The sequence below is a fragment of the Athene noctua genome, chromosome 1 (genome assembly GCF_965140245.1).
Source record: "Athene noctua chromosome 1, bAthNoc1.hap1.1, whole genome shotgun sequence".
In the NCBI taxonomy this organism is placed as follows: Eukaryota; Metazoa; Chordata; class Aves; order Strigiformes; family Strigidae; genus Athene; species Athene noctua.
In genome coordinates, this window is record NC_134037.1 from 1,759,009 (window position 1) to 1,813,570 (window position 54,562).

At 57.9% G+C, this 54,562-nt stretch overlaps 2 protein-coding genes across 2 annotated transcripts; both read left to right on the top strand.

The window, feature by feature from the left end:
* The first annotated feature begins 9,948 nt into the window (after positions 1 to 9,948).
* LOC141967239 (uncharacterized) lies at positions 9,949 to 10,784 on the top strand. The gene is made up of 2 exons (XM_074920810.1): positions 9,949 to 9,998; positions 10,132 to 10,784. Exons 1-2 carry the CDS (start codon positions 9,964 to 9,966, stop codon positions 10,709 to 10,711), a joined length of 615 nt encoding a protein of 204 aa, XP_074776911.1. The 5' UTR covers positions 9,949 to 9,963; the 3' UTR covers positions 10,712 to 10,784.
* Positions 10,785 to 23,014: 12,230 nt separating this feature from the next.
* On the top strand, positions 23,015 to 23,807 carry LOC141973598 (uncharacterized). Its single transcript, XM_074932347.1, has 2 exons — positions 23,015 to 23,094; positions 23,228 to 23,807. The coding sequence occupies exons 1-2, from the start codon at positions 23,060 to 23,062 to the stop codon at positions 23,805 to 23,807; spliced, it is 615 nt and encodes a 204-aa protein (XP_074788448.1). The 5' UTR covers positions 23,015 to 23,059.
* Positions 23,808 to 54,562: the final 30,755 nt, after the last annotated feature.

Below are 54,562 nucleotides of genomic sequence, written 5' to 3' on the forward strand. Positions count from 1 at the left end.
TGGGCCTGACCCCCAGCCGCCCCCGCCGCCCAGATCGGAGCCGGGTCCAGGCCCCTCCCTGCCCCGGACCGGCACCAAGTCCCTCACCTTCTCCCCACAGCCCGGTTCAGGTCACAGATGATCTCCCCTCCCCAGAACGGTGCCGGGCTTGATGCCCCCACCCCCAGGCCGGGGCCGGTTCCACATCCTGCGCCCCGAGCTGGCAGCCAGTCCTGACCCCAGCCCGGGCCAGCACAGGCTCAGAGACCGACTCCAGGTGTCAGAATATCCCCTGTCCCACAACGGCACTGGGGCCAGGACCCCTACCAAAAACTGGCGGGGGGCAGCCACCCGATGTGGCCTTGCCAGCCTTCACGGGACCCGGGATCTCTCCCCAAACTGGCCTTGGCGCTCCCCTGAATCCCAAGCCAGAGACGCTCCCCGTTCTCTGCCAGATATTAGGAGCACGGGGACCTCCCGATGTCTGCTCATCCCAAAGGCAAGGACATCCCCGCCCTGTCCGAGGCACAGCACTGAGGCAGCAATACCCCCTTCCCCAAGAGATTCCCCTGCCATGGACCCGCTGCCCCCCTGGACAAAATCTGCATCAGACTAGTGGCATCCTGGAGCAGGCTGCTGTTCCCAGACCTGGGGCTCACCAGCCATGGCACACACCTTTCCCCGAAGCAGGACTGAAGTGGGGGCCTCTCCCAAGCCTTAGAGGCCCCTCCAGCCTGGGGGATATTGGGCCATGGGATCAGTGCCAATGCTGGAATGGCTCCGGACAGAAGCTGGCTGTCTTCATGGCCAAGCCGGGGTCCCCCCCAGCCACCTAAGGGCTGCCCCCTGACAGCCTCTGCCCCATGCCTGCCCCATCCCCACCTGGAAAGCAAACAGAGGCTGAGCCTCCCCAGCCTTGTGCTGAAGCAGTAACTAGCCTTGGGCTGCAGTCCCAGATGTAGAAAAAGAAGCCTGGACGCTGTTTTCCCTCTGGGCGGCTGTCCCCACCTTTCCTGCCTCCTTTCTGCATCTGCAGGGACCTGCTGGCCTGGGACTAAGCCTGCTGAGGGGAAGAGAGAGCAGAGTGTGCTGCGCTGAACCATGCAGTCTGGGTTGGGATGCCGGATTCAAGGGCGTCCCCGAGCATGATGTGGTGTAAAATGTTCAGTCTTACTCCCTCTTCTGCCCCAGGGAGGCCCTTGGAGAAGATGTGGAGCCAAAAGTGCCTGAGGAGGAGGAGGAGGAGGAAGAGCAGAGGAAGAGCCACAAGCACATTGAGGAGTGCAGGCAGGTGTGGCGGTAGGAGGGGAAGATCCTCTTGGGTCCCTGATATTTGGCTTTACCCTTCTTTTAGCTTTGTACAGTGCTTAGTGTCACACAGCAGCATTTATGTGAGAAGCAGCAGGGACAGGAACTCCTCAGGACTGGGTGGTGGGGGATTTGGGGGCTGGATCCTAGGGGTAGGATTTCCCGTGGATTGTAAGGGCGTAGGAGTGACGCCAAGCATCCAAACCAAAACCCCGCCGTGCCTAACCGCATCTGCACGCACGGGGGAAGTGAGAGAGGGGGGTGCTCTGAGCGTGTTCCTCTTGGCGCTGATGGCCTGCGGGGCTTTCCAGGAGAGGGAGGCCCGCGGGTGCTCATCGATCCTGCCGTAGCAGGAGGACAGAGCTTAGGGCTCCACACAGGCACCTCAGCATGGGGACAGGAGCCAGACCCTGGGCAGGCAGGGTTCCTGCAGCATCCCTCCCTCCAGAACGCAGGTCTTTGGGTGTGAAATGTGTGCCGCTTCCTTCACAGAGGCTGGCCAAGCTGCTCTTTGATGGCACGCAGATGGTGACAAATACCCGGGTGGCCGCTGACTTGAGGGAAACACAGAGGAGGGCAGAGGAGGCAGAGCTGAAGCTGCAGAGGTAAGAGACTGCACCGCGGGTCGGCGCTGCTGGGAAGGATGTTGGTGCAGCTTTCTGAGGACATCCTAATGCTGGTCATCCAGAAACACTTGGCAGTTAGGGCTGTGCTGTTCAGAAGGAAAATCTAGGCACCTCCAGGTCCCACCTGCTGTCACGTCCTGCTCCGAAGAGGGAGACAAGTGACGTAGATTCATAAATCCCCAACGGAGCAGAGATTGGTGAGACAAGTCTCAAAGTGCAGACATAAACATTTCTTCATTTCCCACAGTGTGTTGACTGGATACACAATAACTGACTAAGTGAAGAACAAATTATGGCAAGGGATATGATACGCCTTGCGTCCCTTAATGATAACAAGGGGGAAAAGAGAAGAAGAGAGAGAGAGATGGGAAGAGAGGGAGAGAGATCACCAGTCCAGGTTCCTGCGCTGGTTCTGCCAAGGAGGGTTCAGGGATGCATCCACCTGCTTCACTTCACTTCTTCACTTGCTCATCACCGTTATCCTTGCCCCCCCCCCCCCCCCCCCATTTATACACGCTTTCCTCGGGTCCTTCCCCCAGATTGATCTACATATCACGTGTCATAGGTGTGGGGAGGGGCAAGGCGCTTCGTGGGGTGCTGTAATTAGCATGATCTCGTTAGTCTTTATTAGCATATTCAGGGATGTCAACTTTAATACACGTTTTGTGGATAATGAAGCAAAGATCGCTCACGGGACAGATGCCCCTTGAAACTGTCACCGAAATCCGGGATAAAAATAACTTCTCGACTCCAGTGTGATGCAGATAAGCAGACACTTCTTTACTGACGGCCGGACGTGTAGGGGAGCGCTCTCACCAACAACACGTGCCAGGCACCAGAATCACACACCTTATCTAGAACTTACTCATCCATATTCATTAAGTCTTCATACATAAGCATACAACTTCCAGGAAATCATTCACATATTCTCCTCCTATTTCCGATTCTGCGCAGTAGAGTTTAGAAATGTCTAGAAATGGCTCTGGGTGTAATGGGAGCAGGTGGTCCGTGAGCCGGGGGTCGCCATCTCCCCCTGCCGGAATTACCTTTTGCTTAAGGACACGGTTTTCTTGGCAGGTACCTGCCAGCTGTTACGGTCACTGCCCTCAGTTCCCGTTCATCCTGGACCTTGACAGCTACTTGCATTCTTCTAGTCCTGTACATGTATTATAAATCAGGTTACAAATCACCTCGTGTTTCGTTACCTGGGTTCTAACCGTTCCTACTAAACAGTTGTGACCAGTCCCTTCAGCCTTGGTACGGGGCTGTACAGGGGATTTTAGAGGAGCAGTCAGTTGCTAGATTCAAACTACAATAAATGTAAAATGATTTTTACTAAAATATCCCTTAATTCTATGCTTATATTAAAATCAAACACAATTTAATTTCAGTTGATAATAAAATCAGTAACATTTCCCCCCTTTGAAGGTGTTGAAAATCATTTCAATACTTTCACACTTTTATTCATTTTCATCTTTGAGGCCAAAGTTTGTCTTGCCAGATGATGGTGGTGGCGCGCTGTAGCCTGGTGGCATAGTGGGTACTTCTCTCATCATTCTACGATATATTGCAGCCTATTAGTAAACTGTATGTTACCAACATAATCATCAACAGGACAATTCATAGCAAAAACAGAATTTTGATTAAGGATTTCAGCCAAGAGCTCAAATTCTATCCTAATCCACTAAAAATGTTTCCTAGCCGATCTTCTGACATATCTTCTCGAATGGTTTCTGTTTCTTTTCCGATTTTGCCTCACAGATCTAAATCCTGTTCTACATCCTGTGTAACATTCGGGATATGAATGCAGCAATGGTCCAATCTGTCTTTGCGATATCCACACACTCCATGCTCTTTCAACAGAAGCATGTCTAGTGCCATCCTGTTTTGAAGTGTCATTCTAGAAGTTACCTGTAATTGGATGTTTAATTCTTGAAATCCTTTTCTTGTAACATCGGCCAATTTTTCTCCTTGTCCTGTTAAGTGATAAAGCCATTCTCTATTCCTGTAGGACGCTATTGGGTTCAAACAGACTCTAAAGCCCAGCCAATTTTTTACTCCTGTTGTTGGTTCATTCCAAGCGTCATCATCCGTTTCAGACCTTTTGATTCGTTGTAATTTTAAATTTTCCAGGGATCCCTTGAGTGGTGATTTCTTCCCAATCGGACACAGTGTTGGCAGGCCTAAAGTAATTTGTTTCACCTTACCATCTACCGGTAAGTGGGTTGTCCGGGTGCCATCACTTAATGCCCAAACTAAATGCCCTGGGCTCTGAATGGCAGATTTCTTACAACTAGAGGAGTATCCTCTTCTGGGTGTAAAGAGACTAGTCATGGTGAGGTTATTATGAACACCTCGACAATAACAGCCAAACTTTAAAGCAGCTGCCAAATGAGGAATTCTTTGAATTATTAAGTCTGCATTGCTGCAATCATACACCCTTTCACATTTCTACCATGGTACTACATGTCCCTTTCCTTGTCGGGTAGTGCCTTTGTCTACTGTCGGGGGAAGGATTGCAAACACGCCTTTAATCCAGGTACTGTCCCAAGTTTTTAATTTTAATCTACCCGTTTGAACTCTTTTCCTGGTTACTGGATTGTTTTTCAAACATACGTCACATTTTGCAGTTATTAATTTAGCCATGTCTGTCATCTTGACAGATAAAACTTGTTTTTGTAAAGAAGTTACTAAAGCTTCTGCTCCCTAATGACATTCTTGAGGTTTGGTTTGCATTCTTTCTTTTATTAACAAAGGTGGAACTACTGCTCGTCTGTGAGGGGTTACTGTTTTGGAGGGAATTAATGCCATTTGAAATATTCGTTCTCTTGCTGTCCGGTCGGCCAAATTACTTCTAGCAATTTCTTTTGTGTTCCTAATTAGGTGTGCTTTACAGTGCATGATTGCTACCTGATTTGGTTTTTGAACTGCTTGTAATAATTGTCAAATGTAATTTTGATGCATAATATTTGATCCCTGAGAGGACAGTAATTTTTTTTTTTTTTTCCACAAAGCTCCATGGACATGTACCACCCCAAGAGCATACTTTGAGTCTGTCCAGGTATTTACTTTCTTCGTTTCCCTTAGTTCTAAGGTTCGAATCAAAGCAATGAGTTCTGATCTCTAAGCTGATGTGGCACTCGTCAGTGCCTTTGCCTCTCTAACTGTGGTGTCTGTTGTTACCGCATGCCCAGCGTATCGAACTCCTTGCTCCATAAAGCTGCTGCCATCTGTGTACAATTCCCAGTCTGGTTGCTCCAAGGGTACATCCTTCAGATCTTCTCGACTGGAATAAACGTACTCGATAGCAGCCAAGCAGTCCTGCTCCAGTGGCTCTTCTTCCTGTGTGGAACTTAAAAACACTGCAGGATTTACCAGGTTAGTTGTTTTTAGACTCACACCATCTTGTTCAGCCAGTACTACCTGGTACTTCATCATTCAGCTCAGAGACAGCCAATGTCCCCCCTTCTGTTCTAAACCAGTTATCACCGTCTGTGGGACACAGACTGTTATTGTGCTTCCCAAAGTTAATTTCTGAGCTGCCTGTGTGAGCATCACTGTTGCAGCCACAGCTCGAAGGCAGTTTGGGCACCCTTTGCTCCCCGTGTCCAGTTGTTTAGAGAAGTATCCGACAGGTCGTTTCCAGCTTCCCGTCTTCTGAGTCAGCACACCCAGTGCCAGGCGTTGTCTTTCGTGAGCCAACAGCTCACAGCCTTTGGTGATGTCCAGAAGTCCTAAGGCAGGCGCAGGCATTAAAGCGGTTCAGTTCTGTGACAGCCCGTTGTTGCTGTGGGCCCCATGTCGAAGGAGAGTTCTTCGGGCCTCATGTAGCAGTTTAGCTGTCAGACCATAACTCATGATCCAGAGGCGGCACCACCCTGTCATTCCTAAGAATGCTCTGAGTTCATGAATATTTTCGGGCTCACATGGCTTCTCAGTGTTCTGTTCCTAATTGCCGCTGCCCTTCTGAAATCTCAAAGTCCAAATATATCACAGTCTGACAAGCTATTTGGGCGCTTTTTTTTTTTTTTTTCCCCCTGGCTACCTTGTACCCATTCGGTGCCAGAAAATTAAAAAGATCTATTGTTACCTGTATGTAGGTAAATCTTTTTTTTTTCTGTAGCAATCAGTGTGTCATCCACATATTGTAAAAGCAAATGTCCAGGTGTTGGTTTGTCCTGTTTCCGTGTTTCAAGCTCTTTTGCCAGCTGATTTCCAAAAATTATCGGGCTATTTCTAAATCCTTGGGGTAGTCTTGTCCATGTCAGCTGCATCTTTGTCCTGTTTGTGGATTTTCCCACTCGAAAGCAAACAATTTTCTGTTTTCCTTCTCCAAGGCATACAAAAGAAAGCATCTTTTAAATCCAGCACTGTAAACCACTGATAAGTCTCCTTTAAAGCTGTTAACAGCGTGCAAGGATTTGCTGCTACAGGATATATACCCTTAACTATGTGATTCACTGCTCTGAAGTCTTGCACTAACCTATATTCACCCGACGGTTTTCTGACTGGTAGAATGAGAGTTTTATCCTCAGATTCACACTCCTCCAAGAGTTTATATTTCAAAAATTATCAATCAGTTTCTTTCTTATATCTGGTACCGATTGTTCTATAAAAATCCAAGCCAATTATATCTGAGCTGCCTCAGTTTCTACTTTCAAATCAGTATTTATTCTTTCTGGCAGCTTCTTTTAGTCTTCCCAGAAACGCTGAGGGAGATTCATTCTTATCTTGTCTCACCTCATACAATTTAGACCAGTTCAGAAACCTAGGCATGGCGTGTTTAACTCCATGTAAAACCCATTTCTGATACCGACTCAGTCTTTCTCTGTGCTCCACATTATTTGGATCCCCACTGCGGATCCCCAGACAGAAAGTTCTGCTCTAATATTCCACCTGCTGTCCCACTCAATACAGTCACTTCTGCCTGTGCTTTGCCAGCCTCCAATACCATCTGTTTTTTTCTGTATCATCTAACACATTAGCTAAAATCACCTGTAAATCACTCCAGTCCGGGTTCTGTGTTCTGATGATAGTATCTGCCACTCTGCCTGTTCTCTCCGGATCCTCTCTGTACACTCCTGCTGCCTGCTTCCAAGCCATCGAATCCGTCACTGAAAAGGCACTTTCACATACACCGGCCCATCGTTGCCAGCTCCCTGCCGCAGGGGAGCTATTGTTTGTACCTGCTGCCGAGTTCTTTCGAGATGCAGGGGTATGAATTACAACCTCAGACGGCCCTTCATCCACATCCTCTAGTCCGCTACTCTCAGGTTCCTCTACCTGTTCTCTATATTCTCGCCCCCGATGCCGTTCTCCCTGTGGAGGGGATATATCTAATTCTGGCCCTCCATCCTTTTCAGTAGAAGCAATTCTTTCCTTCAAACAATCTTTTCAAGTTCACATGTTGAACAACACTTTTTCACCTTTTTATCGTCAAAAGTTATAGCCATTACTAAATTATCCCTACTAATCAGCTTACATTCTTTCTGCCAATCCTTCCTTTGTCTTAAATAGGAAAAAAAAAAAATCAACATACGGCACTTCATTTCCCTTCTCTTCTACAAAACAGCATTAACTGCAGAATGGTATTATAATGCAGTGTCCCATTCACGAGCCATTTTCCCTGATCACCCAGAGTATACAGAGGCCACCAGCGATTACAATATTCAGTCATCTGACTTTTCCTCAAATCATCATGTACCTCTCCCCAGTGTGCTAACAAACATCCTAACGGAGAAGTTTTCAGAACTTTGTCATTTGCAGCCAGATTACACATCCTTTTGCTTTTAAACAAACGAGTCAGCGTAGATGCCATGGTTCAGTTACTTTGTTAACACAATATACAATCGATCACTCGCTCAAGCCTATCGCTTCGTCCTTCTCCGGCTGCACCCCGCGCGGGATAACAGAACCGCGGATCCGAACCCCACACCCGCTTCGTGCTCAGTTGCACGTCTCACGCTCACAAACACGCTCACACCTTTCTACAGTTACTACGACAAACAAAGGTATATAACACAATACAACACAATTCTTAATTACCGTACAATATTCAATTGACGAAACAACCAGTACCACAACTGAGTGCATAAAAACTTTTAACTTCCAATTAAATGCACTCCTTCTGAGAACTCTACAGCGTATAGGGTCTCTTGTTTCCAAATCCAGCTGTCCAACCCTGCAATAGCTTTCGCTTGTGTCTTACGGGCAGAGGCCTCGGCTTCCAATACACGAGGATCCTCTAGCCCAACCCTGCGCAGCTTTCGCCGCGTCTGACAGGCAGGCTTGTACAGTGGGACTCTAACCCGCTCCTACTGGTGGGACTCTAACCCACTTATCCCAGTACAAAAGAGAAGTGTCTTACCAAAATCCAGGGGACGTCGCGAAGAGCCGCATGGATCGGGGATCGATGGGTGTCCCCGAGAAATCCTCGGTGCCGGCTGGAACCGATCAGGTCCCCGACTCCTCCGGTCTCTCAGCGAGGTCCCATCTGGGGTGCCAGAAACTGTCCCCGAAATCCGGGATGAAGATAACTTACCGACTCCAATGTGATGCAGATAAGCAGACACTTGTTTATTGACGGCCGGGTGCGCGGGTGCGTGCTCTCACCAACAACGCACACCAGTCACAAGAATTATACAGTTTCTATATTATTCATTCATACATATTCATTAAGTATTCATACCTAAACACAAGAATTCCTGGAAATCATTATCATACTTCCCTCCTACTTCCGATTCTGCGCACTGAAGCTTAGAAATGTCTAGAAATGAGTCTGGGGTGTGATTTGGGTCGGTGGCCCATGAGTCGGTGGTCGCGATCTCCCCCTGCCGGAATTACCCATTACCCAGTTTCACTGTTCCTTGGCAGAGATCTGTAAACTGTGACAGTTCATTCTCCCCAGTTCTCATTACTCTCAGGTTGTGGTACTTCTGAGGCATTATCCAATGTATTCTAGGTAATAAATTACTTCTGTGTCTAGACATCTCCAACAACTTCAAACAGAATTATTTTCAATTCTAAATCTAATTCCCTAAGCAGTATCTAGGTGTACCTAGTAAATGATTACTGACCAATTCTTCGGCCTTGGTACAGGGCTATACAGAGGAATTCACAGTAGCATTGGTTTCTGGTTAGATGTGCAAAATGCAAGATGTAAACATGTAACCCTACTAAAATATTTCTGTATTCATACTGGAATCAAACATTATTAATTGTAATAATTCTGATTGGTGTCAAATCAGTGACAGGGGGCCAAGGAGGGCAACGGCATCCTGGCTTGTGTCAGCACTGGCGTGGCCAGCAGGGCCAGGGAAGGGATCTGAGCCCTGGGCTCGGCACTGGGGAGGCCGCCCCTCGATTCCTGGGTTCAGTTTTGGGCCCCTCACCCCAAAAAGGCCATTGAATGACTCGAGCGTGGCCAGAGAAGGGCAACGGAGCTGGGGCAGGGTCTGGAGCACAGGTCTGCTGGGGAGCGGCTGGGGGAACTGGGGGGGTTCAGTCTGGAGCAGAGGAGGCTGAGGGGAGACCTCCTGGCCCTCTGCAACTCCCTGCCAGGAGGGGGCAGAGAGGGGGGATGAGTCTCTGGAGCCAAGGCCCCAGCGCCAGGCCCCGAGGGAATGGCCTCAAGCTGCCCAGGGCAGGGTCAGGCTGGCTCTGAGGAAGGATTTCTGTGCAGAAGGGGCTGTTGGGCGTTGGAATGGGCTGCCCAGGGCAGGGGGGAGTCCCCGGGATCCCTGGAGGGGTTGAAGAGTCGGGCTGAGCCAGCGCTGAGGGATCTGGGGGAGTTGGGAACGGTCGAGCACCCTGGCCGAGATGCTGTGCGTAGTGATGTTCACTGAGGTGTACTTCGTGCTCGGCGCCATGTTTGCCCAGTGGCTCTGGGTATGTGACGGCTGCACCGCGCTGTGGTGGGGAGTGGGATGGGGTGGGTGGGGTGAGGGGCTGTGGGGGTGATGTGGCCTGGGAGCTGCTCCCGTCTCACCCAGCTCTTGGTGTCCTGCAGAGTTCAAGGCAGAAGGCAAAGCATGGGACAGCTGACGCCAAGATGGAGAAGAGCAAACAACCGACCCTGCAGAAATGGTGAGTGCTGGGGGAGGCCCCAGATCCTGCCCCAGACCCTCAGCCCGTGCCCTGCCCGCGCTGGGCAGCCCTGCCCGTCCCGCCGGAGGGGCCGCGGTGCAGCAGGTTCACCTCCCTCTCTCCTCCCCTGCAGTGCCAGCGCGACGTTGCCGAGCACAGAGCGCCTCTGCCCGCTACTGTGGTCACCATCGCTGAGCTCCCTCCCGATGAGCAGCTCCAGTTCTGCGGACACCGTCTGCTCCTTCCCGGAGCCCTGCCCCGGTGCCACGGCAGATCTGGCGGCACAAGAGCGCTCAGGACCCGCCCAGACCCCCAAGGATGATCAGGCGCTGGTGGAGAATCTGGGACCAGCCCTGGGCCAGGACCCCCCACTGGAGAGGTCAGCTGGGACCAGTCAAGGGCAGGTCTCTGGGGATGAGGGCGAAGTGGCACACAGACCCAGGGACGTGGAGCCAGACCCTGACACCCCCGTGACCATGGGCAGCACCATCTGGGCGGCGCCGGGCGGGAGCAGCCCAGCGGAGCCCAGTCCCCAGCAGCGGGTGCCCACGGGCAGGATGCGTGCCTGGGTGGCCCCGGGGCTGTGCAAGGGGGGCCGTGCCCTGCGGGAGTCCCGTGCCCAGCTCTGCAGGCGTGTCAGCGCCTGGTGGAAACGGGACCGGCAGTGCTGCTGCAGGTGCTCCCGCAAGCCCCTGAGGCAAAATTATCCCTGACTGCAGCGGGCAGCCTGGAGAGAGCAGTTGGGGGTGTAGGGCTGGGGAAGTCCCTGCAATGACCCCACCTGAAAAATAAAATATCTTAAAATATCTTTCCTCCATCCCTGGTGCCGTGGTTCTTCCACACAGCCCTTGATGCGCGCCCTCCCCCGTCCCTTTGCCAAACCTCCCCTTTGGGTCCCTTGCTGACCCCCCGCCTCTGCCGGGTCTCCCCCAGGTCCTGGCTCTGGGACGGGGACGTTTGCTCGGCCCAGAGCTGCTCCTGCCAGAGCAGGCAGGGACTGTGCCTGCCTGCACCCTGCTCCTGCCTCCTGCCCCCTCCAGAGCCCGGGGGCTGCGGGGCACCCACTGCAGGAACAGGGGGACCGCACACGTCGGGTCTTTGCCTCTTTTCACCTGGAACACATTCGCTCAACAGTAAAGGTCTTTACTGTCAGGCAGGAATTCTTCCTGGCAGCGCTGGGCGCACTCGCTGTTACCGTCAGTTTGGCCTCACAAGAACCGCCGAAGGCTCAGCTGGAAGCTGTAGAAGGCAGGCAGGCTGTGCTGCAGCGCTGGGTGCTGGGGGGATCGTTCCACCCAAGGGCCGTGCCGAAAGACAAGGGCACGCTTCTCCTGTCACACCAAAGCAGCGAATATTCCTGTCATTTCCGACACGTACGCACCGATTCCCAGAGGACCGACTGCCCGTGCCAGTGCGTTGTTTGGGGGAGAGTCCCTGCGGGGCTTCCCCAGGTGTCTGCTGGTTTCTCTGCCCTCCCCGGGATGGACCCGTCAGAGCTGCAAACATGAGGTCCTTGGGCACAATCCTGTGCGAGGCCCCTCACAGCTCTGAGCCCCAACTGCGGGCAGGCAGGAGGCAGCAGCTCCCCCCTTTTCCTGAGACTTTGCACTCACAAATCCCAGCTCTCAGGACTCCAAACCCAAACCACCTTTTGGCAGAAAAAGAGCCGCCGTGGCTGTGGCAGAAGAGTCAGAGGTCCCTCGGCCGGAGCTGATCCGGCCGTTCCCTGAGCCAGCGCTAATCAGCACGTGCAAGTATGGAAGCGCAGGCTGTGGCAGGTGTCCCCCCCAGTGAAGATCGGGCTCCATGGCCGCTGGAGCGGAGCAGCTCCTGATTGCCTTTGCTCTCGGGGCTTCCCGGCAGTTGGGGCCTTTGGCCAACGGGAGCCGCTACGGGGCACAGGTCAGATTGGGGCTGGGTGTCAATGGAGCCCTGGGGCAGCCATTTTGAGCTCCTCCCCTCGGGCAGCCATTTTGAGCTCCTCCCCTCGGGCAGCCATTTTGAGCTCCTCCCCTGGAGCAGCTCGCTGCCGTCGGTCGAGGACTCTCCCCTGGGGTCGGGACGTCGCCCAAGGAAGCTCCTCCAGGTGATCTGGGTCGGGGCGCTGCCCTGAGCAGGTCCTCGAGGTGGAGAGCCCTCGCTTGTCAGGTGAGTGATCAAGCGTTTGGGGTGGCCGTTAAACCCCACAGAGTTCTTTGTTCTGCGTTCTGGGGTGCCGTTGAACCCTGGAAAGCTGTTCTGTTCTCCGCGCACAGACATTCGAACCTGCAATTTACGGAGAGCTAGTTTCCTGCGCTCGTCGTAATTTGTCATTATTTTGGTGGGGGGCTGTCTAATTGAGAGCAGCCGTAAGGCCCGCGCTCCTCCCGCTGAGGCCGCCGCGGGCTCAACCCGAACCCCCCCACTCCTCACCCCGGGGAAGGCCCTTCCCCCGGCGCGGGGAGCAGCACGAGGTCGGGGCCGCCGGGCTCCGGCTGCGCGTTCACCCCCCGGCGGCCGGGCTCGAGCGGGCTGTCGGAGAAGCCCCGATCGCTGCCGCCCGTGTGTGCGGGCGGCACCAGGCGGCGGCGCGGCCCGGCCCGGCGGCGCAGAGGACACGGGGCCCCGCGGCCGTCGCTGCCCCGCAGCCCGGCCCGAGCCCCGCGCTCGCGCCCGCCCCTCGCGGCCGCCGCCGCCCGGCGCGGGAGCGGGAACGGGCGCCGCCGTTTGCCCGGCGCCGCCGTTTGCCCGGCGCCGCCGTTTGCCCGGCGCCGCCGTTTGCCCGGCGCCGCCGTTTGCCCGGCGCCGCCGTTTGCCCGGCGCCGCCGTTTGCCCGGCGCCGCCGTTTGCCCGGCGCCGCCGTTTGCCCGGCGCCGCCGTTTGCCCGGCGCCGCCGGGGCCGGTCCGGCCGCGCCGCGCATGCGCTGTGTCTGCGGGGCCGCGTGAGGCGGGGAGCCGGCGCGGAGGCGGCTCGGCGGGGCCCGGCCCCGGCCCTCAGCCCCCGCGGCCCCGACCCCGGCGCCGAGGAGCGCGTCGCCGCCCGCCGCCCTCGCGTCGCCGCCCTCCTCGATGCCGAGCCCCGGCGAGAAGCGGCGCTCGTCCCCGGTGCCCCGGCTGCGTGGGCCTGACCCCCAGCCGCCCCCGCCGCCCAGATCGGAGCCGGGTCCAGGCCCCTCCCTGCCCCGGACCGGCACCAAGTCCCTCACCTTCTCCCCACAGCCCGGTTCAGGTCACAGATGATCTCCCCTCCCCAGAACGGTGCCGGGCTTGATGCCCCCACCCCCAGGCCGGGGCCGGTTCCACATCCTGCGCCCCGAGCTGGCAGCCAGTCCTGACCCCAGCCCGGGCCAGCACAGGCTCAGAGACCGACTCCAGGTGTCAGAATATCCCCTGTCCCACAACGGCACTGGGGCCAGGACCCCTACCAAAAACTGGCGGGGGGCAGCCACCCGATGTGGCCTTGCCAGCCTTCACGGGACCCGGGATCTCTCCCCAAACTGGCCTTGGCGCTCCCCTGAATCCCAAGCCAGAGACGCTCCCCGTTCTCTGCCAGATATTAGGAGCACGGGGACCTCCCGATGTCTGCTCATCCCAAAGGCAAGGACATCCCCGCCCTGTCCGAGGCACAGCACTGAGGCAGCAATACCCCCTTCCCCAAGAGATTCCCCTGCCATGGACCCGCTGCCCCCCTGGACAAAATCTGCATCAGACTAGTGGCATCCTGGAGCAGGCTGCTGTTCCCAGACCTGGGGCTCACCAGCCATGGCACACACCTTTCCCCGAAGCAGGACTGAAGTGGGGGCCTCTCCCAAGCCTTAGAGGCCCCTCCAGCCTGGGGGATATTGGGCCATGGGATCAGTGCCAATGCTGGAATGGCTCCGGACAGAAGCTGGCTGTCTTCATGGCCAAGCCGGGGTCCCCCCCAGCCACCTAAGGGCTGCCCCCTGACAGCCTCTGCCCCATGCCTGCCCCATCCCCACCTGGAAAGCAAACAGAGGCTGAGCCTCCCCAGCCTTGTGCTGAAGCAGTAACTAGCCTTGGGCTGCAGTCCCAGATGTAGAAAAAGAAGCCTGGACGCTGTTTTCCCTCTGGGCGGCTGTCCCCACCTTTCCTGCCTCCTTTCTGCATCTGCAGGGACCTGCTGGCCTGGGACTAAGCCTGCTGAGGGGAAGAGAGAGCAGAGTGTGCTGCGCTGAACCATGCAGTCTGGGTTGGGATGCCGGATTCAAGGGCGTCCCCGAGCATGATGTGGTGTAAAATGTTCAGTCTTACTCCCTCTTCTGCCCCAGGGAGGCCCTTGGAGAAGATGTGGAGCCAAAAGTGCCTGAGGAGGAGGAGGAGGAGGAAGAGCAGAGGAAGAGCCACAAGCACATTGAGGAGTGCAGGCAGGTGTGGCGGTAGGAGGGGAAGATCCTCTTGGGTCCCTGATATTTGGCTTTACCCTTCTTTTAGCTTTGTACAGTGCTTAGTGTCACACAGCAGCATTTATGTGAGAAGCAGCAGGGACAGGAACTCCTCAGGACTGGGTGGTGGGGGATTTGGGGGCTGGATCCTAGGGGTAGGATTTCCCGTGGATTGTAAGGGCGTAGGAGTGACGCCAAGCATCCAAACCAAAACCCCGCCGTGCCTAACCGCATCTGCACGCACGGGGGAAGTGAGAGAGGGGGGTGCTCTGAGCGTGTTCCTCTTGGCGCTGATGGCCTGCGGGGCTTTCCAGGAGAGGGAGGCCCGCGGGTGCTCATCGATCCTGCCGTAGCAGGAGGACAGAGCTTAGGGCTCCACACAGGCACCTCAGCATGGGGACAGGAGCCAGACCCTGGGCAGGCAGGGTTCCTGCAGCATCCCTCCCTCCAGAACGCAGGTCTTTGGGTGTGAAATGTGTGCCGCTTCCTTCACAGAGGCTGGCCAAGCTGCTCTTTGATGGCACGCAGATGGTGACAAATACCCGGGTGGCCGCTGACTTGAGGGAAACACAGAGGAGGGCAGAGGAGGCAGAGCTGAAGCTGCAGAGGTAAGAGACTGCACCGCGGGTCGGCGCTGCTGGGAAGGATGTTGGTGCAGCTTTCTGAGGACATCCTAATGCTGGTCATCCAGAAACACTTGGCAGTTAGGGCTGTGCTGTTCAGAAGGAAAATCTAGGCACCTCCAGGTCCCACCTGCTGTCACGTCCTGCTCCGAAGAGGGAGACAAGTGACGTAGATTCATAAATCCCCAACGGAGCAGAGATTGGTGAGACAAGTCTCAAAGTGCAGACATAAACATTTCTTCATTTCCCACAGTGTGTTGACTGGATACACAATAACTGACTAAGTGAAGAACAAATTATGGCAAGGGATATGATACGCCTTGCGTCCCTTAATGATAACAAGGGGGAAAAGAGAAGAAGAGAGAGAGAGATGGGAAGAGAGGGAGAGAGATCACCAGTCCAGGTTCCTGCGCTGGTTCTGCCAAGGAGGGTTCAGGGATGCATCCACCTGCTTCACTTCACTTCTTCACTTGCTCATCACCGTTATCCTTGCCCCCCCCCCCCCCCCCCATTTATACACGCTTTCCTCGGGTCCTTCCCCCAGATTGATCTACATATCACGTGTCATAGGTGTGGGGAGGGGCAAGGCGCTTCGTGGGGTGCTGTAATTAGCATGATCTCGTTAGTCTTTATTAGCATATTCAGGGATGTCAACTTTAATACACGTTTTGTGGATAATGAAGCAAAGATCGCTCACGGGACAGATGCCCCTTGAAACTGTCACCGAAATCCGGGATAAAAATAACTTCTCGACTCCAATGTGATGCAGATAAGCAGACACTTCTTTACTGACGGCCGGACGTGTAGGGGAGCGCTCTCACCAACAACACGTGCCAGGCACCAGAATCACACACCTTATCTAGAACTTACTCATCCATATTCATTAAGTCTTCATACATAAGCATACAACTTCCAGGAAATCATTCACATATTCTCCTCCTATTTCCGATTCTGCGCAGTAGAGGTTAGAAATGTCTAGAAATGGCTCTGGGTGTAATGGGAGCAGGTGGTCCGTGAGCCGGGGGTCGCCATCTCCCCCTGCCGGAATTACCTTTTGCTTAAGGACACGGTTTTCTTGGCAGGTACCTGCCAGCTGTTACGGTCACTGCCCTCAGTTCCCGTTCATCCTGGACCTTGACAGCTACTTGCATTCTTCTAGTCCTGTACATGTATTATAAATCAGGTTACAAATCGCCTCGTGTTTCGTTACCTGGGTTCTAACCGTTCCTACTAAACAGTTGTGACCAGTCCCTTCAGCCTTGGTACGGGGCTGTACAGGGGATTTTAGAGGAGCAGTCAGTTGCTAGATTCAAACTACAATAAATGTAAAATGATTTTTACTAAAATATCCCTTAATTCTATACTTATATTAAAATCAAACACAATTTAATTTCAGTTGATAATAAAATCAGTAACATTTCCCCCCTTTGAAGGTGTTGAAAATCATTTCAATACTTTCACACTTTTATTCATTTTCATCTTTGAGGCCAAAGTTTGTCTTGCCAGATGATGGTGGTGGCGCGCTGTAGCCTGGTGGCATAGTGGGTACTTCTCTCATCATTCTACGATATATTGCAGCCTATTAGTAAACTGTATGTTACCAACATAATCATCAACAGGACAATTCATAGCAAAAACAGAATTTTGATTAAGGATTTCAGCCAAGAGCTCAAATTCTATCCTAATCCACTAAAAATGTTTCCTAGCCGATCTTCTGACATATCTTCTCGAATGGTTTCTGTTTCTTTTCCGATTTTGCCTCACAGATCTAAATCCTGTTCTACATCCTGTGTAACATTCGGGATATGAATGCAGCAATGATCCAATCTGTCTTTGCGATATCCACACACTCCATGCTCTTTCAACAGAAGCATGTCTAGTGCCATCCTGTTTTGAAGTGTCATTCTAGAAGTTACCTGTAATTGGATGTTTAATTCTTGAAATCCTTTTCTTGTAACATCGGCCAATTTTTCTCCTTGTCCTGTTAAGTGATAAAGCCATTCTCTATTCCTGTAGGACGCTATTGGGTTCAAACAGACTCTAAAGCCCAGCCAATTTTTTACTCCTGTTGTTGGTTCATTCCAAGCGTCATCATCCGTTTCAGACCTTTTGATTCGTTGTAATTTTAAATTTTCCAGGGATCCCTTGAGTGGTGATTTCTTCCCAATCGGACACAGTGTTGGCAGGCCTAAAGTAATTTGTTTCACCTTACCATCTACCGGTAAGTGGGTTGTCCGGGTGCCATCACTTAATGCCCAAACTAAATGCCCTGGGCTCTGAATGGCAGATTTCTTACAACTAGAGGAGTATCCTCTTCTGGGTGTAAAGAGACTAGTCATGGTGAGGTTATTATGAACACCTCGACAATAACAGCCAAACTTTAAAGCAGCTGCCAAATGAGGAATTCTTTGAATTATTAAGTCTGCATTGCTGCAATCATACACCCTTTCACATTTCTACCATGGTACTACATGTCCCTTTCCTTGTCGGGTAGTGCCTTTGTCTACTGTCGGGGGAAGGATTGCAAACACGCCTTTAATCCAGGTACTGTCCCAAGTTTTTAATTTTAATCTACCCGTTTGAACTCTTTTCCTGGTTACTGGATTGTTTTTCAAACATACGTCACATTTTGCAGTTATTAATTTAGCCATGTCTGTCATCTTGACAGATAAAACTTGTTTTTGTAAAGAAGTTACTAAAGCTTCTGCTCCCTAATGACATTCTTGAGGTTTGGTTTGCATTCTTTCTTTTATTAACAAAGGTGGAACTACTGCTCGTCTGTGAGGGGTTACTGTTTTGGAGGGAATTAATGCCATTTGAAATATTCGTTCTCTTGCTGTCCGGTCGGCCAAATTACTTCTAGCAATTTCTTTTGTGTTCCTAATTAGGTGTGCTTTACAGTGCATGATTGCTACCTGATTTGGTTTTTGAACTGCTTGTAATAATTGTCAAATGTAATTTTGATGCATAATATTTGATCCCTGAGAGGACAGTAATTTTTTTTTTTTTTTCCACAAAGCTCCATGGACATGTACCACCCCAAGAGCATACTTTGAGTCTGTCCAGGTATTTACTTTCTTCGTTTCCCTTAGTTCTAAGGTTCGAATCAAAGCAATGAGTTCTGATCTCTAAGCTGATGTGGCACTCGTCAGTGCCTTTGCCTCTCTAACTGTGGTGTCTGTTGTTACCGCATGCCCAGCGTATCGAACTCCTTGCTCCATAAAGCTGCTGCCATCTGTGTACAATTCCCAGTCTGGTTGCTCCAAGGGTACATCCTTCAGATCTTCTCGACTGGAATAAACATACTCGATAGCAGCCAAGCAGTCCTGCTCCAGTGGCTCTTCTTCCTGTGTGGAACTTAAAAACACTGCAGGATTTACCAGGTTAGTTGTTTTTAGACTCACACCATCTTGTTCAGCCAGTACTACCTGGTACTTCATCATTCAGCTCAGAGACAGCCAATGTCCCCCCTTCTGTTCTAAACCAGTTATCACCGTCTGTGGGACACAGACTGTTATTGTGCTTCCCAAAGTTAATTTCTGAGCTGCCTGTGTGAGCATCACTGTTGCAGCCACAGCTCGAAGGCAGTTTGGGCACCCTTTGCTCCCCGTGTCCAGTTGTTTAGAGAAGTATCCGACAGGTCGTTTCCAGCTTCCCGTCTTCTGAGTCAGCACACCCAGTGCCAGGCGTTGTCTTTCGTGAGCCAACAGCTCACAGCCTTTGGTGATGTCCAGAAGTCCTAAGGCAGGCGCAGGCATTAAAGCGGTTCAGTTCTGTGACAGCCCGTTGTTGCTGTGGGCCCCATGTCGAAGGAGAGTTCTTCGGGCCTCATGTAGCAGTTTAGCTGTCAGACCATAACTCATGATCCAGAGGCGGCACCACCCTGTCATTCCTAAGAATGCTCTGAGTTCATGAATATTTTCGGGCTCACATGGCTTCTCAGTGTTCTGTTCCTAATTGCCGCTGCCCTTCTGAAATCTCAAAGTCCAAATATATCACAGTCTGACAAGCTATTTGGGCGCTTTTTTTTTTTTTTTTCCCCCCTGGCTACCTTGTACCCATTCGGTGCCAGAAAATTAAAAAGATCTATTGTTACCTGTATGTAGGTAAATCTTTTTTTTTTCTGTAGCAATCAGTGTGTCATCCACATATTGTAAAAGCAAATGTCCAGGTGTTGGTTTGTCCTGTTTCCGTGTTTCAAGCTCTTTTGCCAGCTGATTTCCAAAAATTATCGGGCTATTTCTAAATCCTTGGGGTAGTCTTGTCCATGTCAGCTGCATCTTTGTCCTGTTTGTGGATTTTCCCACTCGAAAGCAAACAATTTTCTGTTTTCCTTCTCCAAGGCATACAAAAGAAAGCATCTTTTAAATCCAGCACTGTAAACCACTGATAAGTCTCCTTTAAAGCTGTTAACAGCGTGCAAGGATTTGCTGCTACAGGATATATACCCTTAACTATGTGATTCACTGCTCTGAAGTCTTGCACTAACCTATATTCACCCGACGGTTTTCTGACTGGTAGAATGAGAGTTTTATCCTCAGATTCACACTCCTCCAAGAGTTTATATTTCAAAAATTATCAATCAGTTTCTTTCTTATATCTGGTACCGATTGTTCTATAAAAATCCAAGCCAATTATATCTGAGCTGCCTCAGTTTCTACTTTCAAATCAGTATTTATTCTTTCTGGCAGCTTCTTTTAGTCTTCCCAGAAACGCTGAGGGAGATTCATTCTTATCTTGTCTCACCTCATACAATTTAGACCAGTTCAGAAACCTAGGCATGGCGTGTTTAACTCCATGTAAAACCCATTTCTGATACCGACTCAGTCTTTCTCTGTGCTCCACATTATTTGGATCCCCACTGCGGATCCCCAGACAGAAAGTTCTGCTCTAATATTCCACCTGCTGTCCCACTCAATACAGTCACTTCTGCCTGTGCTTTGCCAGCCTCCAATACCATCTGTTTTTTTCTGTATCATCTAACACATTAGCTAAAATCACCTGTAAATCACTCCAGTCCGGGTTCTGTGTTCTGATGATAGTATCTGCCACTCTGCCTGTTCTCTCCGGATCCTCTCTGTACACTCCTGCTGCCTGCTTCCAAGCCATCGAATCCGTCACTGAAAAGGCACTTTCACATACACCGGCCCATCGTTGCCAGCTCCCTGCCGCAGGGGAGCTGTTGTTTGTACCTGCTGCCGAGTTCTTTCGAGATGCAGGGGTATGAATTACAACCTCAGACGGCCCTTCATCCACATCCTCTAGTCCGCTACTCTCAGGTTCCTCTACCTGTTCTCTATATTCTCGCCCCCGATGCCGTTCTCCCTGTGGAGGGGATATATCTAATTCTGGCCCTCCATCCTTTTCAGTAGAAGCAATTCTTTCCTTCAAACAATCTTTTCAAGTTCACATGTTGAACAACACTTTTTCACCTTTTTATCGTCAAAAGTTATAGCCATTACTAAATTATCCCTACTAATCAGCTTACATTCTTTCTGCCAATCCTTCCTTTGTCTTAAATAGGAAAAAAAAAAAATCAACATACGGCACTTCATTTCCCTTCTCTTCTACAAAACAGCATTAACTGCAGAATGGTATTATAATGCAGTGTCCCATTCACGAGCCATTTTCCCTGATCACCCAGAGTATACAGAGGCCACCAGCGATTACAATATTCAGTCATCTGACTTTTCCTCAAATCATCATGTACCTCTCCCCAGTGTGCTAACAAACATCCTAACGGAGAAGTTTTCAGAACTTTGTCATTTGCAGCCAGATTACACATCCTTTTGCTTTTAAACAAACGAGTCAGCGTAGATGCCATGGTTCAGTTACTTTGTTAACACAATATACAATCGATCACTCGCTCAAGCCTATCGCTTCGTCCTTCTCCGGCTGCACCCCGCGCGGGATAACAGAACCGCGGATCCGAACCCCACACCCGCTTCGTGCTCAGTTGCACGTCTCACGCTCACAAACACGCTCACACCTTTCTACAGTTACTACGACAAACAAAGGTATATAACACAATACAACACAATTCTTAATTACCGTACAATATTCAATTGACGAAACAACCAGTACCACAACTGAGTGCATAAAAACTTTTAACTTCCAATTAAATGCACTCCTTCTGAGAACTCTACAGCATATAGGGTCTCTTGTTTCCAAATCCAGCTGTCCAACCCTGCAATAGCTTTCGCTTGTGTCTTACGGGCAGAGGCCTCGGCTTCCAATACACGAGGATCCTCTAGCCCAACCCTGCGCAGCTTTCGCCGCGTCTGACAGGCAGGCTTGTACAGTGGGACTCTAACCCGCTCCTACTGGTGGGACTCTAACCCACTTATCCCAGTACAAAAGAGAAGTGTCTTACCAAAATCCAGGGGACGTCGCGAAGAGCCGCATGGATCGGGGATCGATGGGTGTCCCCGAGAAATCCTCGGTGCCGGCTGGAACCGATCAGGTCCCCGACTCCTCCGGTCTCTCAGCGAGGTCCCATCTGGGGTGCCAGAAACTGTCCCCGAAATCCGGGATGAAGATAACTTACCGACTCCAATGTGATGCAGATAAGCAGACACTTGTTTATTGACGGCCGGGTGCGCGGGTGCGTGCTCTCACCAACAACGCACACCAGTCACAAGAATTATACAGTTTCTATATTATTCATTCATACATATTCATTAAGTATTCATACCTAAACACAAGAATTCCTGGAAATCATTATCATACTTCCCTCCTACTTCCGATTCTGCGCACTGAAGCTTAGAAATGTCTAGAAATGAGTCTGGGGTGTGATTTGGGTCGGTGGCCCATGAGTCGGTGGTCGCGATCTCCCCCTGCCGGAATTACCCATTACCCAGTTTCACTGTTCCTTGGCAGAGATCTGTAAACTGTGACAGTTCATTCTCCCCAGTTCTCATTACTCTCAGGTTGTGGTACTTCTGAGGCATTATCCAATGTATTCTAGGTAATAAATTACTTCTGTGTCTAGACATCTCCAACAACTTCAAACAGAATTATTTTCAATTCTAAATCTAATTCCCTAAGCAGTATCTAGGTGTACCTAGTAAATGATTACTGACCAATTCTTCGGCCTTGGTACAGGGCTATACAGAGGAATTCACAGTAGCATTGGTTTCTGGTTAGATGTGCAAAATGCAAGATGTAAACATGTAACCCTACTAAAATATTTCTGTATTCATACTGGAATCAAACATTATTAATTGTAATAATTCTGATTGGTGTCAAATCAGTGACAGGGGGCCAAGGAGGGCAACGGCATCCTGGCTTGTGTCAGCACTGGCGTGGCCAGCAGGGCCAGGGAAGGGATCTGAGCCCTGGGCTCGGCACTGGGGAGGCCGCCCCTCGATTCCTGGGTTCAGTTTTGGGCCCCTCACCCCAAAAAGGCCATTGAATGACTCGAGCGTGGCCAGAGAAGGGCAACGGAGCTGGGGCAGGGTCTGGAGCACAGGTCTGCTGGGGAGCGGCTGGGGGAACTGGGGGGGTTCAGTCTGGAGCAGAGGAGGCTGAGGGGAGACCTCCTGGCCCTCTGCAACTCCCTGCCAGGAGGGGGCAGAGAGGGGGGATGAGTCTCTGGAGCCAAGGCCCCAGCGCCAGGCCCCGAGGGAATGGCCTCAAGCTGCCCAGGGCAGGGTCAGGCTGGCTCTGAGGAAGGATTTCTGTGCAGAAGGGGCTGTTGGGCGTTGGAATGGGCTGCCCAGGGCAGGGGGGAGTCCCCGGGATCCCTGGAGGGGTTGAAGAGTCGGGCTGAGCCAGCGCTGAGGGATCTGGGGGAGTTGGGAACGGTCGAGCACCCTGGCCGAGATGCTGTGCGTAGTGATGTTCACTGAGGTGTACTTCGTGCTCGGCGCCATGTTTGCCCAGTGGCTCTGGGTATGTGACGGCTGCACCGCGCTGTGGTGGGGAGTGGGATGGGGTGGGTGGGGTGAGGGGCTGTGGGGGTGATGTGGCCTGGGAGCTGCTCCCGTCTCACCCAGCTCTTGGTGTCCTGCAGAGTTCAAGGCAGAAGGCAAAGCATGGGACAGCTGACGCCAAGATGGAGAAGAGCAAACAACCGACCCTGCAGAAATGGTGAGTGCTGGGGGAGGCCCCAGATCCTGCCCCAGACCCTCAGCCCGTGCCCTGCCCGCGCTGGGCAGCCCTGCCCGTCCCGCCGGAGGGGCCGCGGTGCAGCAGGTTCACCTCCCTCTCTCCTCCCCTGCAGTGCCAGCGCGACGTTGCCGAGCACAGAGCGCCTCTGCCCGCTACTGTGGTCACCATCGCTGAGCTCCCTCCCGATGAGCAGCTCCAGTTCTGCGGACACCGTCTGCTCCTTCCCGGAGCCCTGCCCCGGTGCCACGGCAGATCTGGCGGCACAAGAGCGCTCAGGACCCGCCCAGACCCCCAAGGATGATCAGGCGCTGGTGGAGAATCTGGGACCAGCCCTGGGCCAGGACCCCCCACTGGAGAGGTCAGCTGGGACCAGTCAAGGGCAGGTCTCTGGGGATGAGGGCGAAGTGGCACACAGACCCAGGGACGTGGAGCCAGACCCTGACACCCCCGTGACCATGGGCAGCACCATCTGGGCGGCGCCGGGCGGGAGCAGCCCAGCGGAGCCCAGTCCCCAGCAGCGGGTGCCCACGGGCAGGATGCGTGCCTGGGTGGCCCCGGGGCTGTGCAAGGGGGGCCGTGCCCTGCGGGAGTCCCGTGCCCAGCTCTGCAGGCGTGTCAGCGCCTGGTGGAAACGGGACCGGCAGTGCTGCTGCAGGTGCTCCCGCAAGCCCCTGAGGCAAAATTATCCCTGACTGCAGCAGGCAGCCTGGAGAGAGCAGTTGGGGGTGTAGGGCTGGGGAAGTCCCTGCAATGACCCCACCTGAAAAATAAAATATCTTAAAATATCTTTCCTCCATCCCTGGTGCCGTGGTTCTTCCACACAGCCCTTGATGCGCGCCCTCCCCCGTCCCTTTGCCAAACCTCCCCTTTGGGTCCCTTGCTGACCCCCCGCCTCTGCCGGGTCTCCCCCAGGTCCTGGCTCTGGGACGGGGACGTTTGCTCGGCCCAGAGCTGCTCCTGCCAGAGCAGGCAGGGACTGTGCCTGCCTGCACCCTGCTCCTGCCTCCTGCCCCCTCCAGAGCCCGGGGGCTGCGGGGCACCCACTGCAGGAACAGGGGGACCACACACGTCGGGTCTTTGCCTCTTTTCACCTGGAACACATTCGCTCAACAGTAAAGGTCTTTACTGTCAGGCAGGAATTCTTCCTGGCAGCGCTGGGCGCACTCGCTGTTACCGTCAGTTTGGCCTCACAAGAACCGCCGAAGGCTCAGCTGGAAGCTGTAGAAGGCAGGCAGGCTGTGCTGCAGCGCTGGGTGCTGGGGGGATCGTTCCACCCAAGGGCCGTGCCGAAAGACAAGGGCACGCTTCTCCTGTCACAGCAAAGCAGCGAATATTCCTGTCATTTCCGACACGTACGCACCGATTCCCAGAGGACCGACTGCCCGTGCCAGTGCGTTGTTTGGGGGAGAGTCCCTGCGGGGCTTCCCCAGGTGTCTGCTGGTTTCTCTGCCCTCCCCGGGATGGACCCGTCAGAGCTGCAAACATGAGGTCCTTGGGCACAATCCTGTGCGAGGCCCCTCACAGCTCTGAGCCCCAACTGCGGGCAGGCAGGAGGCAGCAGCTCCCCCCTTTTCCTGAGACTTTGCACTCACAAATCCCAGCTCTCAGGACTCCAAACCCAAACCACCTTTTGGCAGAAAAAGAGCCGCCGTGGCTGTGGCAGAAGAGTCAGAGGTCCCTCGGCCGGAGCTGATCCGGCCGTTCCCTGAGCCAGCGCTAATCAGCACGTGCAAGTATGGAAGCGCAGGCTGTGGCAGGTGTCCCCCCCAGTGAAGATCGGGCTCCATGGCCGCTGGAGCGGAGCAGCTCCTGATTGCCTTTGCTCTCGGGGCTTCCCGGCAGTTGGGGCCTTTGGCCAACGGGAGCCGCTACGGGGCACAGGTCAGATTGGGGCTGGGTGTCAATGGAGCCCTGGGGCAGCCATTTTGAGCTCCTCCCCTCGGGCAGCCATTTTGAGCTCCTCCCCTGGAGCAGCTCGCTGCCGTCGGTCGAGGACTCTCCCCTGGGGTCGGGACGTCGCCCAAGGAAGCTCCTCCAGGTGATCTGGGTCGGGGCGCTGCCCTGAGCAGGTCCTCGAGGTGGAGAGCCCTCGCTTGTCAGGTGAGTGATCAAGCGTTTGGGGTGGCCGTTAAACCCCACAGAGTTCTTTGTTCTGCGTTCTGGGGTGCCGTTGAACCCTGGAAAGCTGTTCTGTTCTCCGCGCACAGACATTCGAACCTGCAATTTACGGAGAGCTAGTTTCCTGCGCTCGTCGTAATTTGTCATTATTTTGGTGGGGGGCTGTCTAATTGAGAGCAGCCGTAAGGCCCGCGCTCCTCCCGCTGAGGCCGCCGCGGGCTCAACCCGAACCCCCCCACTCCTCACCCCGGGGAAGGCCCTTCCCCCGGCGCGGGGAGCAGCACGAGGTCGGGGCCGCCGGGCTCCGGCTGCGCGTTCACCCCCCGGCGGCCGGGCTCGAGCGGGCTGTCGGAGAAGCCCCGATCGCTGCCGCCCGTGTGTGCGGGCGGCACCAGGCGGCGGCGCGGCCCGGCCCGGCGGCGCAGAGGACACGGGGCCCCGCGGCCGTCGCTGCCCCGCAGCCCGGCCCGAGCCCCGCGCTCGCGCCCGCCCCTCGCGGCCGCCGCCGCCCGGCGCGGGAGCGGGAACGGGCGCCGCCGTTTGCCCGGCGCCGCCGTTTGCCCGGCGCCGCCGTTTGCCCGGCGCCGCCGTTTGCCCGGCGCCGCCGTTTGCCCGGCGCCGCCGTTTGCCCGGCGCCGCCGTTTGCCCGGCGCCGCCGTTTGCCCGGCGCCGCCGTTTGCCCGGCGCCGCCGTTTGCCCGGCGCCGCCGGGGCCGGTCCGGCCGCGCCGCGCATGCGCTGTGTCTGCGGGGCCGCGTGAGGCGGGGAGCCGGCGCGGAGGCGGCTCGGCGGGGCCCGGCCCCGGCCCTCAGCCCCCGCGGCCCCGACCCCGGCGCCGAGGAGCGCGTCGCCGCCCGCCGCCCTCGCGTCGCCGCCCTCCTCGATGCCGAGCCCCGGCGAGAAGCGGCGCTCGTCCCCGGTGCCCCGGCTGCGTGGGCCTGACCCCCAGCCGCCCCCGCCGCCCAGATCGGAGCCGGGTCCAGGCCCCTCCCTGCCCCGGACCGGCACCAAGTCCCTCACCTTCTCCCCACAGCCCGGTTCAGGTCACAGATGATCTCCCCTCCCCAGAACGGTGCCGGGCTTGATGCCCCCACCCCCAGGCCGGGGCCGGTTCCACATCCTGCGCCCCGAGCTGGCAGCCAGTCCTGACCCCAGCCCGGGCCAGCACAGGCTCAGAGACCGACTCCAGGTGTCAGAATATCCCCTGTCCCACAACGGCACTGGGGCCAGGACCCCTACCAAAAACTGGCGGGGGGCAGCCACCCGATGTGGCCTTGCCAGCCTTCACGGGACCCGGGATCTCTCCCCAAACTGGCCTTGGCGCTCCCCTGAATCCCAAGCCAGAGACGCTCCCCGTTCTCTGCCAGATATTAGGAGCACGGGGACCTCCCGATGTCTGCTCATCCCAAAGGCAAGGACATCCCCGCCCTGTCCGAGGCACAGCACTGAGGCAGCAATACCCCCTTCCCCAAGAGATTCCCCTGCCATGGACCCGCTGCCCCCCTGGACAAAATCTGCATCAGACTAGTGGCATCCTGGAGCAGGCTGCTGTTCCCAGACCTGGGGCTCACCAGCCATGGCACACACCTTTCCCCGAAGCAGGACTGAAGTGGGGGCCTCTCCCAAGCCTTAGAGGCCCCTCCAGCCTGGGGGATATTGGGCCATGGGATCAGTGCCAATGCTGGAATGGCTCCGGACAGAAGCTGGCTGTCTTCATGGCCAAGCCGGGGTCCCCCCCAGCCACCTAAGGGCTGCCCCCTGACAGCCTCTGCCCCATGCCTGCCCCATCCCCACCTGGAAAGCAAACAGAGGCTGAGCCTCCCCAGCCTTGTGCTGAAGCAGTAACTAGCCTTGGGCTGCAGTCCCAGATGTAGAAAAAGAAGCCTGGACGCTGTTTTCCCTCTGGGCGGCTGTCCCCACCTTTCCTGCCTCCTTTCTGCATCTGCAGGGACCTGCTGGCCTGGGACTAAGCCTGCTGAGGGGAAGAGAGAGCAGAGTGTGCTGCGCTGAACCATGCAGTCTGGGTTGGGATGCCGGATTCAAGGGCGTCCCCGAGCATGATGTGGTGTAAAATGTTCAGTCTTATTCCCTCTTCTGCCCCAGGGAGGCCCTTGGAGAAGATGTGGAGCCAAAAGTGCCTGAGGAGGAGGAGGAGGAGGAAGAGCAGAGGAAGAGCCACAAGCACATTGAGGAGTGCAGGCAGGTGTGGCGGTAGGAGGGGAAGATCCTCTTGGGTCCCTGATATTTGGCTTTACCCTTCTTTTAGCTTTGTACAGTGCTTAGTGTCACACAGCAGCATTTATGTGAGAAGCAGCAGGGACAGGAACTCCTCAGGACTGGGTGGTGGGGGATTTGGGGGCTGGATCCTAGGGGTAGGATTTCCCGTGGATTGTAAGGGCGTAGGAGTGACGCCAAGCATCCAAACCAAAACCCCGCCGTGCCTAACCGCATCTGCACGCACGGGGGAAGTGAGAGAGGGGGGTGCTCTGAGCGTGTTCCTCTTGGCGCTGATGGCCTGCGGGGCTTTCCAGGAGAGGGAGGCCCGCGGGTGCTCATCGATCCTGCCGTAGCAGGAAGACAGAGCTTAGGGCTCCACACAGGCACCTCAGCATGGGGACAGGAGCCAGACCCTGGGCAGGCAGGGTTCCTGCAGCATCCCTCCCTCCAGAACGCAGGTCTTTGGGTGTGAAATGTGTGCCGCTTCCTTCACAGAGGCTGGCCAAGCTGCTCTTTGATGGCACGCAGATGGTGACAAATACCCGGGTGGCCGCTGACTTGAGGGAAACACAGAGGAGGGCAGAGGAGGCAGAGCTGAAGCTGCAGAGGTAAGAGACTGCACCGCGGGTCGGCGCTGCTGGGAAGGATGTTGGTGCAGCTTTCTGAGGACATCCTAATGCTGGTCATCCAGAAACACTTGGCAGTTAGGGCTGTGCTGTTCAGAAGGAAAATCTAGGCACCTCCAGGTCCCACCTGCTGTCACGTCCTGCTCCGAAGAGGGAGACAAGTGACGTAGATTCATAAATCCCCAACGGAGCAGAGATTGGTGAGACAAGTCTCAAAGTGCAGACATAAACATTTCTTCATTTCCCACAGTGTGTTGACTGGATACACAATAACTGACTAAGTGAAGAACAAATTATGGCAAGGGATATGATACGCCTTGCGTCCCTTAATGATAACAAGGGGGAAAAGAGAAGAAGAGAGAGAGAGATGGGAAGAGAGGGAGAGAGATCACCAGTCCAGGTTCCTGCGCTGGTTCTGCCAAGGAGGGTTCAGGGATGCACCCACCTGCTTCACTTCACTTCTTCACTCGCTCATCACCGTTATCCTTGGCCCCCCCCCCCCCCCCATTTATACACGCTTTCCTCGGGTCCTTCCCCCAGATTGATCTACATATCACGTGTCATAGGTGTGGGGAGGGGCAAGGCGCTTCGTGGGGTGCTGTAATTAGCATGATCTCGTTAGTCTTTATTAGCATATTCAGGGATGTCAACTTTAATACACGTTTTGTGGATAATGAAGCAAAGATCGCTCACGGGACAGATGCCCCTTGAAACTGTCACCGAAATCCGGGATAAAAATAACTTCTCGACTCCAGTGTGATGCAGATAAGCAGACACTTCTTTACTGACGGCCGGACGTGTAGGGGAGCGCTCTCACCAACAACACGTGCCAGGCACCAGAATCACACACCTTATCTAGAACTTACTCATCCATATTCATTAAGTCTTCATACATAAGCATACAACTTCCAAGAAATTATTAACTATTTAACTAATTTATTTAACCAATAATTTAACTAATTTATTTAACTAATTTATTTAATTATTTTACTAAAATATCCCTTAATTCTATACTTATATTAAAATCAAACACAATTTAATTTCAGTTGATAATAAAATCAGTAACAAAACTTTACAGGATGCCCCAGAGCAGAACCGTCCTGTCTCCTCAGGGCTCCCTCCTCCAGCCGCATCCTGTGCTGTCCAGGCGAGTTTTCTCCCACGAGTCACACAAGAGATGAGCAAGTGCTGACCTCGAGCACCAAGCCTGCGTTATCCAGACTCCACAGTACCCACCCCGTGTCTCTAGTTTTGTTACTTGGGAGTGCTGGAGACATTTCTTGGAAAGGCTCGGAGGGCCCCTGCCCCCCCCATCCCTTGTCTTTACCAAGTTTACCCTCCGGCTGCTTCTCTCAGTCCTTGTTTCGGGGGTTACAAGTCGTCTCCGACACCTGCCCCCGTGGGATCTTCACAGAGCTCTGCAGGTCAAGGCTGGCAGCTTCCCCAGGTGCCACTGCAGTACTACACACTGTCTGCTTTCTGATCTCCTCCTGCCCGTGCTCATTTGAGAGATGAGGTATTCAGGTTTTTGCAGTGAGAGTGGTCAGGTGCTAGGGCAGGGTGTTGTAGAGACCTTCCTCCCTGGAGATACTCAGCACACGCCTGGAGAAGGCCCTGTGTGACCTGCTCTGATGTTGCAGTTAATCCTGCTGTGAGCGGGAGCCAGCGATTTCCCCAAACCGTTCCAGCCTCGGTTGTTGTCTGATCCACTCCGTGTGCCTCCCTGGGGGAAACCTGTCCTGCTTCACTGGAGGAGTCCCCAAGGGACCGGCTCCTTCCTTCAGCCCTGTCCCCAGGACTCAGACCAGCTAGCAAACAGAGTCCTTGTTCCTGCTGCCTTTGGAGGGCGCTGCAGGAACAGTTTATGGGAGGCTGGCTGTAGCAAGACCGGTGTCCCTTGCTCTGATGGTTTTCCAGTGGGAATTTCATGAAGGAACCAGGTGCTGTGTGCCAGTTCCACGTCCTGCACCCCGAGCTGGCAGCCAGTCCTGACCCCAGCACAGGCTCAGAGACCGACTCCAGGTGTCAGAATTTCAGAAAAGAGGCAAAGACCCGACGTGTGCGGTCCCCCTGTTCCTGCAGTGGGTGCCCCGCAGCCCCCGGGCTCTGGAGGGGGCAGGAGGCAGGAGCAGGGTGCAGGCAGGCACAGTCCCTGCCTGCTCTGGCAGGAGCAGCTCTGGGCCGAGCAAACGTCCCCGTCCCGGAGCCAGGACCTGGGGGAGACCCGGCAGAGGCGGGGGGTCAGCAAGGGACCCAAAGGGGAGGTTTGGCAAAGGGGACAGGGGAGGGCGCGCATCAAGGGCTGTGTGGAAGAACCACGGCACCAGGGATGGAGGAAAGATATTTTAAGATAGTTTATTTTTCAGGTGGGTGCTCTCTCCAGGCTGCCCCTTGGAATCAGTTACAGTTTTGCCTCAGGGGCTTGCGGGAGCACCTGCAGCAGCACTGCCGGTCCCGTTTGCACCAGGCATGACACGCCTGCAGAGCTGGGCACGGGACTCCCGCAGGGCACGGCCCCCCTTGCACAGCCCCCGGGCCGCCCAGGCACGCATCCTGCCCGTGGGCACCCGCTGCTGGGGACTGGGCTCCACTGGGCTGCTCCCGCCCGACGCCGCCCAGATGGTGCTGCCCATGGTCACGGGGGGGGCTGCTGCCCGACATCATGGGGCCGCTCACGTCCAAGTTTATGGGGCTGCTCCTGTCTATCTTCAGGGATTCCATGTTTGGAATCCTTCTCTCCTCTCCATACTCAGCCTTGTCGCTGTCCCTGTACGGCACAGGCAGCTCCACTCCATTGGCCTTGAGCCATATTGTGACCAACAGCATCCACTGGCCGGTGTGGTGACTGTTGGGGTCCAGCTCCACATCCCTGGGTGTCTGCGCGTTGTAGCCCTCATTGCCAGGGACCTGCTCTTGACTGGTCCCAGCTGACCTCTCCAGTGGGGGGCCCAGGGCTGGTCCCAGGTTCTTCACCAGCACCTGATCATCCTTGGGGGACTGGGCATGTCCCGAGCACGCTTGTGCTGCCAGCTCTGCCATGGCAGCAGGGCAGGACTCCAGGAAGGAGCAGACGGTGTCCACGGGACTGGAGCTGCTCATCGGGAGGGAGCTCAGCGATGATGACCGGCGTAGCGGGCAGAGGCGCTCTGTGCTCGGCAACGTCGCGCTGGCACTGCAGGGGAGGAGAGAGGGAGGTGAACCTGCTGCACCGCGGCCCCTCCGGCGGGACGGGCAGGGCACGGGCTGAGGGTCTGGGGCAGGATCTGGGGCCTCTTCCAGCACTCGCCATTTCTGCAGGGTCGGTTTGCTCTTCTCCAGCTCTTCTCCCTTCTGCCTTGAGCTCTGCAGGACACCAAGAGCTGGGTGAGACGGGAGCAGCTCCCAGGCCACATCACCCCCACAGCCCCTCACCCCACCCACCCCATCCCACTCCCCACCACAGCGCGGTGCAGCCGTCACATACCCACAGCCGTTGGGCCGCCAACACGGCGCCGAGCAGGAAGCTCATCTCCGTGAGCATCAGTAGCCAGAGCATCTCGGCCGGGGTGAGCCCGTTGCCACAGGCCGTGGCTGCTGGCCCAGTGCGGCCGCGGCCTTTTATATTGGGGCAGGCGGGCGCAGCCCCTGTGTAACCTCACACCAAAACTCAGCGCGGGGCCGTCGCACCCCTCACCGTCAGCCCGGCGCCCCCAGACCCCGCTGCCATCCCGTCCCACAGAAACGTCCCCAGCACCGCAGCTGTGACAGCTGCACCAGACAGCCCAGACCCGTCCCCGTCCTCCCGTGCTGGGCTCCCCCTGCCCACGCTCCCCCCAGTCCCACCTTTTCTGGCGCGGGGCTCCTTGCGCCTCTGCCACCGTGTTGGCCGGGAGGGCTTTGGCCTGAAACTGGTGGTCGCCGGGCAGTGCCTTGTCCCCACGGGCGGAGGAAGCAAGCAGCCGATTCAATGTGAATGCTAGAGCAAGCTTCAACTTTATTGAAAGAGATCACCCCTTATATAAGCACTCTACAATAATCGTGCACACTACTCACAAATCTGTTGGATGCATGTAACAGGCTACATTATAATATCCCAGCCCCTTGTGACATTTCAGATATTTCACAACATCGTCCCTCTTCTGGCCTGCCTTTTTTCCCAAGGTTGTTTTTACCATCAAGGCCACTGTGTACCTCAGTTTCTCTCTGTTAACATAACAGTCCTTTGTAAGCATAACTGTACCCTGGGTTGTTTCCTTTGTTTACCTCAGATGGCTGCAATCAGCTCCTGCAGAGACCCACGGCCTTGCTCTCTGCAAGCCGTTCTCCAACAAGGAAAGGTCTTTACTGTCGGGCAGGAATTCTTCATCGCCGCCCTGGGCCCACAGCCATGGAGGGTTCCAACAGCCTCACCTCGGCAGACATCTTCCCACTGTTCATGCTCCTCCTGCCGCCCCTCCTGTTCGTCGGCGTGTTGATGGTCGAGTGGCTCTGGGTATGTGACGGCTGCACTGTGCTGTGCCGGGGGGGGGGATGGCGTGGGGAGGTGTTGGGGGGCTGTGGGGCTGATGTGGTGTGGGGGGGTTGGGGATGCTGTGGGGCGTTGTGGGGTGTACGGTGTGGGTCTGGGAGCTGCCTCTGTCTCACTCAGCTCTTGGTGTCCTGCAGAGCTCAAGGCAGAAGGGAGAAGAACTGGAGAAGACCAAACCCACATTGAAGAAATGGTGGGTGCTGGCAGAGACCCCAGATCCTGCCCCAGACCCTCAGCCCGTGCCCTGCCCGCGCCGGGCAGCCCTGCCCGTCCCGCCGGAGGGGCCGCGGTGCAGCAGGTTCACCTCCCTCCCCTGCAGTGCCAGCGTGAAGGAACCGAGCGCCTGTGCCCGCTACCCCGGACATCGTCCCCGAGCTCCCTCTCAGCGAGCAGCCCTGCCCCGGTGCCATGGCGGAGCTGGCGGCGCAGAAGTGCCGGGGACCCGCCCAGTCCCCCAAGGATGACAACAACGCTGGTTCCAGAGGAGCAACGGGCACCCCGGAGACAGCAGTTGGGGGTGTAGGACAGGAACCTCCCTGGGGCAACCCCACCTGAACAATAAAAGAATTATCTTTCCTCCATTCCTGGTGCCGTGGTCCTTCCACCCAGCCCTTGATGCGCGCCCTCCCCTGTCCCCTTTGCCAAACCTCCCCTTTGGGTCCCTTGCTGACCCCCCGCCTCTGCCGGGTCTCCCCCAGGTCCTGGCTCCGAGCTCCCCCGGGCTTGGTCACCTCTGTCCGGCCCCGTGTCCGTAGGCACCGTGACAGGGACGTTTGCTCGGCCCAGAGCTGCTCCTGCCAGAGCAGGCAGGGACTGTGCCTGCCTGCACCCTGCTCCTGCCTCCTGCCCCCTCCAGAGCCCGGGGGCTGCGGGGCACCCACTGCAGGAACAGGGGGACCGCACACGTCGGGTCTTTGCCTCTTTTCACCTGGAACACATTCGCTCAACAGTAAAGGTCTTTACTGTCAGGCAGGAATTCTTCCTGGCAGCGCTGGGCGCACTCGCTGTTACCGTCAGTTTGGCCTCACAAGAACCGCCGAAGGCTCAGCTGGAAGCTGTAGAAGGCAGGCAGGCTGTGCTGCAGCGCTGGGTGCTGGGGGGATCGTTCCACCCAAGGGCCGTGCCGAAAGACAAGGGCACGCTTCTCCTGTCACAGCAAAGCAGCGAATATTCCTGTCATTTCCGACACGTACGCACCGATTCCCAGAGGACCGACTGCCCGTGCCAGTGCGTTGTTTGGGGGAGAGTCCCTGCGGGGCTTCCCCAGGTGTCTGCTGGTTTCTCTGCCCTCCCCGGGATGGACCCGTCAGAGCTGCAAACATGAGGTCCTTGGGCACAATCCTGTGCGAGGCCCCTCACAGCTCTGAGCCCCAACTGCGGGCAGGCAGGAGGCAGCAGCTCCCCCCTTTTCCTGAGACTTTGCACTCACAAATCCCAGCTCTCAGGACTCCAAACCCAAACCACCTTTTGGCAGAAAAAGAGCCGCCGTGGCTGTGGCAGAAGAGTCAGAGGTCCCTCGGCCGGAGCTGATCCGGCCGTTCCCTGAGCCAGCGCTAATCAGCACGTGCAAGTATGGAAGCGCAGGCTGTGGCAGGTGTCCCCCCCAGTGAAGATCGGGCTCCATGGCCGCTGGAGCGGAGCAGCTCCTGATTGCCTTTGCTCTCGGGGCTTCCCGGCAGTTGGGGCCTTTGGCCAACGGGAGCCGCTACGGGGCACAGGTCAGATTGGGGCTGGGTGTCAATGGAGCCCTGGGGCAGCCATTTTGAGCTCCTCCCCTCGGGCAGCCATTTTGAGCTCCTCCCCTGGAGCAGCTCGCCGCCGTCGGTCGAGGACTCTCCCCTGGGGTCGGGACGTCGCCCAAGGAAGCTCCTCCAGGTGATCTGGGTCGGGGCGCTGCCCTGAGCAGGTCCTCGAGGTGGAGAGCCCTCGCTTGTCAGGTGAGTGATCAAGCGTTTGGGGTGGCCGTTAAACCCCACAGAGTTCTTTGTTCTGCGTTCTGGGGTGCCGTTGAACCCTGGAAAGCTGTTCTGTTCTCCGCGCACAGACATTCGAACCTGCAATTTACGGAGAGCTAGTTTCCTGCGCTCGTCGTAATTTGTCATTATTTTGGTGGGGGGCTGTCTAATTGAGAGCAGCCGTAAGGCCCGCGCTCCTCCCGCTGAGGCCGCCGCGGGCTCAACCCGAACCCCCCCACTCCTCACCCCGGGGAAGGCCCTTCCCCCGGCGCGGGGAGCAGCACGAGGTCGGGGCCGCCGGGCTCCGGCTGCGCGTTCACCCCCCGGCGGCCGGGCTCGAGCGGGCTGTCGGAGAAGCCCCGATCGCTGCCGCCCGTGTGTGCGGGCGGCACCAGGCGGCGGCGCGGCCCGGCCCGGCGGCGCAGAGGACACGGGGCCCCGGCGCCGCCGTTTGCCCGGCGCCGCCGTTTGCCCGGCGCCGCCGTTTGCCCGGCGCCGCCGTTTGCCCGGCGCCGCCGTTTGCCCGGCGCCGCCGTTTGCCCGGCGCCGCCGTTTGCCCGGCGCCGCCGTTTGCCCGGCGCCGCCGTTTGCCCGGCGCCGCCGGGGCCGGTCCGGCCGCGCCGCGCATGCGCTGTGTCTGCGGGGCCGCGTGAGGCGGGGAGCCGGCGCGGAGGCGGCTCGGCGGGGCCCGGCCCCGGCCCTCAGCCCCCGCGGCCCCGACCCCGGCGCCGAGGAGCGCGTCGCCGCCCGCCGCCCTCGCGTCGCCGCCCTCCTCGATGCCGAGCCCCGGCGAGAAGCGGCGCTCGTCCCCGGTGCCCCGGCTGCGTGGGCCTGACCCCCAGCCGCCCCCGCCGCCCAGATCGGAGCCGGGTCCAGGCCCCTCCCTGCCCCGGACCGGCACCAAGTCCCTCACCTTCTCCCCACAGCCCGGTTCAGGTCACAGATGATCTCCCCTCCCCAGAACGGTGCCGGGCTTGATGCCCCCACCCCCAGGCCGGGGCCGGTTCCACATCCTGCGCCCCGAGCTGGCAGCCAGTCCTGACCCCAGCCCGGGCCAGCACAGGCTCAGAGACCGACTCCAGGTGTCAGAATATCCCCTGTCCCACAACGGCACTGGGGCCAGGACCCCTACCAAAAACTGGCGGGGGGCAGCCACCCGATGTGGCCTTGCCAGCCTTCACGGGACCCGGGATCTCTCCCCAAACTGGCCTTGGCGCTCCCCTGAATCCCAAGCCAGAGACGCTCCCCGTTCTCTGCCAGATATTAGGAGCACGGGGACCTCCCGATGTCTGCTCATCCCAAAGGCAAGGACATCCCCGCCCTGTCCGAGGCACAGCACTGAGGCAGCAATACCCCCTTCCCCAAGAGATTCCCCTGCCATGGACCCGCTGCCCCCCTGGACAAAATCTGCATCAGACTAGTGGCATCCTGGAGCAGGCTGCTGTTCCCAGACCTGGGGCTCACCAGCCATGGCACACACCTTTCCCCGAAGCAGGACTGAAGTGGGGGCCTCTCCCAAGCCTTAGAGGCCCCTCCAGCCTGGGGGATATTGGGCCATGGGATCAGTGCCAATGCTGGAATGGCTCCGGACAGAAGCTGGCTGTCTTCATGGCCAAGCCGGGGTCCCCCCCAGCCACCTAAGGGCTGCCCCCTGACAGCCTCTGCCCCATGCCTGCCCCATCCCCACCTGGAAAGCAAACAGAGGCTGAGCCTCCCCAGCCTTGTGCTGAAGCAGTAACTAGCCTTGGGCTGCAGTCCCAGATGTAGAAAAAGAAGCCTGGACGCTGTTTTCCCTCTGGGCGGCTGTCCCCACCTTTCCTGCCTCCTTTCTGCATCTGCAGGGACCTGCTGGCCTGGGACTAAGCCTGCTGAGGGGAAGAGAGAGCAGAGTGTGCTGCGCTGAACCATGCAGTCTGGGTTGGGATGCCGGATTCAAGGGCGTCCCCGAGCATGATGTGGTGTAAAATGTTCAGTCTTATTCCCTCTTCTGCCCCAGGGAGGCCCTTGGAGAAGATGTGGAGCCAAAAGTGCCTGAGGAGGAGGAGGAGGAGGAAGAGCAGAGGAAGAGCCACAAGCACATTGAGGAGTGCAGGCAGGTGTGGCGGTAGGAGGGGAAGATCCTCTTGGGTCCCTGATATTTGGCTTTACCCTTCTTTTAGCTTTGTACAGTGCTTAGTGTCACACAGCAGCATTTATGTGAGAAGCAGCAGGGACAGGAACTCCTCAGGACTGGGTGGTGGGGGATTTGGGGGCTGGATCCTAGGGGTAGGATTTCCCGTGGATTGTAAGGGCGTAGGAGTGACGCCAAGCATCCAAACCAAAACCCCGCCGTGCCTAACCGCATCTGCACGCACGGGGGAAGTGAGAGAGGGGGGTGCTCTGAGCGTGTTCCTCTTGGCGCTGATGGCCTGCGGGGCTTTCCAGGAGAGGGAGGCCCGCGGGTGCTCATCGATCCTGCCGTAGCAGGAAGACAGAGCTTAGGGCTCCACACAGGCACCTCAGCATGGGGACAGGAGCCAGACCCTGGGCAGGCAGGGTTCCTGCAGCATCCCTCCCTCCAGAACGCAGGTCTTTGGGTGTGAAATGTGTGCCGCTTCCTTCACAGAGGCTGGCCAAGCTGCTCTTTGATGGCACGCAGATGGTGACAAATACCCGGGTGGCCGCTGACTTGAGGGAAACACAGAGGAGGGCAGAGGAGGCAGAGCTGAAGCTGCAGAGGTAAGAGACTGCACCGCGGGTCGGCGCTGCTGGGAAGGATGTTGGTGCAGCTTTCTGAGGACATCCTAATGCTGGTCATCCAGAAACACTTGGCAGTTAGGGCTGTGCTGTTCAGAAGGAAAATCTAGGCACCTCCAGGTCCCACCTGCTGTCACGTCCTGCTCCGAAGAGGGAGACAAGTGACGTAGATTCATAAATCCCCAACGGAGCAGAGATTGGTGAGACAAGTCTCAAAGTGCAGACATAAACATTTCTTCATTTCCCACAGTGTGTTGACTGGATACACAATAACTGACTAAGTGAAGAACAAATTATGGCAAGGGATATGATACGCCTTGCGTCCCTTAATGATAACAAGGGGGAAAAGAGAAGAAGAGAGAGAGAGATGGGAAGAGAGGGAGAGAGATCACCAGTCCAGGTTCCTGCGCTGGTTCTGCCAAGGAGGGTTCAGGGATGCACCCACCTGCTTCACTTCACTTCTTCACTCGCTCATCACCGTTATCCTTGGCCCCCCCCCCCCCCCCATTTATACACGCTTTCCTCGGGTCCTTCCCCCAGATTGATCTACATATCACGTGTCATAGGTGTGGGGAGGGGCAAGGCGCTTCGTGGGGTGCTGTAATTAGCATGATCTCGTTAGTCTTTATTAGCATATTCAGGGATGTCAACTTTAATACACGTTTTGTGGATAATGAAGCAAAGATCGCTCACGGGACAGATGCCCCTTGAAACTGTCACCGAAATCCGGGATAAAAATAACTTCTCGACTCCAGTGTGATGCAGATAAGCAGACACTTCTTTACTGACGGCCGGACGTGTAGGGGAGCGCTCTCACCAACAACACGTGCCAGGCACCAGAATCACACACCTTATCTAGAACTTACTCATCCATATTCATTAAGTCTTCATACATAAGCATACAACTTCCAAGAAATTATTAACTATTTAACTAATTTATTTAACCAATAATTTAACTAATTTATTTAACTAATTTATTTAATTATTTTACTAAAATATCCCTTAATTCTATACTTATATTAAAATCAAACACAATTTAATTTCAGTTGATAATAAAATCAGTAACAAAACTTTACAGGATGCCCCAGAGCAGAACCGTCCTGTCTCCTCAGGGCTCCCTCCTCCAGCCGCATCCTGTGCTGTCCAGGCGAGTTTTCTCCCACGAGTCACACAAGAGATGAGCAAGTGCTGACCTCGAGCACCAAGCCTGCGTTATCCAGACTCCACAGTACCCACCCCGTGTCTCTAGTTTTGTTACTTGGGAGTGCTGGAGACATTTCTTGGAAAGGCTCGGAGGGCCCCTGCCCCCCCCATCCCTTGTCTTTACCAAGTTTACCCTCCGGCTGCTTCTCTCAGTCCTTGTTTCGGGGGTTACAAGTCGTCTCCGACACCTGCCCCCGTGGGATCTTCACAGAGCTCTGCAGGTCAAGGCTGGCAGCTTCCCCAGGTGCCACTGCAGTACTACACACTGTCTGCTTTCTGATCTCCTCCTGCCCGTGCTCATTTGAGAGATGAGGTATTCAGGTTTTTGCAGTGAGAGTGGTCAGGTGCTAGGGCAGGGTGTTGTAGAGACCTTCCTCCCTGGAGATACTCAGCACACGCCCGGAGAAGGCCCTGTGTGACCTGCTCTGATGTTGCAGTTAATCCTGCTGTGAGCGGGAGCCAGCGATTTCCCCAAACCGTTCCAGCCTCGGTTGTTGTCTGATCCACTCCGTGTGCCTCCCTGGGGGAAACCTGTCCTGCTTCACTGGAGGAGTCCCCAAGGGACCGGCTCCTTCCTTCAGCCCTGTCCCCAGGACTCAGACCAGCTAGCAAACAGAGTCCTTGTTCCTGCTGCCTTTGGAGGGCGCTGCAGGAACAGTTTATGGGAGGCTGGCTGTAGCAAGACCGGTGTCCCTTGCTCTGATGGTTTTCCAGTGGGAATTTCATGAAGGAACCAGGTGCTGTGTGCCAGTTCCACGTCCTGCACCCCGAGCTGGCAGCCAGTCCTGACCCCAGCACAGGCTCAGAGACCGACTCCAGGTGTCAGAATTTCAGAAAAGAGGCAAAGACCCGACGTGTGCGGTCCCCCTGTTCCTGCAGTGGGTGCCCCGCAGCCCCCGGGCTCTGGAGGGGGCAGGAGGCAGGAGCAGGGTGCAGGCAGGCACAGTCCCTGCCTGCTCTGGCAGGAGCAGCTCTGGGCCGAGCAAACGTCCCCGTCCCGGAGCCAGGACCTGGGGGAGACCCGGCAGAGGCGGGGGGTCAGCAAGGGACCCAAAGGGGAGGTTTGGCAAAGGGGACAGGGGAGGGCGCGCATCAAGGGCTGTGTGGAAGAACCACGGCACCAGGGATGGAGGAAAGATATTTTAAGATAGTTTATTTTTCAGGTGGGTGCTCTCTCCAGGCTGCCCCTTGGAATCAGTTACAGTTTTGCCTCAGGGGCTTGCGGGAGCACCTGCAGCAGCACTGCCGGTCCCGTTTGCACCAGGCATGACACGCCTGCAGAGCTGGGCACGGGACTCCCGCAGGGCACGGCCCCCCTTGCACAGCCCCCGGGCCGCCCAGGCACGCATCCTGCCCGTGGGCACCCGCTGCTGGGGACTGGGCTCCACTGGGCTGCTCCCGCCCGGCGCCGCCCAGATGGTGCTGCCCATGGTCACGGGGGGGGCTGCTGCCTGACATCATGGGGCCGCTCACGTCCAAGTTTATGGGGCTGCTCCTGTCTATCTTCAGGGATTCCATGTTTGGAATCCTTCTCTCCTCTCCATACTCAGCCTTGTCGCTGTCCCTGTACGGCACAGGCAGCTCCACTCCATTGGCCTTGAGCCATATTGTGACCAACAGCATCCACTGGCCGGTGTGGTGACTGTTGGGGTCCAGCTCCACATCCCTGGGTGTCTGCGCGTTGTAGCCCTCATTGCCAGGGACCTGCTCTTGACTGGTCCCAGCTGACCTCTCCAGTGGGGGGCCCAGGGCTGGTCCCAGGTTCTTCACCAGCACCTGATCATCCTTGGGGGACTGGGCATGTCCCGAGCACGCTTGTGCTGCCAGCTCTGCCATGGCAGCAGGGCAGGACTCCAGGAAGGAGCAGACGGTGTCCACGGGACTGGAGCTGCTCATCGGGAGGGAGCTCAGCGATGATGACCGGCGTAGCGGGCAGAGGCGCTCTGTGCTCGGCAACGTCGCGCTGGCACTGCAGGGGAGGAGAGAGGGAGGTGAACCTGCTGCACCGCGGCCCCTCCGGCGGGACGGGCAGGGCACGGGCTGAGGGTCTGGGGCAGGATCTGGGGCCTCTTCCAGCACTCGCCATTTCTGCAGGGTCGGTTTGCTCTTCTCCAGCTCTTCTCCCTTCTGCCTTGAGCTCTGCAGGACACCAAGAGCTGGGTGAGACGGGAGCAGCTCCCAGGCCACATCACCCCCACAGCCCCTCACCCCACCCACCCCATCCCACTCCCCACCACAGCGCGGTGCAGCCGTCACATACCCACAGCCGTTGGGCCGCCAACACGGCGCCGAGCAGGAAGCTCATCTCCGTGAGCATCAGTAGCCAGAGCATCTCGGCCGGGGTGAGCCCGTTGCCACAGGCCGTGGCTGCTGGCCCAGTGCGGCCGCGGCCTTTTATATTGGGGCAGGCGGGCGCAGCCCCTGTGTAACCTCACACCAAAACTCAGCGCGGGGCCGTCGCACCCCTCACCGTCAGCCCGGCGCCCCCAGACCCCGCTGCCATCCCGTCCCACAGAAACGTCCCCAGCACCGCAGCTGTGACAGCTGCACCAGACAGCCCAGACCCGTCCCCGTCCTCCCGTGCTGGGCTCCCCCTGCCCACGCTCCCCCCAGTCCCACCTTTTCTGGCGCGGGGCTCCTTGCGCCTCTGCCACCGTGTTGGCCGGGAGGGCTTTGGCCTGAAACTGGTGGTCGCCGGGCAGTGCCTTGTCCCCACGGGCGGAGGAAGCAAGCAGCCGATTCAATGTGAATGCTAGAGCAAGCTTCAACTTTATTGAAAGAGATCACCCCTTATATAAGCACTCTACAATAATCGTGCACACTACTCACAAATCTGTTGGATGCATGTAACAGGCTACATTATAATATCCCAGCCCCTTGTGACATTTCAGATATTTCACAACATCGTCCCTCTTCTGGCCTGCCTTTTTTCCCAAGGTTGTTTTTACCATCAAGGCCACTGTGTACCTCAGTTTCTCTCTGTTAACATAACAGTCCTTTGTAAGCATAACTGTACCCTGGGTTGTTTCCTTTGTTTACCTCAGATGGCTGCAATCAGCTCCTGCAGAGACCCACGGCCTTGCTCTCTGCAAGCCGTTCTCCAACAAGGAAAGGTCTTTACTGTCGGGCAGGAATTCTTCATCGCCGCCCTGGGCCCACAGCCATGGAGGGTTCCAACAGCCTCACCTCGGCAGACATCTTCCCACTGTTCATGCTCCTCCTGCCGCCCCTCCTGTTCGTCGGCGTGTTGATGGTCGAGTGGCTCTGGGTATGTGACGGCTGCACTGTGCTGTGCCGGGGGGGGGGATGGCGTGGGGAGGTGTTGGGGGGCTGTGGGGCTGATGTGGTGTGGGGGGGTTGGGGATGCTGTGGGGCGTTGTGGGGTGTACGGTGTGGGTCTGGGAGCTGCCTCTGTCTCACTCAGCTCTTGGTGTCCTGCAGAGCTCAAGGCAGAAGGGAGAAGAACTGGAGAAGACCAAACCCACATTGAAGAAATGGTGGGTGCTGGCAGAGACCCCAGATCCTGCCCCAGACCCTCAGCCCGTGCCCTGCCCGCGCCGGGCAGCCCTGCCCGTCCCGCCGGAGGGGCCGCGGTGCAGCAGGTTCACCTCCCTCCCCTGCAGTGCCAGCGTGAAGGAACCGAGCGCCTGTGCCCGCTACCCCGGACATCGTCCCCGAGCTCCCTCTCAGCGAGCAGCCCTGCCCCGGTGCCATGGCGGAGCTGGCGGCGCAGAAGTGCCGGGGACCCGCCCAGTCCCCCAAGGATGACAACAACGCTGGTTCCAGAGGAGCAACGGGCACCCCGGAGACAGCAGTTGGGGGTGTAGGACAGGAACCTCCCTGGGGCAACCCCACCTGAACAATAAAAGAATTATCTTTCCTCCATTCCTGGTGCCGTGGTCCTTCCACCCAGCCCTTGATGCGCGCCCTCCCCTGTCCCCTTTGCCAAACCTCCCCTTTGGGTCCCTTGCTGACCCCCCGCCTCTGCCGGGTCTCCCCCAGGTCCTGGCTCCGAGCTCCCCCGGGCTTGGTCACCTCTGTCCGGCCCCGTGTCCGTAGGCACCGTGACAGGGACGTTTGCTCGGCCCAGAGCTGCTCCTGCCAGAGCAGGCAGGGACTGTGCCTGCCTGCACCCTGCTCCTGCCTCCTGCCCCCTCCAGAGCCCGGGGGCTGCGGGGCACCCACTGCAGGAACAGGGGGACCGCACACGTCGGGTCTTTGCCTCTTTTCACCTGGAACACATTCGCTCAACAGTAAAGGTCTTTACTGTCAGGCAGGAATTCTTCCTGGCAGCGCCGGGCGCACTCGCTGTTACCGTCAGTTTGGCCTCACAAGAACCGCCGAAGGCTCAGCTGGAAGCTGTAGAAGGCAGGCAGGCTGTGCTGCAGCGCTGGGTGCTGGGGGGATCGTTCCACCCAAGGGCCGTGCCGAAAGACAAGGGCACGCTTCTCCTGTCACAGCAAAGCAGCGAATATTCCTGTCATTTCCGACACGTACGCACCGATTCCCAGAGGACCGACTGCCCGTGCCAGTGCGTTGTTTGGGGGAGAGTCCCTGCGGGGCTTCCCCAGGTGTCTGCTGGTTTCTCTGCCCTCCCCGGGATGGACCCGTCAGAGCTGCAAACATGAGGTCCTTGGGCACAATCCTGTGCGAGGCCCCTCACAGCTCTGAGCCCCAACTGCGGGCAGGCAGGAGGCAGCAGCTCCCCCCTTTTCCTGAGACTTTGCACTCACAAATCCCAGCTCTCAGGACTCCAAACCCAAACCACCTTTTGGCAGAAAAAGAGCCGCCGTGGCTGTGGCAGAAGAGTCAGAGGTCCCTCGGCCGGAGCTGATCCGGCCGTTCCCTGAGCCAGCGCTAATCAGCACGTGCAAGTATGGAAGCGCAGGCTGTGGCAGGTGTCCCCCCCAGTGAAGATCGGGCTCCATGGCCGCTGGAGCGGAGCAGCTCCTGATTGCCTTTGCTCTCGGGGCTTCCCGGCAGTTGGGGCCTTTGGCCAACGGGAGCCGCTACGGGGCACAGGTCAGATTGGGGCTGGGTGTCAATGGAGCCCTGGGGCAGCCATTTTGAGCTCCTCCCCTCGGGCAGCCATTTTGAGCTCCTCCCCTGGAGCAGCTCGCCGCCGTCGGTCGAGGACTCTCCCCTGGGGTCGGGACGTCGCCCAAGGAAGCTCCTCCAGGTGATCTGGGTCGGGGCGCTGCCCTGAGCAGGTCCTCGAGGTGGAGAGCCCTCGCTTGTCAGGTGAGTGATCAAGCGTTTGGGGTGGCCGTTAAACCCCACAGAGTTCTTTGTTCTGCGTTCTGGGGTGCCGTTGAACCCTGGAAAGCTGTTCTGTTCTCCGCGCACAGACATTCGAACCTGCAATTTACGGAGAGCTAGTTTCCTGCGCTCGTCGTAATTTGTCATTATTTTGGTGGGGGGCTGTCTAATTGAGAGCAGCCGTAAGGCCCGCGCTCCTCCCGCTGAGGCCGCCGCGGGCTCAACCCGAACCCCCCCACTCCTCACCCCGGGGAAGGCCCTTCCCCCGGCGCGGGGAGCAGCACGAGGTCGGGGCCGCCGGGCTCCGGCTGCGCGTTCACCCCCCGGCGGCCGGGCTCGAGCGGGCTGTCGGAGAAGCCCCGATCGCTGCCGCCCGTGTGTGCGGGCGGCACCAGGCGGCGGCGCGGCCCGGCCCGGCGGCGCAGAGGACACGGGGCCCCGCGGCCGTCGCTGCCCCGCAGCCCGGCCCGAGCCCCGCGCTCGCGCCCGCCCCTCGCGGCCGCCGCCGTTTGCCCGGCGCGGGAGCGGGAACGGGCGCCGCCGTTTGCCCGGCGCCGCCGTTTGCCCGGCGCCGCCGTTTGCCCGGCGCCGCCGTTTGCCCGGCGCCGCCGTTTGCCCGGCGCCGCCGTTTGCCCGGCGCCGCCGTTTGCCCGGCGCCGCCGTTTGCCCGGCGCCGCCGTTTGCCCGGCGCCGCCGTTTGCCCGGCGCCGCCGTTTGCCCGGCGCCGCCGTTTGCCCGGCGCCGCCGGGGCCGGTCCGGCCGCGCCGCGCATGCGCTGTGTCTGCGGGGCCGCGTGAGGCGGGGAGCCGGCGCGGAGGCGGCTCGGCGGGGCCCGGCCCCGGCCCTCAGCCCCCGCGGCCCCGACCCCGGCGCCGAGGAGCGCGTCGCCGCCCGCCGCCCTCGCGTCGCCGCCCTCCTCGATGCCGAGCCCCGGCGAGAAGCGGCGCTCGTCCCCGGTGCCCCGGCTGCGTGGGCCTGACCCCCAGCCGCCCCCGCCGCCCAGATCGGAGCCGGGTCCAGGCCCCTCCCTGCCCCGGACCGGCACCAAGTCCCTCACCTTCTCCCCACAGCCCGGTTCAGGTCACAGATGATCTCCCCTCCCCAGAACGGTGCCGGGCTTGATGCCCCCACCCCCAGGCCGGGGCCGGTTCCACATCCTGCGCCCCGAGCTGGCAGCCAGTCCTGACCCCAGCCCGGGCCAGCACAGGCTCAGAGACCGACTCCAGGTGTCAGAATATCCCCTGTCCCACAACGGCACTGGGGCCAGGACCCCTACCAAAAACTGGCGGGGGGCAGCCACCCGATGTGGCCTTGCCAGCCTTCACGGGACCCGGGATCTCTCCCCAAACTGGCCTTGGCGCTCCCCTGAATCCCAAGCCAGAGACGCTCCCCGTTCTCTGCCAGATATTAGGAGCACGGGGACCTCCCGATGTCTGCTCATCCCAAAGGCAAGGACATCCCCGCCCTGTCCGAGGCACAGCACTGAGGCAGCAATACCCCCTTCCCCAAGAGATTCCCCTGCCATGGACCCGCTGCCCCCCTGGACAAAATCTGCATCAGACTAGTGGCATCCTGGAGCAGGCTGCTGTTCCCAGACCTGGGGCTCACCAGCCATGGCACACACCTTTCCCCGAAGCAGGACTGAAGTGGGGGCCTCTCCCAAGCCTTAGAGGCCCCTCCAGCCTGGGGGATATTGGGCCATGGGATCAGTGCCAATGCTGGAATGGCTCCGGACAGAAGCTGGCTGTCTTCATGGCCAAGCCGGGGTCCCCCCCAGCCACCTAAGGGCTGCCCCCTGACAGCCTCTGCCCCATGCCTGCCCCATCCCCACCTGGAAAGCAAACAGAGGCTGAGCCTCCCCAGCCTTGTGCTGAAGCAGTAACTAGCCTTGGGCTGCAGTCCCAGATGTAGAAAAAGAAGCCTGGACGCTGTTTTCCCTCTGGGCGGCTGTCCCCACCTTTCCTGCCTCCTTTCTGCATCTGCAGGGACCTGCTGGCCTGGGACTAAGCCTGCTGAGGGGAAGAGAGAGCAGAGTGTGCTGCGCTGAACCATGCAGTCTGGGTTGGGATGCCGGATTCAAGGGCGTCCCCGAGCATGATGTGGTGTAAAATGTTCAGTCTTATTCCCTCTTCTGCCCCAGGGAGGCCCTTGGAGAAGATGTGGAGCCAAAAGTGCCTGAGGAGGAGGAGGAGGAGGAAGAGCAGAGGAAGAGCCACAAGCACATTGAGGAGTGCAGGCAGGTGTGGCGGTAGGAGGGGAAGATCCTCTTGGGTCCCTGATATTTGGCTTTACCCTTCTTTTAGCTTTGTACAGTGCTTAGTGTCACACAGCAGGATTTATGTGAGAAGCAGCAGGGACAGGAACTCCTCAGGACTGGGTGGTGGGGGATTTGGGGGCTGGATCCTAGGGGTAGGATTTCCCGTGGATTGTAAGGGCGTAGGAGTGACGCCAAGCATCCAAACCAAAACCCCGCCGTGCCTAACCGCATCTGCACGCACGGGGGAAGTGAGAGAGGGGGGTGCTCTGAGCGTGTTCCTCTTGGCGCTGATGGCCTGCGGGGCTTTCCAGGAGAGGGAGGCCCGCGGGTGCTCATCGATCCTGCCGTAGCAGGAGGACAGAGCTTAGGGCTCCACACAGGCACCTCAGCATGGGGACAGGAGCCAGACCCTGGGCAGGCAGGGTTCCTGCAGCATCCCTCCCTCCAGAACGCAGGTCTTTGGGTGTGAAATGTGTGCCGCTTCCTTCACAGAGGCTGGCCAAGCTGCTCTTTGATGGCACGCAGATGGTGACAAATACCCGGGTGGCCGCTGACTTGAGGGAAACACAGAGGAGGGCAGAGGAGGCAGAGCTGAAGCTGCAGAGGTAAGAGACTGCACCGCGGGTCGGCGCTGCTGGGAAGGATGTTGGTGCAGCTTTCTGAGGACATCCTAATGCTGGTCATCCAGAAACACTTGGCAGTTAGGGCTGTGCTGTTCAGAAGGAAAATCTAGGCACCTCCAGGTCCCACCTGCTGTCACGTCCTGCTCCGAAGAGGGAGACAAGTGACGTAGATTCATAAATCCCCAACGGAGCAGAGATTGGTGAGACAAGTCTCAAAGTGCAGACATAAACATTTCTTCATTTCCCACAGTGTGTTGACTGGATACACAATAACTGACTAAGTGAAGAACAAATTATGGCAAGGGATATGATACGCCTTGCGTCCCTTAATGATAACAAGGGGGAAAAGAGAAGAAGAGAGAGAGAGATGGGAAGAGAGGGAGAGAGATCACCAGTCCAGGTTCCTGCGCTGGTTCTGCCAAGGAGGGTTCAGGGATGCATCCACCTGCTTCACTTCACTTCTTCACTTGCTCATCACCGTTATCCTTGCCCCCCCCCCCCCCCCCATTTATACACGCTTTCCTCGGGTCCTTCCCCCAGATTGATCTACATATCACGTGTCATAGGTGTGGGGAGGGGCAAGGCGCTTCGTGGGGTGCTGTAATTAGCATGATCTCGTTAGTCTTTATTAGCATATTCAGGGATGTCAACTTTAATACACGTTTTGTGGATAATGAAGCAAAGATCGCTCACGGGACAGATGCCCCTTGAAACTGTCACCGAAATCCGGGATAAAAATAACTTCTCGACTCCAGTGTGATGCAGATAAGCAGACACTTCTTTACTGACGGCCGGACGTGTAGGGGAGCGCTCTCACCAACAACACGTGCCAGGCACCAGAATCACACACCTTATCTAGAACTTACTCATCCATATTCATTAAGTCTTCATACATAAGCATACAACTTCCAAGAAATTATTAACTATTTAACTAATTTATTTAACCAATAATTTAACTAATTTATTTAACTAATTTATTTAATTATTTTACTAAAATATCCCTTAATTCTATACTTATATTAAAATCAAACACAATTTAATTTCAGTTGATAATAAAATCAGTAACAAAACTTTACAGGATGCCCCAGAGCAGAACCGTCCTGTCTCCTCAGGGCTCCCTCCTCCAGCCGCATCCTGTGCTGTCCAGGCGAGTTTTCTCCCACGAGTCACACAAGAGATGAGCAAGTGCTGACCTCGAGCACCAAGCCTGCGTTATCCAGACTCCACAGTACCCACCCCGTGTCTCTAGTTTTGTTACTTGGGAGTGCTGGAGACATTTCTTGGAAAGGCTCGGAGGGCCCCTGCCCCCCCCATCCCTTGTCTTTACCAAGTTTACCCTCCGGCTGCTTCTCTCAGTCCTTGTTTCGGGGGTTACAAGTCGTCTCCGACACCTGCCCCCGTGGGATCTTCACAGAGCTCTGCAGGTCAAGGCTGGCAGCTTCCCCAGGTGCCACTGCAGTACTACACACTGTCTGCTTTCTGATCTCCTCCTGCCCGTGCTCATTTGAGAGATGAGGTATTCAGGTTTTTGCAGTGAGAGTGGTCAGGTGCTAGGGCAGGGTGTTGTAGAGACCTTCCTCCCTGGAGATACTCAGCACACGCCTGGAGAAGGCCCTGTGTGACCTGCTCTGATGTTGCAGTTAATCCTGCTGTGAGCGGGAGCCAGCGATTTCCCCAAACCGTTCCAGCCTCGGTTGTTGTCTGATCCACTCCGTGTGCCTCCCTGGGGGAAACCTGTCCTGCTTCACTGGAGGAGTCCCCAAGGGACCGGCTCCTTCCTTCAGCCCTGTCCCCAGGACTCAGACCAGCTAGCAAACAGAGTCCTTGTTCCTGCTGCCTTTGGAGGGCGCTGCAGGAACAGTTTATGGGAGGCTGGCTGTAGCAAGACCGGTGTCCCTTGCTCTGATGGTTTTCCAGTGGGAATTTCATGAAGGAACCAGGTGCTGTGTGCCAGTTCCACGTCCTGCACCCCGAGCTGGCAGCCAGTCCTGACCCCAGCACAGGCTCAGAGACCGACTCCAGGTGTCAGAATTTCAGAAAAGAGGCAAAGACCCGACGTGTGCGGTCCCCCTGTTCCTGCAGTGGGTGCCCCGCAGCCCCCGGGCTCTGGAGGGGGCAGGAGGCAGGAGCAGGGTGCAGGCAGGCACAGTCCCTGCCTGCTCTGGCAGGAGCAGCTCTGGGCCGAGCAAACGTCCCCGTCCCGGAGCCAGGACCTGGGGGAGACCCGGCAGAGGCGGGGGGTCAGCAAGGGACCCAAAGGGGAGGTTTGGCAAAGGGGACAGGGGAGGGCGCGCATCAAGGGCTGTGTGGAAGAACCACGGCACCAGGGATGGAGGAAAGATATTTTAAGATAGTTTATTTTTCAGGTGGGTGCTCTCTCCAGGCTGCCCCTTGGAATCAGTTACAGTTTTGCCTCAGGGGCTTGCGGGAGCACCTGCAGCAGCACTGCCGGTCCCGTTTGCACCAGGCATGACACGCCTGCAGAGCTGGGCACGGGACTCCCGCAGGGCACGGCCCCCCTTGCACAGCCCCCGGGCCGCCCAGGCACGCATCCTGCCCGTGGGCACCCGCTGCTGGGGACTGGGCTCCACTGGGCTGCTCCCGCCCGACGCCGCCCAGATGGTGCTGCCCATGGTCACGGGGGGGGCTGCTGCCCGACATCATGGGGCCGCTCACGTCCAAGTTTATGGGGCTGCTCCTGTCTATCTTCAGGGATTCCATGTTTGGAATCCTTCTCTCCTCTCCATACTCAGCCTTGTCGCTGTCCCTGTACGGCACAGGCAGCTCCACTCCATTGGCCTTGAGCCATATTGTGACCAACAGCATCCACTGGCCGGTGTGGTGACTGTTGGGGTCCAGCTCCACATCCCTGGGTGTCTGCGCGTTGTAGCCCTCATTGCCAGGGACCTGCTCTTGACTGGTCCCAGCTGACCTCTCCAGTGGGGGGCCCAGGGCTGGTCCCAGGTTCTTCACCAGCACCTGATCATCCTTGGGGGACTGGGCATGTCCCGAGCACGCTTGTGCTGCCAGCTCTGCCATGGCAGCAGGGCAGGACTCCAGGAAGGAGCAGACGGTGTCCACGGGACTGGAGCTGCTCATCGGGAGGGAGCTCAGCGATGATGACCGGCGTAGCGGGCAGAGGCGCTCTGTGCTCGGCAACGTCGCGCTGGCACTGCAGGGGAGGAGAGAGGGAGGTGAACCTGCTGCACCGCGGCCCCTCCGGCGGGACGGGCAGGGCACGGGCTGAGGGTCTGGGGCAGGATCTGGGGCCTCTTCCAGCACTCGCCATTTCTGCAGGGTCGGTTTGCTCTTCTCCAGCTCTTCTCCCTTCTGCCTTGAGCTCTGCAGGACACCAAGAGCTGGGTGAGACGGGAGCAGCTCCCAGGCCACATCACCCCCACAGCCCCTCACCCCACCCACCCCATCCCACTCCCCACCACAGCGCGGTGCAGCCGTCACATACCCACAGCCGTTGGGCCGCCAACACGGCGCCGAGCAGGAAGCTCATCTCCGTGAGCATCAGTAGCCAGAGCATCTCGGCCGGGGTGAGCCCGTTGCCACAGGCCGTGGCTGCTGGCCCAGTGCGGCCGCGGCCTTTTATATTGGGGCAGGCGGGCGCAGCCCCTGTGTAACCTCACACCAAAACTCAGCGCGGGGCCGTCGCACCCCTCACCGTCAGCCCGGCGCCCCCAGACCCCGCTGCCATCCCGTCCCACAGAAACGTCCCCAGCACCGCAGCTGTGACAGCTGCACCAGACAGCCCAGACCCGTCCCCGTCCTCCCGTGCTGGGCTCCCCCTGCCCACGCTCCCCCCAGTCCCACCTTTTCTGGCGCGGGGCTCCTTGCGCCTCTGCCACCGTGTTGGCCGGGAGGGCTTTGGCCTGAAACTGGTGGTCGCCGGGCAGTGCCTTGTCCCCACGGGCGGAGGAAGCAAGCAGCCGATTCAATGTGAATGCTAGAGCAAGCTTCAACTTTATTGAAAGAGATCACCCCTTATATAAGCACTCTACAATAATCGTGCACACTACTCACAAATCTGTTGGATGCATGTAACAGGCTACATTATAATATCCCAGCCCCTTGTGACATTTCAGATATTTCACAACATCGTCCCTCTTCTGGCCTGCCTTTTTTCCCAAGGTTGTTTTTACCATCAAGGCCACTGTGTACCTCAGTTTCTCTCTGTTAACATAACAGTCCTTTGTAAGCATAACTGTACCCTGGGTTGTTTCCTTTGTTTACCTCAGATGGCTGCAATCAGCTCCTGCAGAGACCCACGGCCTTGCTCTCTGCAAGCCGTTCTCCAACAAGGAAAGGTCTTTACTGTCGGGCAGGAATTCTTCATCGCCGCCCTGGGCCCACAGCCATGGAGGGTTCCAACAGCCTCACCTCGGCAGACATCTTCCCACTGTTCATGCTCCTCCTGCCGCCCCTCCTGTTCGTCGGCGTGTTGATGGTCGAGTGGCTCTGGGTATGTGACGGCTGCACTGTGCTGTGCCGGGGGGGGGGATGGCGTGGGGAGGTGTTGGGGGGCTGTGGGGCTGATGTGGTGTGGGGGGGTTGGGGATGCTGTGGGGCGTTGTGGGGTGTACGGTGTGGGTCTGGGAGCTGCCTCTGTCTCACTCAGCTCTTGGTGTCCTGCAGAGCTCAAGGCAGAAGGGAGAAGAACTGGAGAAGACCAAACCCACATTGAAGAAATGGTGGGTGCTGGCAGAGACCCCAGATCCTGCCCCAGACCCTCAGCCCGTGCCCTGCCCGCGCCGGGCAGCCCTGCCCGTCCCGCCGGAGGGGCCGCGGTGCAGCAGGTTCACCTCCCTCCCCTGCAGTGCCAGCGTGAAGGAACCGAGCGCCTGTGCCCGCTACCCCGGACATCGTCCCCGAGCTCCCTCTCAGCGAGCAGCCCTGCCCCGGTGCCATGGCGGAGCTGGCGGCGCAGAAGTGCCGGGGACCCGCCCAGTCCCCCAAGGATGACAACAACGCTGGTTCCAGAGGAGCAACGGGCACCCCGGAGACAGCAGTTGGGGGTGTAGGACAGGAACCTCCCTGGGGCAACCCCACCTGAACAATAAAAGAATTATCTTTCCTCCATTCCTGGTGCCGTGGTCCTTCCACCCAGCCCTTGATGCGCGCCCTCCCCTGTCCCCTTTGCCAAACCTCCCCTTTGGGTCCCTTGCTGACCCCCCGCCTCTGCCGGGTCTCCCCCAGGTCCTGGCTCCGAGCTCCCCCGGGCTTGGTCACCTCTGTCCGGCCCCGTGTCCGTAGGCACCGTGACAGGGACGTTTGCTCGGCCCAGAGCTGCTCCTGCCAGAGCAGGCAGGGACTGTGCCTGCCTGCACCCTGCTCCTGCCTCCTGCCCCCTCCAGAGCCCGGGGGCTGCGGGGCACCCACTGCAGGAACAGGGGGACCGCACACGTCGGGTCTTTGCCTCTTTTCACCTGGAACACATTCGCTCAACAGTAAAGGTCTTTACTGTCAGGCAGGAATTCTTCCTGGCAGCGCTGGGCGCACTCGCTGTTACCGTCAGTTTGGCCTCACAAGAACCGCCGAAGGCTCAGCTGGAAGCTGTAGAAGGCAGGCAGGCTGTGCTGCAGCGCTGGGTGCTGGGGGGATCGTTCCACCCAAGGGCCGTGCCGAAAGACAAGGGCACGCTTCTCCTGTCACACCAAAGCAGCGAATATTCCTGTCATTTCCGACACGTACGCACCGATTCCCAGAGGACCGACTGCCCGTGCCAGTGCGTTGTTTGGGGGAGAGTCCCTGCGGGGCTTCCCCAGGTGTCTGCTGGTTTCTCTGCCCTCCCCGGGATGGACCCGTCAGAGCTGCAAACATGAGGTCCTTGGGCACAATCCTGTGCGAGGCCCCTCACAGCTCTGAGCCCCAACTGCGGGCAGGCAGGAGGCAGCAGCTCCCCCCTTTTCCTGAGACTTTGCACTCACAAATCCCAGCTCTCAGGACTCCAAACCCAAACCACCTTTTGGCAGAAAAAGAGCCGCCGTGGCTGTGGCAGAAGAGTCAGAGGTCCCTCGGCCGGAGCTGATCCGGCCGTTCCCTGAGCCAGCGCTAATCAGCACGTGCAAGTATGGAAGCGCAGGCTGTGGCAGGTGTCCCCCCCAGTGAAGATCGGGCTCCATGGCCGCTGGAGCGGAGCAGCTCCTGATTGCCTTTGCTCTCGGGGCTTCCCGGCAGTTGGGGCCTTTGGCCAACGGGAGCCGCTACGGGGCACAGGTCAGATTGGGGCTGGGTGTCAATGGAGCCCTGGGGCAGCCATTTTGAGCTCCTCCCCTCGGGCAGCCATTTTGAGCTCCTCCCCTCGGGCAGCCATTTTGAGCTCCTCCCCTCGGGCAGCCATTTTGAGCTCCTCCCCTGGAGCAGCTCGCCGCCGTCGGTCGAGGACTCTCCCCTGGGGTCGGGACGTCGCCCAAGGAAGCTCCTCCAGGTGATCTGGGTCGGGGCGCTGCCCTGAGCAGGTCCTCGAGGTGGAGAGCCCTCGCTTGTCAGGTGAGTGATCAAGCGTTTGGGGTGGCCGTTAAACCCCACAGAGTTCTTTGTTCTGCGTTCTGGGGTGCCGTTGAACCCTGGAAAGCTGTTCTGTTCTCCGCGCACAGACATTCGAACCTGCAATTTACGGAGAGCTAGTTTCCTGCGCTCGTCGTAATTTGTCATTATTTTGGTGGGGGGCTGTCTAATTGAGAGCAGCCGTAAGGCCCGCGCTCCTCCCGCTGAGGCCGCCGCGGGCTCAACCCGAACCCCCCCACTCCTCACCCCGGGGAAGGCCCTTCCCCCGGCGCGGGGAGCAGCACGAGGTCGGGGCCGCCGGGCTCCGGCTGCGCGTTCACCCCCCGGCGGCCGGGCTCGAGCGGGCTGTCGGAGAAGCCCCGATCGCTGCCGCCCGTGTGTGCGGGCGGCACCAGGCGGCGGCGCGGCCCGGCCCGGCGGCGCAGAGGACACGGGGCCCCGCGGCCGTCGCTGCCCCGCAGCCCGGCCCGAGCCCCGCGCTCGCGCCCGCCCCTCGCGGCCGCCGCCGCCCGGCGCGGGAGCGGGAACGGGCGCCGCCGTTTGCCCGGCGCCGCCGTTTGCCCGGCGCCGCCGTTTGCCCGGCGCCGCCGTTTGCCCGGCGCCGCCGTTTGCCCGGCGCCGCCGTTTGCCCGGCGCCGCCGTTTGCCCGGCGCCGCCGTTTGCCCGGCGCCGCCGTTTGCCCGGCGCCGCCGTTTGCCCGGCGCCGCCGTTTGCCCGGCGCCGCCGTTTGCCCGGCGCCGCCGGGGCCGGTCCGGCCGCGCCGCGCATGCGCTGTGTCTGCGGGGCCGCGTGAGGCGGGGAGCCGGCGCGGAGGCGGCTCGGCGGGGCCCGGCCCCGGCCCTCAGCCCCCGCGGCCCCGACCCCGGCGCCGAGGAGCGCGTCGCCGCCCGCCGCCCTCGCGTCGCCGCCCTCCTCGATGCCGAGCCCCGGCGAGAAGCGGCGCTCGTCCCCGGTGCCCCGGCTGCGTGGGCCTGACCCCCAGCCGCCCCCGCCGCCCAGATCGGAGCCGGGTCCAGGCCCCTCCCTGCCCCGGACCGGCACCAAGTCCCTCACCTTCTCCCCACAGCCCGGTTCAGGTCACAGATGATCTCCCCTCCCCAGAACGGTGCCGGGCTTGATGCCCCCACCCCCAGGCCGGGGCCGGTTCCACATCCTGCGCCCCGAGCTGGCAGCCAGTCCTGACCCCAGCCCGGGCCAGCACAGGCTCAGAGACCGACTCCAGGTGTCAGAATATCCCCTGTCCCACAACGGCACTGGGGCCAGGACCCCTACCAAAAACTGGCGGGGGGCAGCCACCCGATGTGGCCTTGCCAGCCTTCACGGGACCCGGGATCTCTCCCCAAACTGGCCTTGGCGCTCCCCTGAATCCCAAGCCAGAGACGCTCCCCGTTCTCTGCCAGATATTAGGAGCACGGGGACCTCCCGATGTCT

Coding starts and splice junctions, on each gene's coding strand:
- LOC141967239 (XM_074920810.1), top strand. CDS start 9,964: ATGGAGAAGAGCAAACAACCGACCCTGCAGAAATG. Junction 9,999..10,131: donor CAACCGACCCTGCAGAAATG/GTGAGTGCTGGG, acceptor CCTCCCCTGCAG/TGCCAGCGCGACGTTGCCGA.
- LOC141973598 (XM_074932347.1), top strand. CDS start 23,060: ATGGAGAAGAGCAAACAACCGACCCTGCAGAAATG. Junction 23,095..23,227: donor CAACCGACCCTGCAGAAATG/GTGAGTGCTGGG, acceptor CCTCCCCTGCAG/TGCCAGCGCGACGTTGCCGA.